Source organism: Raphanus sativus, chromosome 6 (genome assembly GCF_000801105.2).
Source record: "Raphanus sativus cultivar WK10039 chromosome 6, ASM80110v3, whole genome shotgun sequence".
Lineage (NCBI taxonomy): Eukaryota > Viridiplantae > Streptophyta > Magnoliopsida > Brassicales > Brassicaceae > Raphanus > Raphanus sativus.
In genome coordinates this window covers 18,414,136-18,482,814 of record NC_079516.1, presented here as the reverse complement: position 1 = coordinate 18,482,814, position 68,679 = coordinate 18,414,136, and the positions used below count along the sequence as shown (strand labels likewise).

General features: G+C 35.1%; 7 protein-coding genes and 1 non-coding gene across 9 annotated transcripts; 4 read left to right on the top strand and 4 right to left on the bottom strand.

The window, feature by feature from the left end:
* Window positions 1–2,996: 2,996 nt before the first annotated feature.
* Window positions 2,997–5,266, top strand: LOC108810391 (probable pectate lyase 6). Its single transcript, XM_018582505.2, has 4 exons — window positions 2,997–3,318; window positions 3,706–4,387; window positions 4,530–4,772; window positions 4,874–5,266. Exons 1-4 carry the CDS (start codon window positions 3,110–3,112, stop codon window positions 5,111–5,113), a joined length of 1,374 nt encoding a protein of 457 aa, XP_018438007.1. The 5' UTR covers window positions 2,997–3,109; the 3' UTR covers window positions 5,114–5,266.
* A 1,658-nt stretch (window positions 5,267–6,924) lies between these two features.
* On the top strand, window positions 6,925–8,549 carry LOC108812412 (ubiquitin-conjugating enzyme E2 2). The gene is made up of 6 exons (XM_018584664.2): window positions 6,925–7,181; window positions 7,497–7,649; window positions 7,730–7,755; window positions 7,836–7,925; window positions 7,993–8,081; window positions 8,214–8,549. Exons 2-6 carry the CDS (start codon window positions 7,525–7,527, stop codon window positions 8,340–8,342), a joined length of 459 nt encoding a protein of 152 aa, XP_018440166.1. The 5' UTR covers window positions 6,925–7,181; window positions 7,497–7,524; the 3' UTR covers window positions 8,343–8,549.
* Window positions 8,550–11,422: 2,873 nt separating this feature from the next.
* Window positions 11,423–14,291, bottom strand: LOC108812411 (transmembrane 9 superfamily member 8). The gene is made up of 7 exons (XM_056989131.1): window positions 14,130–14,291; window positions 13,670–13,834; window positions 13,473–13,582; window positions 13,269–13,380; window positions 13,069–13,181; window positions 12,844–12,994; window positions 11,423–12,748 (listed from the first exon to the last, which is right to left on the bottom strand). Exons 1-7 carry the CDS (start codon window positions 14,253–14,255, stop codon window positions 11,591–11,593), a joined length of 1,935 nt encoding a protein of 644 aa, XP_056845111.1. The 5' UTR covers window positions 14,256–14,291; the 3' UTR covers window positions 11,423–11,590.
* Window positions 14,292–18,692: 4,401 nt separating this feature from the next.
* On the bottom strand, window positions 18,693–18,799 carry LOC130497195 (small nucleolar RNA R71). Its single transcript, XR_008936206.1, has one exon. It is a non-coding gene; the product is annotated as a small nucleolar RNA R71 (small nucleolar RNA).
* Window positions 18,800–30,613: 11,814 nt separating this feature from the next.
* Window positions 30,614–33,036, top strand: LOC108813151 (protein IQ-DOMAIN 29). 2 transcript variants are annotated; one of them, XM_056989054.1, is made up of 6 exons: window positions 30,614–30,743; window positions 30,830–31,078; window positions 31,184–31,375; window positions 31,462–31,527; window positions 31,591–32,662; window positions 32,754–33,036. In XM_056989054.1, the coding sequence occupies exons 1-6, from the start codon at window positions 30,648–30,650 to the stop codon at window positions 32,783–32,785; spliced, it is 1,707 nt and encodes a 568-aa protein (XP_056845034.1). In that variant the 5' UTR covers window positions 30,614–30,647; the 3' UTR covers window positions 32,786–33,036. The 2 variants fall into 2 exon arrangements, with proteins under 2 accessions (XP_056845034.1, XP_056845033.1); XM_056989053.1 differs by having other exon boundaries at window positions 31,591–32,665.
* Window positions 33,037–33,281: 245 nt separating this feature from the next.
* On the bottom strand, window positions 33,282–35,723 carry LOC108812492 (probable serine/threonine-protein kinase PBL3). Its single transcript, XM_018584769.2, has 6 exons — window positions 35,207–35,723; window positions 34,760–35,097; window positions 34,543–34,678; window positions 34,323–34,459; window positions 34,115–34,238; window positions 33,282–34,044 (listed from the first exon to the last, which is right to left on the bottom strand). The coding sequence occupies exons 1-6, from the start codon at window positions 35,271–35,273 to the stop codon at window positions 33,428–33,430; spliced, it is 1,419 nt and encodes a 472-aa protein (XP_018440271.1). The 5' UTR covers window positions 35,274–35,723; the 3' UTR covers window positions 33,282–33,427.
* Window positions 35,724–38,294: 2,571 nt separating this feature from the next.
* On the top strand, window positions 38,295–41,452 carry LOC108812493 (UDP-galactose/UDP-glucose transporter 1). Its single transcript, XM_018584770.2, has 6 exons — window positions 38,295–38,531; window positions 39,882–39,979; window positions 40,067–40,197; window positions 40,282–40,312; window positions 40,548–40,651; window positions 40,732–41,452. Exons 1-6 carry the CDS (start codon window positions 38,428–38,430, stop codon window positions 41,260–41,262), a joined length of 999 nt encoding a protein of 332 aa, XP_018440272.1. The 5' UTR covers window positions 38,295–38,427; the 3' UTR covers window positions 41,263–41,452.
* A 309-nt stretch (window positions 41,453–41,761) lies between these two features.
* LOC108809361 (transcription factor MYB88) lies at window positions 41,762–45,269 on the bottom strand. Its single transcript, XM_056989055.1, has 9 exons — window positions 44,614–45,269; window positions 44,484–44,530; window positions 44,341–44,397; window positions 44,195–44,267; window positions 44,045–44,100; window positions 43,768–43,953; window positions 43,405–43,690; window positions 42,827–43,312; window positions 41,762–42,742 (listed from the first exon to the last, which is right to left on the bottom strand). Exons 1-9 carry the CDS (start codon window positions 44,713–44,715, stop codon window positions 42,632–42,634), a joined length of 1,404 nt encoding a protein of 467 aa, XP_056845035.1. The 5' UTR covers window positions 44,716–45,269; the 3' UTR covers window positions 41,762–42,631.
* Window positions 45,270–68,679: the final 23,410 nt, after the last annotated feature.

The following is a 68,679-nucleotide window of genomic DNA, read 5'->3' as shown; positions in this document are numbered from 1 at the left end:
TGTGAAATCAAATTGAAAATGAAAATAGTGACAATTTTAAGAGAAACCAATATGTAAACTAAACACTTGAACCATCTAGTGCTAAGAAATCACCACGACACAATCTGATAATTTGTGACAGCCATGTATATACTTGAACACCAGAAAGTGCTAAGAAATCACCACGACACAATCTGATAATTTGTGACAGCCATGTATATACTTGAACACCAGACAAGGGTAGACTCGCTTATAGATCGATATTATGATTTCGACAATGTACGTTGTCTTGAGGCCGTGCCCCTAGAGTAGGCAATATAGAGACCATGTTTTATCTACAACTTCTCTTATTTTCCCATTATCATGTCAAACACACAACTCTTTTGTTTGTTACATGTGAAATCAAGAGAAACCAATATGTAAACTAAACAGTTGAACCACCTAGTGCTAAGAAATCACCACGAGACAATCTGATAATTTGTGACAGCCATATATATATACTTGAACACCACACAATTTCTCTTCATCTACTTTGGGAACAAAATGTTTGGTACACTGGTGCTATCTAATAATTCTAAGAAAATTTACAACTCTTTTTTTTTTTTTTTGTTTAACCTGGGGGTATCCCAGGCCCAGAAGGCCCAGACTAATCTCCAAGGGGAAGGAATGCCCACGGATAGACGCTCCTCCCAGTTTTTCAAATGGGCCGAAAGCATGGCCCATATCCGTGTGGGTGACAAGAGCGTTGCAAGGTAGTTCCCTCCGGCGTGGATCGAACCCCCTACCTGGGTGCAGGCGGGGACCCGTCCTAACCATTGGGCTACAACGTCTTGTCAAAATTTACAACTCTTTAGCTGCATTATTCTCATAATTTCAACAGCTTGCTTCCACCTAAACTATATTAATAATTTTAGTTTTGTTTAAGTAGATAATTAAATGTTAACTACTTATAAAGTGAAGGGTATGATAAGATTTTTATTATATATGCCTTGAGAAGAATCTTATCTCTTATTCTTTTTCATTGTTAATATTTTAATGCAAATAATATATTTTTTTAAATATAATATATATATAGTTGATGATGCCCTTGTAGTGTCAGCAGTTTACTTAAGTTAATATGTAAGCATTTCAGTTTCGAAATTTGAAATGATCATTTTATAGAATTGTTAATAAAGAAAAAAAAACTAGTTATACGAATTTTAATGGATCCTAACTCCTTAGCATATGTTTATTAACTATGACTTCCCGTATTTTTATGTTTTGACGTTTTCAGAAAATTTTAAAATATTTGAGGTTTTTATGTGTTTAAACTAAATTCTATGAAAAATACTATTTACTGAAAGGATTTTGTAATAAAATCCGACAAAATAATAAAATAATATTTAACAGAAATATCCCTCTATATATTAATTGAGAAGTCACTGAGTGACTTCTGTTGACGTATCGTTCATATGTGAAATTTTAAAAAACTGTTATAACTTGATGATGATTTTTATTAACTATTTATTTTAATCAGATTTAAAAATAATAGGAAACTCTATAACTAATTAATACAAGTTACCAAAAACACAAATAATATTACAAATAATTATTTATGATAACTAATTGCATAACTATAGAAATAACATATAATGATTCATCCATTTTTTTATTTTTATAATTATTTAAAATATTTAATATATTTACAGAAACAAATATAATGGTTGTATATTCTTATATAAAGAATTAGATTTGTATATAAGGCATTATTAGAAATTGTATGTTTTAAAAAACCTACACAAGATTTATAAATTATTTAAAACCTTTTTTAGTTCTGGCCTACAAAATAAATTTATCAGAGTTTCTAAATCATTTATGAGACTTTTATCAAATCTTGAGCATTTCTTGTTTAGATGCAAATGGTAAATGATGTTAGATCTAATTATAATTGTATAAATGTATATTTATAATTATTTATAAATCATATAGAATTGTTTCACACTCATTATCTTATCTATTTAAATATAAGTAATTTAAGTGACATTTGGTTATTATGCTTACAATAATTCATTGAAATCATATGAAATTATAACATACTATTTATTTTATATATTAAAATATAAATTTAAGTGATTTTTGATACATATACGTTCATAGGTGAAATCTTACAATTTAAATAGTTGATATTTTAGAATTTTATTTCCTTTTTGTCAGTGCTGAAATAAAATTTAGTTTTACAATCAATCATATGTTAATTTGAGATTTAAATACTGCTTAATACCTTATTCAATATAAAATAAAATTGAGTTTTTAGTCATATCCGAAACTTTTGTTTTACTTAATCTTTTAAAAGAACACATAAAACAGTTATTTTTTTAATTTAACATAAATTGAAAACAATCAAAAAAATGAAAGAAACATAAATAAAACAAATCATCAACTAAGATGCCAGAATTATAGAACCTCTAACCATCTTCTTGGAACTAAGCAAAAATACATTTTTGTATGGCTAGAGTGTTTTTCGTTTTTTATGTGTTAAAATAACTTAAAAGGCAATTTTACAACCAATTAATTGACCAATTGTAATATATTTACATTTAACTATTTAAGAAATATATGTTTAGTGATTATATTTATGTTGTTGAATTATCTTAAATTTTCACATCTCTTCTAAAAATAGATACTAATTTTTTTGATTATGGAACTATTAAATGTTAAAACTTAAATATTTTTAATTATTATTCAACAATTATAACATTATAAACATAACATGTACTTTTCTTATAATATTATCGTCCGTGAAATCGCGTGCAAACACCTTGTTAATTTAAAAGACAAAAATAACCGAATATGTATTCCACAAAAGAAGGATACAACAAAAACCAGCTAAACTATAATTGGTTTTTGCAAGAAAACAAACAGAGAGTTGTAAAAATCAATGGCTACCTAATAATTACTCTGTTAATCGTTAATCCTCCACTAATCTCTTCATTTTTTCTCTCTCTCTTCAAAGTTCCTTGTTATTTAAGCAAACCATGAATCCAATCATCCATTACTAACCCTGGGCCGACCAAGAAACTTTTTGGACGACCCAAGCTTCAAGGGTTATTCTTCACCAGAATAAACAAAATAATCTCATCGTCGATTTCAGATGGCGTTTGCTTATTTGAACCTTGGAAGCTACGTTATCGCCTTTGTCTCATTGGCTCTAGCCGTCGTAGCTCCATCGGTTCAAGCGCACGTCGCTGTCTTCGATGAATACTGGACCCAGCGTCAAGCCAACGCGCTGAGACAAACACTGGAATCTTATGACCCGAACCCGTTGAACGTCACGAACCACTTTAACTACCATGCAGCATTGTACGTTCTCAAAACAAAACTCGTTTGTTTGTCCTTTTTAACCTAACTTCTTACACTAGTAAATTTGATGTTTTCTGAACCTGTGCATGGCGTCACGGTTGTTTCGGATTTAAGACAAAATGTGAGATTAAAGCCTTAGATTTAATACCACCCAGTACAGTACAGGACCGTATATAAGATTTAGGAGGTCATAAATTTTTAAAAATATTTTTTTTCACAATTTATGCCATGTGATCTATGTATAAAAACTCTTTACAATTTAGAAAAACATTACGAATGTTTCATCCGGCTGTGTTGAGAAATGATCATGTATAACCATTTGGTTACTCAAACGTTTTATATAAACCTAACATCAATGTTTTCTTTTTTCTTTCTTTTTTTGCTCAGAGCAATGGAGACAACCGGTGCAGACAACGGACCAAGGAGAGAGCTTGGACAAGTTAAATCCGGTCAGAAATCACGTGGAGGAAGGTTTAGATCCCTCAACGCGATTGATAGATGCTGGAGAGGAGACAAAAATTGGGCGAATAACAGGAAGAAGCTAGCGGACTGCGTCCTAGGGTTTGGTTTGAAAACAACCGGAGGCAAAAACGGACCGATCTACGTAGTCACAGACGCATCCGACGACGATCTGCTAGCCCCCAAACCAGGAACTCTAAGACACGCCGTGACCCGCGACAGACCACTTTGGATCATATTCGCTAGGACCATGGTCATAAAACTACAACAAGAGCTGATGATAACAAACGATAAAACCATCGACGGTCGAGGAGTGAGTGTTTACATAACCGGAGGTGCAGGATTTACGTTACAGTTCGTGAAGAATGTGATCATACACAATATTCATATAAAGTTTATTAAAAGAGGACTTGGTGGGTTGATTAGAGACTCTGAACAACATTTTGGGCTTAGAACAATCAGTGATGGTGATGGGATCAATATCTTTGGAGCTTCAAACATATGGATCGATCATGTCTCCATGAGGAACTGTTCTGATGGTATGATCGATGCCATCATGGGATCAACCGCCATTACTATCTCCAATTCCCATTTCACCGACCATGAGGAGGTAACGCTAAGCACCAAAACCGAAATAAATACATTTTCGAAATATGGGAACATAATCAACGTTTCATAAAATAATAATATCTACTATATGTGTTTTACGTTGTGGTTTATTCTGAATAACACAATATATGCATTAAACGCAGGTGATGCTGTTTGGGGCTAAAAACGGTGACGACTTCGACAAGAAAATGCAGATCACGGTTGCGTTTAACCATTTTGGTAAGAGATTGGACCAAAGGATGCCAAGGGTGAGATACGGTATGGTCCATGTAGTGAACAATGACTACACTCACTGGGAGATGTATGCAATTGGTGGAAACATGAACCCTACCATTATAAGTCAAGGCAATCGTTTCATTGCTCCTCCTAAAGAAGATTGCAAGCAGGTAAACAAAACACGAGAAGTTGATCTAGTAAACTAATCAGTACACAACACTTGAGAGGAAATTGATAGAGATTATTTTTTCTTTCTAAAAAATGAATGCAGGTTACAAAGAGAGAGTACACACCGTATCCAGAGTGGAAGTCATGGAACTGGCAATCAGAGAGAGATTACTTTTTGAATGGAGCTTACTTTGTGCAATCAGGAAAGTCAAATGCATGGAGCTCTACACCGAAAAATCCAATCCCTAAAGAGTTCACGATCCGTCCTCAGCCAGGAACAAAGGTAAGAAGCCTCACAAAAGATGCTGGTACGCTTGATTGCAGACCAGGAAAGTCCTGCTGATAATAAACTTCATTGTCGTGGGTGCGTGCGTGCGTGTGTGTGTGTGTTTCCGTGTTGTTATGGTAACAAAGAATTGTATTTGTTGTGGATGGTGTTTTGTAACGAATTGTGCATAATGCAGTACGGTTAATTATTAGGCTTCTTCTTTTTTTTTTCTCAATCTTCTTTCTTGCCCCCACAAGGACATTAGTTTAAACACCAACATAATAATCACACTCTTACTCTCAGTATCCTATATTACACCAAAAGCCATAAGCAAAAGCACTGGAATCCGTAAATGATCATATATATCCAAGGTCTGCTACAAGAGGCAGCAACAGCTGACAGAAAAGATCTCCTACCACATGACAAGAATATAAAAAATTAAACATCAGCTGCAAGTTATACCAGTTGCTTCTCATCTATTACATGCCTGATACTTTCCACATCTTGCCATCTCTCTAGTGCGCGCATATGCTGGACAAGATCACAAATGGAGCTGGAATCTCTGGCTCTAACTCCACATGCTTCATTGCCACTTCCTCTCCAAGCACTGGATCCATGTGTTGCCTACAGACCCGTTTCTTTGCTTTAGTGAATTCTATGCAAATTTTTCATTTTATAAGAACAAGGGGTAAACCCTTTTGATCTTCGGTCAATTTGAAATTAACCTTTGTGCTACAGCAGATCTTGATGTTTAGATCCAAATTTAGTAATATTTATTTATATGTGAAAGCTCAAATATTAGTAAGATCCGGGTGATTCTGACATGGAAGAGAAAAGACACATGCCAAGAGTTGGATTTTGAAAGACCAAATTAAAGGCGAATGAAGGTGGGGTTGTTCCTCGCTCTAGAAGACAGTAGTGAGCAGTGGTGCGTTTCTTAAACATATGCATGATTGAATGAATGAGAAAACGACTGATGGATCTGTTATATGATCATATGTTGACAGAAAGAAAAGCAAAGCTTAGGGATAACATAAGAGACAAGTTTCAGATTCAGAGATATTGGCTAGGAAACAAGTCATAATCTAGCTAAACCTGATATGAATGTCAATTCTTTTATTTATATCTCGTACTATACAGAAACTGAAGCAAGCCTATAAATAAAGAAAGGAAAAATCCAAGATGATAACTACTCAGATCATGCTCTATCCACTTTACTCTGTTAAAGTGGATGAATTTTCTTAGTTACATTCTTGAGAATTACTACCATAGAAGCAATCTTATTCCTTCGGTTTATCAGAGACTACTAAAGTAATGCAACTGCTTGGAGCTCTTGTCTATGGAGATCTGCCACCTCTGTAATGCAACAATGTATTTTTTCCAGTATAATGAATTTAGTGTTAGAAAAGGATTATTATATTGTTAGTCTAACTAAATATTTTTACGATACAATTTTATTCACATTTCCCGCTGGTGAATTTCACTGTAGTCAAGAGTTTTATAAGATCTCTTGTTTACCATTTATTAAGTTTTTGATATTTGATAAAAAGAATATTATACACATAGTATTCCAGTACTGAAGCCAGTAATGAATCGTTTGATTAATAATCTAGTTAAATTGAATAACTTATATGGGCTCTCTAAAAACATTTTAAAAGCCTAGTTTATTTAGGTGGTCTTGACTGATAATCTAGTTAAATTGTATTATTTTTATGGGCTCTCTAAAAGCCTAGTTTATTTAGGTGGTCCATAAACTTACTGAAATAAAAAAAAATGTTTCCGCTGCCGGGATTCGAACCCGGATTTCAAGGTGGGGGGTGGACATAGCGGATTAACCCTATGTTCGCTGCTCAATTTGAAACAACCTTCGTGCTACAGCGGATCTTGTTGTCTAGAACTAACTATAGTAATATTTATTTATATGTAAAAGCTCATATGGCCTTTCAAGACTAGCCATTTTGTTATCTTGAAAACCTCTTAATCAGTCGGTGAATCCAAAGATCACCGATCGGAGACTCTCCTCTCATCTATCAGGTGGTTATCATCGTCGCTTAAAGTTCAGACCTTTTACCTCGCCGCAAGGAAAGATGCTGCTCGCTTGACGACGAACCTCCACCGATCTTTACCCTTTTTTCGCTCAACAGTAAGATCTCTCTCTCTCTCTCTCTCATGAATTTTCTTTATCTAAAAATCTCTTTGCATCCGATCTTTATAAGCGCTTCATAGGTTAAAGGAAACTGTTGAAGTATTGATAAAAAGATAACTTTAAAGTTGATGTACTTCTAAGCTATGTAGCTGATGATCCATAGGTTGTCTAACAAAACTACTTGATTGGACTATCCTTAGGCAAACAGATGGGTAGTTGAAGCAGATTAAAAGTTTTGATTTTGAGTTGGTTTTCTCTGGATTATTTGATTGGTTTTGATAATCTTTGCTTTGGTTGGTTGGTTGGTTATAGTCTATAGATATAGAGTGAAAGAGAAAGAATGTCGACACCAGCGAGGAAGAGGTTGATGAGGGACTTCAAGAGGTTGCAGCAAGACCCACCTGCTGGAATCAGCGGTGCTCCTCAAGACAACAGCATCATGCTCTGGAATGCTGTTATTTTCGGGTAATTCTAAAACATTGTTACTTGTTATCATGTCTTTCTTTCACTCTACTTAGTTATTAGTTACACCCTTCTGTTTGCAGGCCTGATGATACCCCCTGGGATGGAGGTAAAGTTTTTTGTTTATCTTTAGATTTTCTTTTTTTTTGGCAAACTTAAAATATCTGTCTTTGTATGATCTTGTCATAGGTACTTTCAAACTCTCACTGCAGTTTTCAGAAGATTATCCAAACAAACCACCTACTGTTCGGTTTGTTTCACGGATGTTCCATCCTAACAGTAAGTTTTAAGATAACAAAATACCCTTTTTTTTCTTCTCATCCTGATGAGTGCTTGTCGTGTGTAGTATATGCTGATGGGAGTATATGCTTGGACATTCTCCAAAACCAGTGGAGTCCTATATATGATGTCGCTGCTATACTTACCTCCATCCAGGTATAATTAATATATATGTAGACATGCTGCGTCTCATGTCCTGTTTCTGCTTCTTCTACTTCCCATTTTCATGCATCTTTCATCTGGTAACATTGGCTGAACAATTTGTCTTTTTTTTTTCTGTAATCACAGTCATTGCTCTGTGATCCTAATCCGAATTCTCCTGCCAACTCGGAAGCTGCGCGAATGTTCAGCGAAAGCAAACGAGAGTACAACAGAAGAGTCCGCGAGGTTGTGGAACAAAGCTGGACTGCTGACTAACTAAATAGTCTTTTCTTTGTAGCATTTTTGTCTTCAAAAAAAAAACAATTGAACCTCTTCTCTTGTGTTTGATTCCACCAACACCGTCTCCCTCTCCCCTTTTTATGTTTATGTCTTTGTGTGTGTGTGTGTTTCAGACTCTGTGATTTGTTTGTTCCTTACAATGTTTCTATGTGTTTACATGTAGTATCTTAACCAAATTCGTCTTCATAATTGTTATATGTATTTCACTTCGATCATTCTCTACACTCATATATCTTGCATCATTGTTTTATCTCAACGACCCGTTTGAAATTATACTCTTGGACAACAAACTTGCTGCGGTAAGGTGACAAACCGATCAAGGTAGATCTCATTGTTTGTGGAACACGTTATAAGATTCTGTTAATGATAAAACTCAATTGTATAATTTATATGGGCTCTCTAAAAGCCTTTTAAAAGCCTAGTTTATTTAGATGGTCCATAAACTTGATTGATAATCTAGTTAAATTGTATTACTTTTATGGGCTCAATAAAAACCTTTTAAAAGCCTAGTTTATTTAGATGGTTCATAAACTTATTGAAATAAAAAAATATGTTTCCGCTGCCGGGAATCGAACCCGGATTTCAAGGAGGGGGGGTGAACATAGCGGATTTACCCTATGTTCGTTGCTCAATTTGAAATAACCTTTGTGCTACAGCGGATCCTGTTGTCTAGAACTAACTATAGTGGTATTTATTTATAGGTAAAAGTTCATATGGCCTTTTCAAGACTAGCCATTTTGTTAGCCCATGATATACTCGACAACCACAATTGTAAATAACTGAAACAAGTCCAAATCATCTAAAGAAGCAAACTTGTAATCGAGTTTTGGAAAGTGCTTAACTCGGACGGGGGGCTTATTACAAGGAGATGGTCCTAACAAAACAGAATCTACCTGCCAACTAGATATAATGGAATCGTTGAACCAGGGTTGTTAACCGGGAAAGAAAACACATTCTCCATTTGCTGCTGGCTGGAAGATTCAACAGGTAACTCCAAAACACAGACCAAATCTTCATGATGTTCTCCCACGTGTAATTGATATTTGATTTATAAATGTCTGAAAGAATTAAGATCTTGAGACTGTTCTTACAGAAATTGAGACTTCAGATTTTGAAACATGGACTTAACTGGCAGAATGTCTTCTTGTACATTCATCTTTACATCTCCTGATATGAGATTTTCTTGGTTTTGAACTGTTGTTCTGCAGGGGCTCTTGTTGAAGTAAAACCTGTCTGTCTTATACGTGGAAGAAGATACAGAGACCGATGATGAAACCAGGAAAGATCAATTGTGTGAAAGAGGAGAGACTACAGTTGTTGGGGATATAAGCCAGAGAAATGGCACCAGACACGAGTTATTGATGGGAAAAATATGTATGAATCTTCTCTTCCAACCTCTGCCATGAGGAAGCTTCATGAACCATCCGGAGATGAAGAACATATATTCAATTTGCTCACTATTTTCCCTAAGGTCATAACCTTCCTTACCTCACAAGGAACACAAGCTTTGCTTTTCTTGATTTTTTAAGACGGCTCTGCTCTTCAATGGGGGCTTCCACTGATGCCGTTTGTTTGCAATGGGAAGCCACTTGAACTGCACAACGTTTTGGGCAGACAAAATTCTTTTTTCATTTTTGGAAGAACAATACAGAGTTGTTTTGTTTGAAATGATAACGCCACTATGTTTGTTTGTGGAACTAAGAATAAGAATAAGAAAAAAAAACATGTCTGCTTTCTTTGTTTTCATTAAATTCAGCTCTGGTTACAGTTTTCTTGCAGTACAAGATGCACTTGATCCAAAACTTGATGAATGAACCATACAAGAAAGCGTAACCATCTATATAAATATGGTGGTGAGGTTTCAAGACGGTAAAGTTTATAGGTACTTACTTTAAAGATAAAAACAGCTGCAATTAAACCGGTTTGGGCGTAGTCAAGTACTGCATATATATGAACAGGTAAGAAGAGCCCCTTGCACTGTCTAATTCAATATTCGAAAACATTCTTGTCAGAAGTTGGATCATTTACGTATAAGCAGTAGTAGGAATCAGACTATCTTATTCCTTAAATCACAGGAAGTTGTTAAATTATCATACTTTTAGCCATGGAGGACACCACGAAGTCTCTCACGCTCATGGTTCCGTATCTTGAAATTCTTGAACACGTATCCATCTTATCTTGGTATCAAAAGAAGAAAAGATCAAAGACAAAAAGTGTGTTGAACATGACATATGTGAATTTACAACTTCACGTTTATCTAGAAACGTTAACAAGTGGACTTCTAACTTGTAAGTATATCAATCATCCAACAAAGGTCAGGATCATGGGTTCTCTGAGGCCTATAGTAGAACATCCTAGAATGAACGTGACTGCATTAATTCGTTTCTTACAATATATATGCTTACACCTCCTTCGACTAGAAAATATAAGAGCTAAATGATATATGTTTGAACTTGCACTAGTATACACAATAGGGTTTTTTTTTTACTACTAAACATATCTCGCACAGTTTGATCATTTGAGTAGTTATGGTTTGGTGAATCTCGCATCCTTACATTATTTTACACTTTTTGTCTGCAGTTTTTGAGGCATTCAAGGATATTAAGGTGGAACTACTTTATGCCGAAACTAGTGTTTCTTGCCCACAACCTAAATTGGAGGCTTAGCTTTGGATATTTGGAAGGTGATAAATTTTGTTCTCCTTCCCTCATTGTTGCTTAAGAAAGTATGAAGTACTGTTTTCTCATACAAGCAAAATTCCCTTTTCTCATCAGCTCAATACTTTGGGGCTTCTTCCAACACATGCATCAGATTGGGTTTCTTCACCCATCAACATTCAACACCATTTATACACCAAAAAGCGTGAAGAACAAACCCTCCATTCCATTTAGCAGCAAAAGCTGCCCAGAAGGCCAGAACTAACATAGAAGAGTGTCTCTGATTCTTCCCGTTTACAAAGCTTTTAAAATATTCGAGTTCGATCATCATCAACCATTTTAAATTTGATTTGCTTCCATTTATATAAAAAGAAAAACCTATATTATATAACATACTCATTATCAAAATGTGAGTTATTAGACAAATCAAACAAAATACACTATTGTAATGTTCACACATAGTAAACCCTCTTGTTCTGCAACAAAATATTATCTAAAATGCAACAAAACCATTTTTATAAGAAGATAAAACAATAATCACCTTTCCTTCTTTGTCTTCACACTCCTCTAATCGATCTTAACAGAGGAATAGATGAGCCTTGTGAACCAGAGACAAGCATAGAACCCTATTGTCCCTGTGAGCACAAAAAATGCGTAAGACGCGATGAGCATGTACCCAAAGTAAAGCATGGCCGACACCAGTTTTGTGATTTGAAGCTTTGTGAAGAAGTAGAACGTGGCGTAGAGGAATAGATACAGAGCTGATGAGCCTGATGTTAGGTACGATCTCCACCACCAGAGGTAGTCCTCGCTGCAGAGCTGGAAGTAGCAGAGTACTACGGTTATCTCGGCGCAAGTGACGATGAGGATTACAAAGACAAGGAAGAGGAAACCAAAGATGTAGTAGAACTGGTTGAGCCAGATGGATGTGAGGATAAAGAAGAGCTCGATGAAGACTGCACCAAACGGTAGGATTCCTCCGATGAGGATTGAGAAAACCGGGTTCATGTACCATGCTTGCTCTGGGATTTGCCTTGGGATTTTGTTGGTTTTCACTGGGTCATCAACCGCTGGTTTTTTGAAACCGAGGTAAGCTCCAACAAAGACGAGAGGAACCGAGATGCCAAACCAGAGGAAGATCAAGGCGAACATTGTTCCAAAGGGGACAGCACCAGATGACTTTTGTCCCCAGATGAGAGCGTTTAGGACAAAGAAGATGGAGGAGACAACCGCAGGGAACAAGAAGGCTGTTCTGAAGGCGACTCTCTTCCACTCTGTTCCTTTGAACGTTTTGTAGAGACGTGAGGAAGCGTAACCAGCAAAGAGTCCCATGAAGACCCAGAGGAGAAGCATGGCCGTCATCAGACCACCCCGGTTCGAAGGGGAGAGAAACCCGAGCATGGCGAAGATCATTGTGACAAAAACCATGCCTAAACATTGGACCCCCGTGCCAACGTAGACGCAGAGGAGATCAGAATTGGTAGGAATCCTGAAAACATCACCATGGACAAGCTTCCATCCAGTCTCTTCTTGAGCTTCTTCTTGAGTCTCAAGCTCGTTGTATCGTGAAATGTCACGGTAAAGGGTCCTCAGCATTATCATCGCCACCATACCAGACAAGAAGAGGACGATCATCAGAGAATTGACGATAGAGAACCAGTGAATTTGGTTATCGTTCATCAGAAGATATGCATCCCATCTAGATGCCCACTTGACTTCACTTTCCTGAACAGAACAGAAGCAGCAGTAGGAAATCAGAACCATAGCCTTTGTTTAAGGAACACATTGCAGAGTATTTGTTTTATATTTAAGTAACTTGCCTGGAAATCAACATCATATGTGAAGATAATCTCCTTCTTTGGTTCAACTTCTTGAGGGGTAGAGGAGCTAACGACGAGGCGTTTTGTGTGAGGATCACAGGTCGTGAGGCGGGTCTTCTCACTCCACTTTCCATCGTACTCATGCTTAATACTAAAAAAAATCAAGGGAAAAGCAATCAATCAGAAGAAAAGAAGAGGGAGGCACAAGAGGGACAAGAAATGCACCTGTAAGGTTTGACTTCAAATCCCACAATCCTTGCGGAATCAGTCTGCACATCTCTGTGATATCGGACAGTAAACGCCAAGTGATTGTGCATAAAGAACTTTTGCTCTTTGCTCTGTGTATACAAAAGGCAGTTTTAAGAAGAAAAAAATCAAAAGCTTATTTGAAATGGTGTTGACAGTAATCGAAACCTACTACTTACCCCTTCATACTGGCCTTTAAGACCAACATGATAGCCAAGCTGATAAACAACAGCGGGAGAACCCGGATCCCCTCTTTCGATTGGGACGACAAGAGGAAGATTGTCGAGGATCCTAGCACACACACACAAAGAAAAAACACTTGTAAGGGAAGGCATGTTCTCCATCCATATAAGCAAAGAAAGTTTCTAAATTTGGGATCTTACATGTTGACACGGTACTCATCATCAATCTTTTCTTTGAAGGCTTTGGCAGTCTTGTCATCAAGAGTGAGCCGGCAGAGAACATTGCACATCTGTGCGTCCCGCATCTTAAACTGCAAGTTGATTCAACTCCACATAGGTTAGAGACTGATTATTATATAATAAGAAGCCAAAAATAGAATAGAGAGAGAGAGAGAGACCGAATAAGGGGCATTTTCAATGCGGTCACCACGAAGGACTTCACCAAGATTCTCAGTACTATCAACAATCTTGTTAGGTTGACAAAAAGGAAGGGAGTAATAGGAGTAGGGAAGCTGGGTCTTGATGGAGGTTAGTTTATTCACTTTAACCTTCAGCTCATCACCCTACAAACAAACAAACAAACAAGGAGATATATATTCCTATAAAAAGACCATCACACATTTTAATATCATTCTACTGAAACTTCCAATGATACTCCTAACAGGACCAACATTGCGTTTGTTACTTTGAGAGAGACTAATTAAGAACCTAACAAATCAATCAAAGCAACAGCACAAATCAATCATCACGTTCTCTCGCGGATCTAATCCAATCAGCATAATGCCAATTGCGAGAAACTCAGATCCAGAAGATTCAATTAAGATCTAGAAGCCTATGAGCACAAACTAGAGCGTATACCTTTTCGAAATCCTGAGGAGCTACGCCTGGAAGGTAGAAAGAGTGAGCTACGTGAACGCAGAGCACGAGGATAAAGATGATCGCGGATCTACAAGTTTTCGATATTCTCCTAAGCTCCATTCCCATGGCTGTGGAGAAAAAAAATATCACTAGATCTGAAGCTCCCCGCTACAGTTTCTTTATTTTTTTTTCTTATACGCTTGGAGACGGAGATACGGTTCTAGTGTAATACACCTCGGTTTAGCTCTACGGTTCGGTTCGGTTCGTTATTGTTCGAGCCTTATTAACCAACCATTCACCATTGAAGTCTTTCCTTTATGGGCTTTATATATATGATGCCTACAGGCTACAGCCCACCGTCTCATAAACCATGATTAGTTAATTAATAGATTTTTAACGTTAAAAATCTCTAAACTTAAGTTGTTTTGGACAAAAACCCTTAAAGTATTTAACAAAATAACCCCCAAACTAATTTTATTTAATGAATTAAATATTCGAATGTCATAATTACCATTACTATCAGTAAAGCTTTACATGTGATAAAAATTATCTAGAAATTAAAAATGTAAAAGACAAGAAAGTATAATAAAATATATATCTTATCAAATAAAAATATAAAAATATATCTTATCAAATAAAAATGTAGTAATGAAGACTCCTTATTACATTTTTATTTGATAAGCTGTAATTTTATTATATTTTCTTGTCTTTTACATTTTTAATTTCTAAATAAATTTAATTACAGGTAAAGCTTTAGATAATTTTTGTTATATTTTTTGGGTTTCACAATTTTAGTTTATACATATATAATTTTGATATAAAAACAAATCAGACTCATATATTTACATAATTTTTTTTTAAATGCTAATTTTGAAAATTAAAGCTACTATTTTTAGATAATGTTATTATATTTTGGATTTTTTTATTTTTTTATTTTTAATGTAAACTCTTCAACTATATTTACTTAATGTAAAAATTCGTAAACTAAAGATTTACCGGTAGTAATGGTAATTATGACCGGAAAAGGTTTAATTCATTAAATAAAATTAATTTGAGTTTATTTTGTTAAATACTTAGTTGAGAGTTTTTATCCAAAACAAACTTAGTTAAAGGGTTTAACGTTAAAAATCCTTAATTAATTATTGATAATGAATCAGTACTTTACTTCCTTCTTAAGATGTTTACGGAATATTTTATATCGTAAATATTTTTTTAATTTGATTAAAACTGTATAACAAATGATACTTTATAAAATACTAGATATGGTCTGTGCGTTACAACGAGTTTTGTTTGATGTTTTAATTAATAAAGAATATAAAACAATAAATTGTTTTGTTATAGTTTATGATCGTTTTTCTATATATTGTGTGAGATTATTTAATAATTAAAAACTCATTTTTACACATAAATATAAATTATTTTTTGCAATTTATAATTATGGTGCATAGATGAATTGTTATTAACTTTGTACCTAGGATAGAGAAAATACTATACTTAAAAGTTTAAGTTAAATCCAACCCGAAATAAGAATTAGAATAAAATAAAAAAATTGAAAGTTGAATAACACCAATCAAGCCAAGGACAACATTATGCACTTTCTTATGTACTAAATTATTGTTTTTTAAATAAGTTTTTAATTTTTATTTTTGCTAGGATTCTTTAAAAAATGAAAACATTCTATTTATAAATATTCCTTTTTATTTAAAATTACAAAATAAAATATTATTAATACTCTTAAAAATTTTGTTTCAGATTTTGGAAAAGGAAAAATTACTATTATATGACATTTTACAATTATCTTCTCAGAAAATGTAACTATCAAATAATTGAATTCTACATACTAACTAAGAAGAACTAAAATTACTATTTTTACAATTTGTATCAATACTATTTTAAAACTTATTTTTGATTAAATAACTTTTAGTATCATGTTCATCATCAAATTCTCTCTTAAAAATATTATCAAATAATTTTTTGCAATTTTCTTTTGGTTAGGACTTAAAAATAGGATATAAATCTCTTTTGTTTAAGATTTTTTTTAATGAAACCAATTATCAAATGTTCTTTTACAGTTTTTAGGGTCTTAGAAAATGAAATTGTATTACATAATCTCTTATAATTATATTTTGTCTAGGATTTAGAAAAATAAAATTACTATCAAATAAATATTTCCTGTTAATATTAAATATTTTCAGAGTTGCCATTTTCAAAATTCGTTTTTTCAATATCACTAATATTTTTACAGTTTTTGTTGTTAATTAAATAACTTTTTTTAAAAAAGTTATTTAAATAATTTTTATTGTCATGTTTATCATTAAACATTTAAAGTTAAAATTACTATTAAATTTTCTCAAGTAAAGATTTAAAAAGAAAAAGAAAGAGAAATCTTATTTGGTCATATTGGCTGAACAATCTCTCTTTTCTTCCTCTGCAGCCAAAGCAAACGAGAGTACAACAGAAGAGTCCGCGAGGTTGTGGAACAAATTAAGCTGGACTGCTGACTAAGTAAATAGTCTTTTCTTGTAACATTTGTCTTCAAAAATGATATCTTGCATATTTGCATTGTTTTAGCTATTCATTCATATGCATTTTCATCATATAGAATAGGATTTAGACATGTTTAGGTTGCATTTTGCATGCATAAGTCTCTATTAGGTACTGGAGTGCCAAGTGAAGTTATTGGAGACATTTGGATATATTTGGAGCTCAAAAGAGGTGAAAAAGGTGATCATTGGACGAGCAAAGCACTGGAGCGACCTTACCGAAGCGACCCTACGGAGTCGCTGTGCCCCACCTCTCAGAGCGACCTTCCCAGAGCGATAACTCCAAGTCGCTCGCGTTCTCATCACTCGGAGACACGAAGAAACAAGGTCAGAGCGACCCCTCGGAGCGACCACCCGAGGTCGCTCCCGAAGCCAGAGCGACGTGCTGGAGCGATTCTCTGGGGTCGCTCCGCGTCACCAGCTGCACGATTTTATTATTTTTGAAGGACCTTTTTGCAATTTATTGTGCACGTTTTTGCACTGAAAAACCTAATGTTTAAGTATGCTTTGTAGCCACCATTGGCAGATTATCTTTGATCTATTGAAGAACAAAAACTCTCTCAAGAAAAAGATTTCTTTTTGGGCTTGATTTGTGATTGTTCTTGTGATTTCTCTTCTATTTCTCTATATGATTCATCTGAAATCCATCATGGGTTTAAGAGGAATCATGGGGATTAGTGAGTAATCACCTTTTGAATTCATGGGTTAGGGAGATTAAGGGTGATTAGGCTAGTTTATGATGTTTTAGTGTAGATCATTCTTGTTCCTTGCTAGTAGAGTATTCATAATGCATCATTTGAGTAGGCTACTCAAAGGGTGATCTCTAGGCATTTCCCACCCAAAAGGTGTTTGATGAAATGCCTGAGTCAACTCTCCTAGGCTTTTAGTGTACTTTGCCAAAGAGATTTGTTGTTAAAGATGCTAAGATAGCTAATAGACTTGTTAGTAATGATTGTTTGCATGTTATTCAACCAAAGACATTTGATGTTTGAGACATGTTAGCAAATGAGCATTCATCTAGACATAGAGCTTGCTTAGAATTGTGTCTAGGCTTAAGGTTAATAGTTTGATTGATTCATTTGTCATCCTTAGTTCGAAACTTGATCACCCAAGGTCTGAAATCCCTATACCCATGAGTTCTCATTTCCAATAGTTTAAAAGTATCATTTTATTGCTTTGCTTTAGCTTAAATCATTAGTTTAGAAATCATCAAATCACTGGCTGCACTTAGATTAGGCAAATACTTGCATTCTCTCTGTATTTGAATCCCTCAGATTTGGTTCGACAACTTACTACTACTATACTATCATTTGACTTAGGAGCAATCAAACTCCTAACATCAAATTGGCGCCGTTGCCAAATTCTGAGTTTGATTTGAACATTGAGATTTAGTCATTTGCTTGAGACTAAGTCATTTTTATTTTTGTAAGTTACTGATTCTCTTCTTCACCTCTTTGTGGTTTTCAGGTGTATGAACTTGAGGAGCAAGGGTACATCAAACCTTGTTCCAAGAGCCGCAGACATCAGAGCTTTAGAGAGAGAGTGTGCTAGAAAAAGAAGAGAAGAAGAGCAACAAGCTCAACTGCCGCCACTGGAAGCTGTAATGGAAGAACAACAAAATCCTCAGAACCCCAATGGACCTCAACAGCGACCAGCTCGCCCCATTGGCACTTATGACTGCCCCAACATCCATGGTCCTAGACTTGGAATCCGAGCACCAGCTGTGGCTGCTAACAATTTTGAGATCAAGTCAGGACTGCTAAACTGCATAGAGAACAACAAGTATCATGGTCTGGCTGTGGAGGACCCATTTGATCACTTGGATAAGTTTGACAGCTACTGTGGTATGTCAAAGACTAATGGTGTGTCAGAGGATGTCTTGAAGCTCAAGCTATTCCCTTTCTCTTTGAGGGATAAGGCACGTCAATGGGAGAAGTCTCTACCAAGTGACTCCATCACCACTTGGGAAGACTGCAAAAGGGCATTCTTGGAGAAGTTCTTCTCTACCTCAAGAACTGCTAAGTTGAGGAATGAGATCTCCAGCTTCCAACAGAAGAACTTGGAAGGATTCAGTGAAGCTTGGGAGAGATTCAATGGTTACCAAGCTCAGTGCCCACACCATGGATTCTCTAAGGAGAGCTTGCTGAGCACATTCTACAGAGGTGCTCTTCCTAAGTACAGAGCCAGACTGGATACAGCTAGCAATGGGTTCTTTTTGGGGAGAACTGAGGAAGAGGCAGAGGCTCTGGTTGACAACATGGTTAAGAGTGATGCAGTCTACAGTGGAGACCATGACAGAAGCAGCAGAGGTGATGACAATCAAACAAGGAATGAGATAAAGGCTCTTCAGGAGAAGATTGACAAACTCATTGCTGATAAGGCCACACAAGCACAGGTGAACTTTGTTGGCAACCCAAGCCAGGAGATACCTCCTACTGTCAATGAGGTTGAGGGTTTGGAAGGGCAAGAAGAATTGTGTTTCATCAACAGTAATGGTAGCTGGTACAAGAAGGAACCCAACTTTCAGTACAACAACTACAAACAGAAGCCATATTCAAACAACCAGCAGAGTGGTTATCAGCCTCGAAACAACCAGCAGAGCAACTATCAGCCTCAGCAAAACTCCTCTCCTAACTCCTCTGCTCCTCAACAGAGCAACACTGATGCCTTACTGAAACAGATCTTGGAGTCTCAGACTAGAAGTGAGAAGCATGTGGGCTATGAGCTGAAGAACCTTCACTCCAAGATTGATGGGAGCTACAATGAGCTCAACAACAAATTCACCCACCTCGCTTCTTCTGTCAAGAATTTGGAGAATCAGTTTGCTTCCATGAGCTCCAACCAGAACCGCCAGCAAGGATCTCTACCTGGAAAGTCAGATCAAAACCCCAAGGAAGCAAAAGCTGTCACACTTAGGAGTGGTAAGCAGTTGACTCATGTAACCCTCACCAAAGATGCTGAGAAACAAGGTGAGGAGGTGGCCATCAACCTAGATGATGAAGTGGTCATTGTTGATGAGAAGACAGATGCTGAGATCTTGGAGAAGATTGTGAAAGCCAAGGGTAAAGGAAAGGTTGGAGAAGAGAAGAAAACAACAAAAGATGGTGAATCTGCTGCTCCAGCAAGTGAGAGCTCTCCTGTCCCCCCTCCCTATGAACCAAAGCTTCTATTCCCTGGTAGATTCAAGAAGCAGCTGCTACAGAAGTACAAGGCTTTGTTTGAGAAGCAGATGAGTGAAGCTCAGGTTACAATGCCCATCATTGATGCTTTCATGCTGATTCCTCAATACAGCAAACTCCTGAAAGATGTTGTAGCTGCTAAGAAGAAGGAGATGGAGGGCATGATGGTTCTGAGTCATGAGTGCAATGCCATCATTCAGAGGCTAGATACTCCAGAGAAGCTAGAAGATCCAGGATGCTTCACACTCCCTTGTGCTCTTGGACCTATGGTATTTGAGAAATGTCTCTGTGATTTGGGAGCTAGTGCCAGCTTGATGCCTTTGTCTGTGGCAAAGAAGCTTGGCTTCACTCAATACAAGAAGTGTAGACTCTCTCTGGTGTTGGCTGATCGTTCAGTGAAGTACCCTGTGGGCATCCTAGAGAACCTCCCTGTGAAGATTGGAAGGTATGAGATACCTACAGATTTTGTGGTCCTTGAAATGGGTGAGGAGGCTCAAGACCCATTGATTCTTGGAAGGCCATTCTTAGCTACAGCAGGAGCTATCGTGAATGTGAAAGAAGGGAAGATTGACCTCCATTTGGGCAAGGAGAACATCCTCCACTTTGACATCAAGGAGAAGATGAGGAACCCCACTGTATTTGGACAAGCCTTCACCATTGAAGAGATGAATCCTCCTCCTGCTGATGATCACTTTGTTGAGCTACCACCTGAGGAAGATGGGGTGTCAACTCCACTTTCTGCACCTAGTCCAGCCTGATCCAAAAGAGGCAAAGTCAAGCTAGAGACTTAAAACAAGCTCACTTGGGAGGAAGTCCCATGAGTATCCTTGTATATATTGCATTAGTATTTACATTTTCATCATACTGCATAAAACATTGGGAAAATGAAGTTGTGTGCACGTGTAGAGCAGAAAATCAGACATCAGGGCGAGGTCATGGAGCGAGGAAGAGAAGTCGCTCCAGCTGGGAGCGACTTGCCCACAGCGACCCCTAGAAGTCGCTCGTGTCCTCCGGAGCGAAACTGACCGTGGAGCGAGGTCTCCGCAGCGATGTCATGAGGTCGCTCCAGCTGGGAGCGACCTGCCGCAGCGACCCTTCCACCTCGCTCCCGTCTCAGGTAACTGGAAACCTCCTTTCTCCCAGTTTTTCTTTGCATTTTACATTTCCATTGGGTACCTCACTCACACAGAGACTGTGTGATTTAAGTGTGGGGGAGGTACCAAGTATTTGATCATGTTTGTTTTCATGATTTTGAGTCTCATGCATTGCATATTACATTCTTATTTGCATAGAAAAATCTAAAAAAATAAAAAAAAATTTGAAAAACACAAAAGAATCATTTAGTTGCATCATTTGCATTTTTAGGATTGAGTCTAGAAGCAAATAGGTTGCATTCATGCATTAGGGGGATTTCAACCTTGTAAAGAGCTCATGCTAAGTACTGAATTTGTTGACCTTTGTAATTATGACAAGTAGCTTGAGCACCCTTTGGAAAGCTTGTAAACTTCGCGCCTTGAATGCTCCTCTTGAAACTCATTTGACTGTTGATACTCTCTCTTTGAAGTAAGCTCATGTTTTAATGTCTCTTGCATATGGTCCCTTGTGTACTAAGTCATGGATATACACACTTGAGTTGTCCCATCTGTTTTACCAATCTTTTTGACAAACTCAAGTGGTACTCCACTCCCAAAACCCATACCTCCTTTTTAAGCCATCACTATTTGTTGAGTGAGGCCTCTTTGGAAAGCTTTACATGTGCATAATGCTGAGAGTATTGGGAACGACAATGCTTAGTCTCCATTCTTGCTAGATTAGTCACTCTAGTGTCTAGCTATAGGAAGGGGGGGTGAGTGTTGTGATTGTGATTGTGATTTGGGAATATGAAAGGTTTGACTCTTTGTGCTTAAATGATTAGTCTTTTTGGGATAGGTGGAGAAGTATCTAGCTCTTATTGTGAAAAGTCTTGGCCCCTAAATAAAAAAAAAAAAAAAAAAAGAAAGAAAAAAAAAAAAAAGAAAAAAAAAAGAGAATAAAAAGGGGGCTAGCAAAGTTGTTAGGAGCTTATATTTGTTTTAAAATTGTGAAAATCCCTTATTGATTTCAAAAAGAAAGAGTCTGATGTGAAAAATGTTGTTGGGATCTTTTGGTGAGAGATGTGAGTTGAGTTTGACATTGAGGAATAATTAAATATCTTGTATGTTTGGGAAAGGGTAGAACAATGGAGATTGAGCATTGTATGCATGAGTTGATCCCTTTCTTAGATATATTATGTGTAATGTCAAGGCTACTGTGTTTTGAGAGTAAACCACCTTAAAAGATCATTTTGAACCTCTGATTTCACTTGCATTAAAGCCTTTGTCTTACCAAACCAAATGACTTGGACCAGTTGACCATTTGTGAGATGTCTATTGAGTTTGCTTCATAAATGTTAGAGAGATGTGGATTTGAGGTTTGTGGATGCATGATTAATGAGTGTAGAGATCAAAGGAGCTGAGATAGGCTTAGAGAAGTTAGAGATGGATAAAATCTTTGCTATTGCTATTTGGTATGATTATGCAAGGTTGTTAGGTTGAGAACTAAGAAGAGTTTCTTTTGATTGTGAGTCCCCATCTTCAAACCTCTTCTCCTTGGTTCTTGAAAGTTTACTTGTGGACAAGTAAAGGACTAGTGTGGGGGAGTTGATATCTTGCATATTTGCATTATTTTAGCTATTCATTCATATGCATTTTCATCATGTAGAATAGGATTTAGACATGTTTAGGTTGCATTTTGCATGCATAAGTCTCTATTAGGTACTGGAGTGCCAAGTGAAGTTATTGGAGACATTTGGATGTGTTTGGAGCTCAAAAGAGGTGAAAAGGTGATCATTGGACGAGCAAAGCACTGGAGCGACCTTACCGGAGCGATCCTACGGAGTCGCTGTGCCCCACCTCTCAGAGCGACCTTCCCAGAGCGATAACTCCAAGTCGCTCGCGTTCTCATCACTCGGAGACACGAAGAAACAAGGTCAGAGCGACCCCTCGGAGCGACCACCCGAGGTCGCTCCCGAAGCCAGAGCGACGTGCTGGAGCGATTCTCTGGGGTTGCTCCGTGTCACCAGCTGCACGATTTTATTATTTTTGAAGGACCTTTTGCAATTTATTGTGCACGTTTTTGCACTGAAAAACCTAATGTTTAAGTATGCTTTGTAGCCACCATTGGCAGATTATCTTTGATCTATTGAAGAACAAAAACTCTCTCAAGAAAAAGATTTCTTTTTGGGCTTGATTTGTGATTGTTCTTGTGATTTCTCTTCTATTTCTCTATATGATTCATCTGAAATCCATCATGGGTTTAAGAGGAATCATGGGGATTAGTGAGTAATCACCTTTTGAATTCATGGGTTAGGGAGATTAAGGGTGATTAGGCTAGTTCTATGATGTTTTAGTGTAGATCATTCTTGTTCCTTGCTAGTAGAGTATTCATAATGCATCATTTGAGTAGGCCACTCAAAGGGTGATCTCTAGGCATTTCCCACCCAAAAGGTGTTTGATGAAATGCCTGAGTCAACTCTACTAGACTTTTAGTGTACTTTGCCAAAGAGATTTGTTGTTAAAGATGCTAAGATAGCTAATAGACTTGTTAGTAATGATTGCTTGCATGTTATTCAACCAAAGACATTTGATGTTTGAGACATGTTAGCAAATGAGCATTCATCTAGACATAGAGCTTGCTTAGAATTGTGTCTAAGTTTAAGGTTAATAGTTTGATTGATTCATTTGTCATCCTTAGTTCGAAACTTGATCACCCAATGTCTGAAATCCCTATACCCATGAGTTCTCATTTCCAATAGTTTAAAAGTATCATTTTATTGCTTTGCTTTAGCTTAAATCATTAGTTTAGAAATCATCAAATCACTGGCTGCACTTAGATTAGGCAAATACTTGCATTCTCTCTGTATTTGAATCCCTCAGATTTGGTTCGACAACTTACTACCACTATACTATCATTTGACTTAGGAGCAATCAAACTCCTAGCATCAAAAAACAATTGAACCCTTCTCTTGTGTTTGATTCCACCAACACTGTCTCCTTCTCCCTTTTTTGTTCCTAGGTGTGTGTGTGTTTCAGACTCTGTGATTTGTTTGTTCCTTACAATGTTTCTATGTGTTTCCATGTAGTATCTTAACCAAATCCGTCTTCAGTGCCGTGCGAAGGTCTATTTAGACCTAAGGCGAGTTTAAAAATCGGGGCCCTTTAAAATTGTTAATATAGTTGAAAAAAATTAAAATACTGTAAACAAAATTAATCTAGTAGATTGTATCACCAAAAACTGAATAAAAAAAAGATGGTGCCAACCAAAGAAAATGTGTTAATGAGCAATATCAGTCATTGATAAAAAAAAATATAAAGATAGTTTGATGAAGAACCGGTTTAGATGTAATGTAATTAAAAACTTTGATTTCTGTTTCTTTTCTAGATCCTTATACAGAAAATGATATTTATAAATCCAGAAAACTTAATCCCTTTTGGTCCGAGATTTAAATGTTTTCGTCGGTCTATAATCCAATTTCTTTTCATGGAAACTTTTATTAAAGGTAAAATAAACACCCAAAAGCCCAAAAGAAAAACATGGAAAATAAGTTTTAGGAGACAGAACAAAAACTGATTTGTTACAACATGCTATCATATTTTAGGGGCCCTTAAATTGATTATATAGACAGGGGCCTGTGGCGAATGCCTTTCTAAACATACAGTATGGAAGGCTCTGTCCGTCTTCACAATTGTTATATGTATTTCACTTCAATCTTTCTCTACACTCAAATATCTTGCATCATTGTTTTATCTCAACGACCCGTTTGAATTTATACTCTTGGACAATAAAGATTGTGCGTGTTGATTTGGTCTTGCTTACTGGCACTGCTATGCCTTCTCTGAGACAACTTTTTCTTTTACCTGTTCACAGAACAAACTTGCTGCGGTAAGGTGACAAACCGATTACGGTAGATCTCATTTGTTTGTGGAACACGTTATAAGATTCTGTTAATGATAAACTCAATTCAAGATTTCGAAATACTAATTAAATAGTCTTATGACTCTTTGTTTACTTGAATCTGGTAATGGCCTTTGTTTATTTTAGTTGTTTGTTCATTACTGCACATTGCATAACCTCAGCTCAGCTCGACAGACTGGTTCTATCGCATTAGAAGAACATGACTATAATTTTTATTTTTATTAACTTCTGATGCGTTGAAGAACATGACTAGCTATGATTTTTATTTCTAACTTCTAGTTCACATTATATATATATCTGCGTGTCTCTATATCTGTGTAATCAAAATTCTACAGATTTAGACAGTATTTATTGGTTTAGTTTAGCCTCAACTTGTTGATAACTAGCTTTGTTCGACCGGTAAATATGTAATTATGAAGTAAGAAGACTCGGCAAAACGTCAAAACGATTGATAATGAAGAATATGTTTGTTTCGTTAGTGTATCCAATTAATTCACAGCTAACGAGGGACTTTTAAATAAGGGAAATTGGACTGTATGGCAAAGAAAAAAAGCATAATTAGAGAATTGACCATTTTACCTACCAAACATATATACGGCCTTATCTATAAATACTGTATTACCCTCTTCCATCAACCGGCTAACCTGTTAATAAAAATAAAAAAATTACTTATTAATCTTCTAAAAATAAATCGTGGTTTTTATAGATGGTTTACTCCATATCTTCTAGTCCACCGTTTCGTTCCACATCGTCGCCAGCGTCAGATCGTCGGTCTTATCTGAGTTTCTTCCTTCTGAAATCTTCCACTGTTGCCATCATCTCTAATTCTGAAATCAATTACGAAAATACGTCGTTACAAATCGAAGTGGTGAACAAGAGCAGCTCGAACCTCTTTCCCTTCACATTGGCGTTTTGTCTCACACCGCTTCTTCGTCAGATGCAGTACTTATCTTTTGTCTCTGTTAATTACTTAAAGTTGATCGGAGAAGATAAACAGTTTCTGTTATTGTGTTCTATTCTATTATATGCATATAGAATAGTATGTAAAATAATATGTATTTTTATATTTTATTATGCGATATATTGTGTTACTATACTATTTTAGTGTTTCCATTCCATTTGATTGTTACTAAAAAGTGCTCTATTTTGTTTAGAAATATTGTTTGTAATATTCTTAAGTTCTCACAATCGTTTGAACATGTAAAATTATACTATGATCGTTACATAATATTATGTACTTTTTAGATTTTAACATTTGGATTTAGGGTTTATATTTGAGTTTAGGTTTAGTAATATTTAGAAGGTTTAGTAACTATATGTGAAACATATTTTGCTATTTCAATTTATGGTTTATATTTGGATTAGGGTTTACATTTAGATTAGGGTTTAGTGATTAGAATTTAGGGTTTATTATTTATAAGGTAAGGGTGTATGTTATGGATTAGTGCTATGTTATTTATTATATTCCATTCTATTTGGATTTAGAGTTTATCTTGGGGTTAATAGTTTATATTTAGGTTTACGGTTTATTGATTAGAATTTAGGGTTTAATGTTCTATTGTGTTCAGAAGTATATTTTGATAATTTGGGTTGAGGTCAACATTAACTTATTTCATGTAATCATACACATTTCACCAATATATACTATGTTATTTATTTTGTTCCATACTATTTTGGGGATATGGTTTATATTTGGGTTTATGGTTTTTATATATATGGTTTTAGGGTTTACTGATTAGGGTTTAGGGTTTACTATTTAGGAGTTGTGGTGGAACTGAGATAAGGTTTAATATCTAGGGATTTGGGTTGGGTTATGTATAGTATTTAGTGGTTGTTGGTGGGATTATAATCCTATACTATTTAGTTGATACAGAATGGAAAATTTGTTGTATATATATGTGATCAATAAAACTATACGTGGTGGTTTCTTTTTCACTCAAAAAACCACGACGTCGCTTAATATATAAACTGTAACTATTAACCTATTAAATGAGAGGGCATAACCGGCTAAAATAGGTACAAAAAGTCTGACATTAAATTATATCAAAATCATAGCTAGATTTTTAATTTCTTTTCAACAAAAAGCTATTTGGCCAAAACACGTGATTTTGTTCAAAACATCTATGATTTTTCAAAAAAAAAAAAAAAAAAAGAGAGAGAGAAACTGTTTTCTCTCAAGCGTCTCTCCCATCCAACGCCGTCAAACCCTAAATCTCAAAAATCAATTCTGTGTTTGAGGGGATCGTGGGCTTCTGTCGCCTATGGTCTCCTCCCCCATCTGTGTTCGCTTCTTAGCCACTCTCACCGACTCCATCAACCGCCGTTAAACCCTCCTTGTTGTGTTACTTTGGATCTCCGCTTCGGTGGATCTAATCGGAAGTTAGAGGCGTGTGTCTCTCTTCTCTGGAGTACAGACGAGGGTGTACGGTGTGGTGTGATACTCGGTGGCCTTGATTCTCTTTCTCCTCTGATTGTTGGCGTAAGATCTGGGTCAGATCTTAATTCAAGATTGGTGATTTTTCGGGAACGTAGCTACCTCTTTTCTCATCCCCGCCTTGCTTCCCAACAGTTCAAGGGTCTTGTAGCTTCAAGGTTCAATAGAGCCTCTCCTTGGGAATCTGTTTCTCTGAGAGCGGCGGAGCCGTGGTTCTCCGCTGAGAGCCTCTTCTATTAGCCTCAAGTGTCAGCTTCCATGGTAATATCTGTTGTTGCTCTGTTTTTCTCGGTTGTGCTTTGATGGTTGATCCTCAGGATCCTTGAGGACAGACCCACTGTGTCTCTAAAAACCACACTGGAAGAGACTTGCTTCTAATGGATTTCACATGTTTTTGAGAAGTCGTATGGCTTCTCCCGGTCTTCAACTCCGTCTACAAGCTCCGGTCTGCTCCTCTTTCGAGTGTGAGCTCCCCGAGAGGCTTCTGGTTTTGGTTTCAACAGAGCACCTCAGCCTGCACCGGAGTGGATTGCCTGGCCCTCCGTCGTCGCGGCCGAGAGCATCTGCGGAGTCTTCCTGAGCCTGCACCGGAGAGATAGCTGGCCTTATGTCGTCGCGGCAAAGAGACTTTTTGGATTTTCTCTACGGTAAACCGACTCTGCATATCCTTCTCCTCGTCACCATCTTTGGTACCTGAAAGTGCTTGTAAGGAAATTTTGTTGATGTTTGTTGCTTAACTGTCAGGTCAAAGTCTTGTTCTCTTGATCAAACTTGTGATTTTAATTAGATGTTTAGGGCTTTTTATTTTTTTTGCGGCTCTTTTCATCTGAATGGCTCAGTTGCAGATGTTGATTGCAAATCTTTGTAATCAGACCTTCATTACTTTGTTAATGATATTTAACCTTAAGCAAAAAAAAAAGAAAAAAAAACATCTATGATTACACTTTTTGATTAGAACCTCTTTATAATTGCTCTGATTAGAGATGTTTGGTCAATTGTCGTTGTGCATAAATTTAAGAAATGAATGTCGTTTTATGTTTCTCGAGAAAGAGAAGCCATTACGTTTGTGTCTTCTCTTTGAAAGCGTTGAGATTCTAATAGTGCCTTTTTCGACAACGAAAAGCTATTCATCAGATTCTAATAGTGTCTAAACGGATAGAATATATTAACCAGATTTGAACTGGAATGATACTTATAACATTTACATTAATTTTATGTTTATTTTATAGTTTAGTCTGAACTAAAGTGATAAGATTTGGTACTAGGATGAAGACACGTAATTAATAATCATCTAACGTCAGGAATCAGCGGATTACTTTTGATAATGACAGCCTTAAATCTCAACTTTATTAAAAAGAAAAGGGAATTCGTCCAAAAAAATTCTGAACTTTTCAGCAATTGCCAAAAGAAACCTGTACACTTGTCTAGCCAATAAAAACCCGAACTTTTGTTGACTTATTTAAATTATTAAGAAATTTACCATTGACTGACCAGATTAGCACGCCGTTAAACAAAAGTTAAAACAGTGTTAACGGTTGGCGTTAAGTAAAACTACGTCGTTTCGTTTTACACGATTTGAAAATAAAAATAGGTAGACACCGGGTTTCGAAGCTAGGTTGTTTGGATCAAATGGCAATGTATTTTACCACCGGGCTAGTGGCACATTCAACGTATGTACAAACACATTTACTTTTATTTGGTAATGATTTTGAATATAAAAATTGTCTAAAAATTTAAAAAGTCCTTAAAATTCTAAAAATCAATTTTGAAACTAAAATTAAAAATAAAATTTTATTTTTCCTTTAAAAATCAAAAATCTTCCAAAATTTTCATTTTTAAAAAAAACTCCAAAAAATAATATTTTCATTTTTCGGAATAAAATAAAAAATTCGAAAAATAAAAAAAAGCGAAAAATATAAAAAAAGTTTATAAAAAATTCGAATCTGAAAATAATCAGAATCTATTAAAAATATTTTTTTATAAAAAATGCCAAAAAAAGAAAAATTGAAAAAAAAAATCGAAAAAAAAATTTCAAAAAAAGGGATAAAAGATTTCAAATCTGAAAACATATAATTAGAAACTATAAAAAAATATTATTTTTTATTTATTTTTATAATTTCTGATTATATGTTTTCAGATTCTAAATATTTTATAACTTTTTTTGGAATATTTTTCGATTTTTTTTATTTAAAAAAAATTATAATCCAGAAAATGAAAATTTTCTTTTTTCGAATTATTTTTCAATTTTTAGAAATTTTAGAGATCTTTTTAAGTTTTTAGATAATTTTTTCATATTCAATTAGTACTAAATAAAATTAAATGTGTGAGTAAATCTATTGATTGAGCCACTAGCCCAGTGGTAAAGTACTTTGCCATTTGATCCAAACAACCTGGGTTCGAACCTAGTAGTCTACTTGATTTTATTTTCAAATCAAGTAAAACGACGTCGTTTCATCCCATTTCAAAACGACGTCGTTTCACTTAACACCAACATTTAACGATGTTATTTTTTTCTGTTAAATTTTTTGACGGCATGCTAAATTGGCAAGTCAACTAAAACACTGTTAATTAATTCTAAAGTCAATGAAAAGTTTGTGTTTTTTTTTGTCAGCCCTAAAGTTCATGTTTCTTTTGGCAATTCCTGAAAAGTTCATGATTTTTTTGGCCGAATTCCCAAAAAGAAAATAATAAATAAAAAATAATAACGTCAGTTAAATTCCTTAACCCATCACGTAGGCTCATGCCATCTACAGCCCATTAATAAGCCCCATTCTGAATAAAAAGCAAAACACTGTCGTTTTAGGTCTCTCTCTCCCCTTTTGTCGCTCCTCTCACCATTTCTCTCTCTCTCTCTCACACATTACAAACGGTGAGAGTGTTATTCTCACTGTAACCACTTTTCCTTATTTTAGGGCAAAACTCCGGAGAGGAGACGAAGAAGAAAGACAACAATTTGAAGAAAAGAGACGGTTCGGTGTTCTCTCTTCGTCTCTGTTCTGTTCAGCTACACACTAGAGATTCTACTTGAGGTTGACATTAAATTTCCTTTTTTTGACCCATTTTTAGAAAGTTAACTTCTTTTTGATTTCTACTTGAGATCTGGTTACACTCAGTGTTTGTGAAACCGACAATGGGTTTTCTTTTGTTATCGTCAAAATCTCTGCTTTTTCCACTTTTATCTTAATTAATGTCTGGTTATGTCTTGTGGTTTGTTTCTAGGGTTTCTGTTAACAGATTTGTGATTTCTATGTATGGAATGTGTGTTCAGCTTCCGATTAAAACTCGTTGATTCAGTTTGAGACTTCTATTTACTTATGGAGGTTTCTGTTTCTGTCTCTGTAGAAACTTTCTAATTGTAGGTGTTTGAAAAATGGGAAAGACTCCAAGTCCTGGTAAATGGATCAAGTCTCTTCTTGGTAAGAAGTCATCATCAAAGTCAAGTCTGGAGAAAGGAAACGACAAATTGGTAAGAAGAAATATATTACTTATTTTTTTCTTTTATGTCAAAATGATATGTGACGACTATAAACATTGTTCATATGAATGTGATAGAGATCTGCAAAGAAAGAAGAGATTGTGGTGAAGGTGAAGGATACTACTAATGTCTCAGACTTACCTACCAATCCTCCTGTACTAGTTCCATCACAAGACGTTGCAGCATCTACACAAGCTGTAACAGTAGTCCCCGAGAAGCATCAGCCAAGCGAAGAAGAAGAGTCGAATGTGAATCTTGAGTCAGGGGATGAACTCAAGCTTGAAGAAGCTGCTACAAAGGTCCAAGCTGCTGTCAGATCTCATCAGGTGAATTTCTTTTTTTTCTTCTACACTATAGTAATGAGATTTTCGTTTTTATTATTATTATTCTGCTGATAACTCTGTTGTATTTTCTTAAAAACTCTCGAGAAGGCCCGTGAAGAATTTCAAAAGCTTAGAGGTATCATAAAGCTGCAAGCACTCATCCGCGGTCGCTTGGTTAGAAGACAAGCTGTTGCAACGTACTCGTGCATTTGGGGTGTTGTCAAGTTACAAGCTCTTGTCCGCGGGAACAAGGCTAGATCTTCAGAGACTGTACTAGTTCAACTTCAGAAAACAAAATCGGTATTTAATGTCTGCTACTCTACTCTTATAATAACCTTTTACTTGATTTTGCCATTCAAAGTTTTTATTCTCCTTCGTTTTGTTAGGAAACTATGCAAGGAAGCAGATACAAATGGCTTGAGAATCCCACAAAGCTCTCCATGATTGATAAGGTACAGTTTACTATTGTAAATCTTTGACGCTCTCTCGTTGCTTATTTGCTTCTTTTTTTTCAGCTTCTAGTTTCTTCACCAACGTCATTGCCTCTGAAGATTCAGTATGGTCCTGAGGATCCTAACTCAGCCAAGGTGTGGCTTGAGCGCTGGACAGTATTGCAGGTTTGGTCTCCTGGTCCACTGGTGGTTAAGAGCCCTGTTGCGAGATCTCAGACAAAGAAGCGAAGTTTTCAAGCAGTTGAAGCAGACAAGGGAAAACAACTGAAGAAAGGTATCAAGAAACCACCCGGTGGTGGTTTAACTACTGGGAGTAGCTCTAGTGGACGTTCTACAGCTGAAAAGGAAAAGCCTAAGACTAATGTGAGGAAGGCTTCCACGCTTGGTAAAGAGGTTTCGAGAACCGAGAATGATAAGACTAAGCAGAACTCGAGAAAAAGCACAAGCGCTGTAAAGGAAGGGTCTTCGTCATTGGAGGTTAAGGACGAGAAGCCTAGAGTTAGTCTCAAAAAGGCTACACTTTCCAATGGGCTAGAGAAACCTACTCGCAAATCTGCTGAGAAGAAGAAAGAGATTGCAGATACAGTGCCTGGTGACAAGGTTTCAGCTCCTGTTGTTGATACTCCTGAAGAAGAGAAGGTTAAAGATAGCCCTGAAACAGTTTCGAAAGAGGCAGATCTCGATAAAGATGAGCAAGATGAAGTCAAAACCGCAGAGGGAAATGACAAAGCTGAAGAAGAGATCCAAGAGCCAGACGTGCAGATAAGCTCTGAGAATGGAAATGCTGGTTCTGAAAACACAAAGCCGAGCGATAGAAGAGCTTCGCTGCCTGCAAAGATTGAAACTCATCATCAAGAGGATGGGCTTACTACACACAGCGGGAGAAAGATCCCAAGCTACATGGCTCCAACTGCATCTGCAAAGGCAAGAGTAAGAGGAGGAGGACAAGGGTCTCCGAGGATTATTGGTCAAGAGAAGCCAGAGAAAAATGGGATAACTAGGCGCCACTCTCTTCCTCCTGGAGCAAATGGTAAGCTGAGTACAATGTCTCCAAGAGCTCACAGACTTCTCATAGCTTCAGCTAAAGGATCAATGAACAGTGACAGATCTTTTTCGTCTTCCAAGGACATTGGTGGTGGTAACAAGTCTAAAACTCTTTTTCTTATACACAAGCCTCTTGAAAGATTAAAACTTCTTAAACCCCTTTTTGGTCATGTTTATTTCAGATAAATCGACGAAAGCTGAGTGGAAACGGTGAATTTCTTTCAAGGCAATAGAGAAGAAAGCAAATCCAAAGAGTCATCCTGATCATCTTACACTCTTGGAGAAAAAAGCTCTGAAACCTTTTTAATCTGTTTTAACTGTTTTGTTTCTATGTTTTCTGTGTGTGTTTACTTTGGTTTGGTGTGGTGAGTCTTTGACTTATTATTGTCCTTTAGATTTTCTCTCAGATGCTTTGTCTTCACAAACAAAAAAAGGTTTTTAGTAAATAGTTCTTATAATGCTTCTCTTAATCATTTACAGTTTTTTGCTTAAAAAAAATCATTTACAGTTGTTTGTTCATTGACTTTGCTTTTTTCATTGTAAAACAAGAAAAAAAGAAAAACAAGAATATAAGCTAAACTGAAATTTGTCCAAAAAAAAAAAAAGAAATTATGTTGTATCAGCAAAAAATTTCTTTAATTTTTTTTTGTTATTATGTAAATCAAATATTTAAGCTCAAATAATAATAGGTAAATTAACAAACAATCAAAAACAAGAAAACTAGACAAATTTTTCAAAATGCTCATGCCTAGAAAGAACAACACCAGATCCATATGTAGTAGTGTGAACAAAATGCATTATTTTACAAAAAAGAGCAGCACACACATTACAACAGAAAAAATTATTACAAGTGATACTATCTTACACGAGGAGATTGACTATTGTGAGAAGGCAAAGGAGAAGCAACTGGAGTTAAGTGCAAGAGAGGCCGATCATAACTATACCTCCTTGGAGATTTCTGTACAACAGATCCATTGCTACCTCTAGGAGAATCAATCTGCCCTTGTCTGGTTCCACCACCATTACTACTACCTCTAGGAGAATCAATCTGGCCTTGTCTTGTTCCAGTTCCACTACCTCTAGGAGAAATAATCTGAGCTTGTCTGGTTCCACTACCTCTTGGAGAATCAATCTGAGCTTGTCTATTAGCTCCAGGTTTGGTGGTGGTTGTTGAATCAAGCTGATCAAGTTTGGCCAAAACTTCAGACATCTTTGGTCTGAGTTTTGCATCAGGGTTTAAGCACTGCAACGCAAGACTAGCAGCTGTGTATGCTCCTTTCTGAGGATACTGACCTCCTAGTCTCGTGTCCATTATTCGGAAAAGCTTCCTCTTGTCGCCGAGATACGGTGTTGCCCAGTCAACTAGACTCTGCTCCACTCCCACTTTAGATTTGTCCACTGCTCTTCGCCCTGAGAGCAGTTCCAGTAGTACCACACCAAAACTGTAGACGTCGCTCTTAGCTGTTAAACGACCTGTAGTAGATGGAAAGTTTAAGATAATGAGCTTAAGCTATTGAAGCAAAAGGTTATAGCATTTTCTCACCAGTGGCTACATATTCAGGTGCTGCGTAACCATGAGTACCCATGACTTGTGTGGACACATGTGTCCTGTCACCGGTAGGACCTGCTTTGGCTAGACCAAAGTCTGAGAGTTTAGCGTTGAATTCCTGTGTGATTAAAAAAAGATCAATATTAAGAGTTTTTGCTTAGAAATGAAGTAAAAAGCTTGGTAATAATCAAAGTGTTATTACAGCGTCGAGTAGAATGTTAGCAGCTTTGAAGTCTCTGTAAATCACTTGAGATTTAGCATCATGAAGAAAGGTAAGCCCTTTGGCTGCTCCTATTGCAACTTTCATCCTTATAGCCCATGTTAGTGGCTGCGCACCACCTGCAATACCAAAGCCAAAAAAAAATCATTTTAATTTAACAAAACATGGTATAAATAATCTAAGCTAAGATGATATGACATACGTCTAAAGAGATGATTCTCCAAGCTTCCTTTTGGCATGAACTCGTACACAAGTAACCGGTCTTCACCCTCTACACAGTACCCAACTAGTTTGACAAGATTTGGGTGACTCAGCTGACCAAGATAGTTCACTTCAGTCTGAAAACCAAAAACAAATGTTTACAAACATAAATCTCATGAATCAAACCCCCAGATTAGGAGAGGAGAGAAGTTACTTACCAACCACTCTTTGTGACCTTGAAACCCTTCGGTTTTAAGCTTCTTAACAGCTACAACGATACCAGAACCGGGTTTAGAAGCGGTCAAAGTTGTTCCATCGATCCATCCTTTAAAGACGTAACCGAAACCTCCTTCACCAAGGAGACTATCAGGTCGGAAGTTCCTAGTGGCGCTCTTGAGCTCGCTAAAGGTGAAAGCTTTGAGATTTGGTGACGACAAGATCTCTCCTTCTGTTCTCGGTGTGGGTAAAGACTCCAAACTACTGTAAGAGTTTATGCTTAAGCTTGAAGGGACCGTGGAACGGCTTGTCTTGCTAGAAACTCGAGACCCTGATGAACCTTTAAATTAAAAGCCACAAAAAAACAAGCAAATCTCAATGTTTAAGCAATAAATCCAGAAAAGGAAGAAGCTTTATGAGAGCTAATGGAGAAGATTAAAGAAAGTTACCAGAATTAGCATGAGGACTGTGGCTGCTACTGATCACTTTAGCTGATGAATCCAAACAATTACCCATTTTATTCTCTCTCTAGACAATGAAGAGATTCAAAAGGAGTAATTGAGATCGGTTGTGAGAGAAGAAGGAGAAGAAGGAACGTGGGATTCTGAAGGAACACAGAGAAGCACAGCACACCATTCATACAAAAGTCATGTTGGTGGGGGGGGGAAGTTTGATTAAATTACGGTTATGCCCTTATGCTTTGTTCGTTGTGGTCCTTGACTTTTCTTGCAAAAATGACTACTATACCCTTAGATTCGGCGAATCTCTTTATGGTTTGATGCCGTGGGTTTTTACAGACGTCGGGAAGAGAAGGGATAGTTTTGGTAAAAAGTTGGTTACGTATTTGCTTGCGTCAGCAAGTCCACGTCAGATTGTAAAGTCTCTACTTTACGTTTTACCTTTAAGCAAAAGCAAAAATCCTAAAGATGTGGCATCAAATCTAAAAATTTGATTTTCCATCACTGAGTGATTAGTTTTGGTAGAAGATTCGAACGAAGTTTTCAGATAAAACCTTAGGCTTAGTTTAATACATTCAAATAGGACACGAAAGGTTTTAACGAAAAAGAGGTGGTTAACACGCTTTTGAGATATTTTAATTTCAAGTGTTATCGAAAACTTTATTTCCATGCATTGACCCAACACATTCCTCTCTATTCACATTACGTTGAACCGACACATACAAGAGCTCTTTTGTCCATATTACATCTTGACACGCGTAAATAACTGTGGAACATTATAATAATAATATTCTAGAATTTTTTTTTATTTGATAACTGTGGGGATCCCATACGGTAAATCGAAACTAATTTTCATGAAACCTTCCATTCGAGCACGCACGGTTGTAGACGGAAAGGTGGCCAAAGCGACCCAAACACATGACAGACACTCCAACCAGAGTTACATTACCACTAGGCCAAGAACTTTTGGTTAATATTCTAGAATTTTGTATGTATAATAACACAAATCATAATTCAAAGAACAGTTTTGCTTATTGTGGTATAAAACAAAGACTAATTAATGTTTTTCTTTTTTTTTCTGATAAAATTCTTTCGTTTCATCCGATCTGCGATGAAAAGAATGCATTTAGTACCATAGAATAGATTATTCAAAAAGTATATCACATTGTTTAACATTAGTTTGAAATACTTTTTAACTAATATCAATGGGTAAATTGATCATATATACGGTTTTTAATTGATCATATATACGGTTTTACCATGTAAACCACCTATGCTGAAACCCAAATTCAAACTTGCTAAGTAGTAATATTTTAGTTTTCAGAGGAAAAAGCGTACAGCACTACCTGATCCGAGTTTGAAATACTTTCCGATTAATGTTAAAGATGAACCGATCATCTGTTACGAATCACTATGTAAAACATTTGTGCTGAAACCCAAACTCATACTGACCAAACAAATAATAATAGTTTAGTTCCTAAAAATAATTGAATTCAAAACTGATGTAAATACACATCAAACTTCAAGAAATTACCACTAATATATCACTCCTTGGTTAACTAATAAATGGTTATTCAGAATAGTTTCATTTCCATAAAAAAAAATTAAATTAGTTTATTTTTTGTTTGTTAGAAAAGTGTATATAGGAGTGGGCACAAATCAGATATATGGGTTTTTAGAAGTATTCGTAATTCGATCTGTTTCGTCTAAATAATTAATTATCTGATCTAATATGATTTGTAGTCATCTGAATATACAATATTCCGGATGCTCAGAAAATTTTAGATTTTTAACCTGATATCGATCTATCGAATCAAAAATTTACGGATATGAGCCCTGGGTGTATATGTTTGGCAACATATCATGAGTTCCTTGTTTTGTCGGCAATTGGATAACATTTAAAAGCTACTTGATATATGATATAACCAAGTGACTGGGTATGAATTATCAATCACATGAGGTTTAACTACGAAGCATGTGAATGGGAACACGACAGGAAGTATGTGAATAGTAATCTTTTGACTACTTGAAACTCTTTTATACTATGTATTTGTCAACCATATCATAAGATATCCATTAATTATGAATACAGGTACGTGCTGTTCAAAGAAAAAAAAGAATAAAAGTACGTATTCGGAATAAATATTATTTATGAGTGCATATTAGTCTTTATTTATTGTCATATTTTATAAGTCCAACCTTGCTTTCATTTGTCAACAATATTATCATCTTTGCCTTCACACAAAAGCATCTTATCACCTTGGATTTTATAACAACTGTTTAGTACTTTACAATTATCCATATACAACATGGTATTTACATATCAGTATCATAAAAGAGTTTCTTAATCAAAACTCTTAGACAATCATATTTTTGTGATTAGCCTATTGTAAAAAAAAGGAAAAAAAATTGTGATTGTTGAAGAAATAATACGAATCATGTCAATTAGTAACACGACAAAAAGGTATGTGAATAGAAATCTTTTGACTATTTCAAACTCTTCTAGTATATATTTCTTCAGCCACATAATATATGTGTTGCTATCATGTTTTAAGCTTTTCAACCATGCTTTATTTGTCAACCATATATCATCTCTTCCTTTACACAAAAGGATCTTATCATCTTTGTTTTGATAAAACATTATTTAAATATTTTACAAACATCCAATAAGTTGCATTCATATCATTTTTCGCATTTTTTTCCTCTGAATAATTACAACTTATAGAAAATTCAATATATGAAAATTCCAAGAATTAGTTTTCCAAAAAAAAAAAAAATGAAAATTCCAAGAAAAAAAAGAAAGAAACAAAGATCTAAATGACCCCCAATGATTGTAACGTAACCCACTCTGGTCAACTTCAAAGCAGGCCAGCCACCGAAACTTCCCAGCATGTTCGCAAATTTTCGAGACAAAGCGTGTGTAGTTTTTGTATAGCAAAAGAAACGGTGTGTAGTTTCCCTTTCAACCTCAGACACGGAGACCATTTCACAAAGCTGAACCCCCAGAAAGTGCATTACGATTTACGCGTCATCTTACCCAATCAGAAGCGCTAAGTGAGATCACCAGTCCAGTGCTTAACCTCCACGTGGAACATCGACGTCTATTTTCGCGCCTTTTGTAACAAACAAATAATAAAAAATCCGTCTTTGCGAAAAGCAAACATTTTTCGGTTATCGCCGGAGGAATAATCGGCGGCCGTGGAGGTGGGGTGATGGAGGCGAACGGATCTGGATTCCGGCGAATTCTGCTGCTGGCGTTGTGCGTCTCCGGAATCTGGTCCGCCTACATCTACCAAGGCGTTCTTCAGGAAACTCTGTAAGTTAAAATTATTATTCTTCTTCTTCTTCGCATCGGATCGACTCTGCAACTGCACTTGCTTGCGTATTCGAGTGATGTGGTTTGAATTGATATTAGATATTAGCTGCAGTAGCCTTTTCTTAATCCGTATGTAAAAATGTACTTGTATTCGAAATCTACTTGTGATTTCTAGCGACATATAGTGCTGTTCATTTGGCAAACGCAGCTTCTTGCGGCTGCATCACGTTTCTTAATGATTGATGATAGACGTAGAGTTTGCCGCAACGGTCAGATCTAGGTAGTTGCGTCTACCAAACAAACAAAAATATTACCGCAGCTGCAGCGGCAGGAAGCTGCGTCTGCCAAACGAACAACCCTTTTATATAGTTGCAGAAACTTGTTATATCGATCACTATCTGTATTTGAATTCTATCTGTATTTGAATTGCTGTAGACATATCTGCAGTAGCTTGTTCTTCACCCGTATGGAAATGCACTAGTGTCCAAAATCTGTGGTGGTTGGAGTTTAAAGAGACATAGTTATCAATTACCATCCTCAGACCAACAAGGATTGGTTTATGAATAAAACTCTTGGATTGCCTAAGATCACATGTTAAAGTCTAATCGGGAGAATGAGAATTAATTTAACATTCTAGGCGTTACCTTCAGAGCCGTGCCATAGACATAAAAAAAGAGGCAACCGCCTCAGGCCCCTTCTAAAATGCTATTTTTAGGGCCCTCTTTCCTATTGTTGTTCGGTGTAATTAGTCAAATTAGTCAAATACAATGCATGACTTCATGATTTAGCTAAATGGTTACACTAGATGATAATAATTGGTACAAAAAAATCACTTTAGGATAATCTATTTTATTTCCTATTCTTTTAATTATAGATTTAGCCATTATCCTAAATTTTTACTATTAATTGTTTTTGTCTTTCTGTTGATTTTGTTCACATATATTTAACAAAAAGAATTTAACTCATTTATAATTTCCATATAATATATAAATTTATAGTTATATATTTTGTTTATCATATTTAAATTAATTTAGATATTTAATTTTATCATTTATATTTGACTTTAATTTATTTTCAATATATAAAATAACATATCATCATTTAATTATATTTCTTTAATAAAAATAATATTTTAAAATATTAATTTATTTAATATTGAATTTAAATAAAAAATTATATCATCAATTTTGCCTTAGGCCCCAAAAACCCTGAGCACGGCACTGGTTACCTTAGGGGATGTAGAACCTCCTTGTCATCCAGAAAAAAGAAGTAATAATCATAGTCATCTGAAACCTGTGGTTGGATGTTATAGAGACATAGCTACAGCAAACTAATACGTTTTCTGATCAGGTCCACGAAGAGATTCGGTCCAGATGAGAAGAGGTTCGAGCACCTTGCGTTCTTGAACTTGGCTCAAAGTGTAGTCTGCTTGGTCTGGTCTTATATTAGTGAGCTTTTCTTTGATACCTCCTTTATCATTGGAATACAAGACAAAATGGAGCTGAAATTTAAATCTGATTTTTTTTTTGGTGCAGTGATTAAGCTCTGGTCAAACACTGGTAACGGTGGTGCACCATGGTGGACGTATTGGAGTGCCGGCATTACTAATACCATTGGTCCCGCCATGGGGATCGAGGCCTTGAAGTATATCAGTTATCCAGCTCAGGTTACCTTTTTTCACCTGATCAGCATTACTCAAGATTAGGGCAAGCGTTGTTGGGTTTGAATTCTGATCTTTGGTTTCGTGCAGGTCCTGGCAAAATCTTCAAAAATGATTCCAGGTAAGGCATCTCTAATGTAGATCCAATATTAAAGAAAAAAAAAACGTAAACTGCTCCTTGGCGGCGAGGAAATGTTAAATCACCAGTGGCCACGTATTAGGGGATATCTGAGTGTAGGCGGATTAGAACTCAGCTTGCTTAGCAAGGCATCTCTATCCATAGTTAGATCCAATATTATCTCGAAAAGATTATCTTTCTTGCATATTCTCTTCTCAACATCTCTCTGTTTATGCAGTTATGCTGATGGGAACTTTGGTTTATGGAATAAGATACACATTCCCTGAATACATTTGCACCTTTCTTGTCGCGGGAGGAGTAGCCTTATTTGCTCTTCTTAAGGTAAATGCAAAATCATCTTATCCAAAAGCGATCACACCATATTTTGTAAGCGTGTGATATATATATTTTGTTCTTTGCAGACAAGCTCTAAGACAATTAGCAAGCTAGCACATCCAAATGCTCCTCTCGGCTACGCGCTCTGCTTCTTAAACCTCGCCTTTGACGGATTCACAAACGCCACCCAAGACTCCATTGCCTCGAGGTACCCAAAAACCGAAGCTTGGGACATAATGCTGGGGATGAATCTATGGGGCACGATATACAACATGGTCTACATGTTTGGATTACCACAAGGGATGGGGTTCGAAGCGTATCAGTTCTGTAAACAACACCCGGAAGCGGCATGGGACATTCTGAAGTACTGTCTATGCGGTGCGGTGGGACAAAACTTCATATTTATGACGATAAGTAACTTCGGGTCGCTAGCTAACACGACCATAACGACGACGAGGAAGTTTGTTAGCATCGTCGTGTCATCGGTAATGAGCGGGAATCCGTTGTCGTTGAAGCAGTGGGGATGCGTTTCGATGGTGTTTGGTGGTTTGTCTTATCAGATTTTCCTCAAGTGGAGCAAGTCTAAAAGAGTAGAGAAGAAGAAGCAAAAGAGTTGAACACACTAATGTGTATAGCTCTGTTACTTTTTTATTTCTCATATCTCTAAACTATGTTTTTTAGATTTTTCTTATAGTTGTTTATGTTTAGTAAACCGAAACATCTAGAGATTCTTAAAACAGATTTTTAAACTGTAAAACTAGTGATTAGCATAGAGGTAATATTCAAATATATGATTAGTTTTCGTGATATGATATTTACTATTCAACACATTACTGATTTGGTTAACCAGACTAAAAAGGACATTCTTGGTCGGTTCGACCAGTATGGTTCGGTCTTTAAATAAGAGCGGTTGAAAGTTTCAAACTAAAAAAAGGTAGAAGGTGATGATTACGTTTTTGTCTTCCACTAACTAACATTTATACTTAACTCTTGTCATTTTAAAGAGAAGCAGATTCAGATCCAACTAAGAACCCTCTTCATTTGAATCTCTGCAACTAACAACAGTGGAAGGAGAAGAAGGACAAGAATGCATAGCAGGTAAGTAAAAAACATTAATAAATAGACTGTATATTTCACACCAAAATCAAATCATTTCCACTTATATAATCATCTCTTTACAAAATCACATGAATCTTCTGAGAGGGAAACAAAAGGGGAAACAGAAATTTATTTTTTTTTCTGTTTTTCTTCTTCTCACACCAATGAGAAGTTACTACAGAAAGCAACTGGTTGAAAGCAAAGTTTTTTTTTTCTTCTTCTCCAAAACCTTATGCTAGTCTTGGCTTTATCTTTTCTTCTTCTTCTTCTTCTTCTTCTGTCTGTTTTCTAATCATTACTGTATATAGAAAGGCGACATGCCTCTCTGAAGTTGTTACTATATAGGTTTCTTCTGTACAGAGAATCAAGAAACACAACAAATCAAGAATTCATGATGGGGAAGGCAAAAGACCCGGATTATGTATCTGGGTTTTTACCTTAAAAGAGGGGGAGAAGAAACCAAAGAATTTTTCTTTTTTTTTCTTAGACACAACACAAATCATAAAATGAAGAAACACTCATACTTGAAGCATTTTTTTATGAATGGCTTCAAGTATGAAATGATGATGAAAGGAAACTCTCCTACTGAGTGAGCAAAGATTTTTGAATGCTGAGTATCTGAGAGAGATAACTCAGTTTCTGAGATTGGTCTAGACTTAGAAATGTTACCTTTTAACATTCTATGGAGTCTAGACCACTGAGAGGGGGAAAAAAATGCAGATCATGGCACGCCCGGTTCATCTAAAATTTTTTCAGGCCGATATGGCTGCAAACCTATGAAGAAAAATCTAAGCAAAAAAAGAGAGAAGAAATGCAAGTTATGTCCATCTCCATGAGGACACAACCGCGGTTTTAGGGACAGCTTTTTCTGGTTGGTTTTGGTTTGGTTTACAAACTATCAAGAAGGACTCTTTTGCAAGGAGGTGGTTGTGAAGGATTAGCACTCGGACATGGATATGGGGACTCCACACCCAGTGTCTTTAGCAGAAAGCTCCTCTCCTGCAGAGACACAGATCACTTAGTTTCATTTCTATAAAACTATAATTTTCAGACAATTGGATTTATTCAGTGCAAATTGCTTACACTTTCAGAGAACTGAGGGCTAGGGATGCCTGCAGCTAGAGATCTGAACAACGGAGTGACTTGAACAGGCGAGTTAAACTCTTCATCACCAGACATAGGCACAATCTCATTAGAATTCTTTAGGACATCATGACAAGTTGAGAGTAAATCCACTTGTTCCTCCACAATTGCATCATCAGAGACAATCCCTTTATCTTGTACTAACTCCACACCATTTTGAGATATTGTCTGACTATCATGCATTGGTTGTTGTTGGGTCTCATCACCAGAAGGGAACGGCATTACAGTTGATCCTCCTGAGCTATTCTCAGAGCTTGCTGGTGAATCATGGAGATCAGGTTGCCTATAAGATGCTTGAATATCTTCATTACTACTCCTCAAGTCTTCAACAAGATCCTTGAACTCCTCAAGCTGGTAATCCATCTCCGGAAGTCCACAGCGGAATATATCATTCTCTTTGCTTTTATTCAAGAAATCTTGCAGGACCTGCACATTAGGAGCAACAAGAACAGCAGTTTTGTTAATACAGCCTCTTGAAAAGTGTTATCTAATCACATCAAAACCGCGTAGTTAGTCACCTTCCATGCATTCTCCATGCTTTGTTCAGTGTTGTCTGAGTTAACTTTCTGGGCCAATGAACTGAGAAGCTCGGCTTGTTGCATCAAGTTTGTTACCTTTGGATTGTCCTTGTTGAGAAACACTTGTTGATTGCCTTTACGCTCACCTGTTTGATGCTCCTCAATTGTGGCATTGTGGGGTAGTAGAACAGGTTTTGCCTGCTGATTCACACCTGAATGAACCTTTATATGTGATCTATCCCCATAGCTAGTGATCTCTTTAAGGTTTGGAATGTGTTGACTTCTCCTGCAATGGCTAAAACATGTGAATCCACCACACTTCATAGCTTTCTTCTTTGAATTAATGGAAACAAGTTTTCTCACCTCGTTTTCTTAGCAAGAGGAGATTCAGTTTCTACTTTGAGTGGTGTAGTAATACCATCTGGGAGCAAGATTCTCTTGTTGTTTGAGTTTACAGAAGAAGCAATGTTGTTCCCTTTAGCCATGGCTTCATACTTAGCTCTCTTCTTGCACAGTGTTGTGAACCTGTTCTTCACTGCATTATCAGTTCTACACAAAAAAAGAACCTGTTACCATCTTATTTCATTTCCATAACTTGATTTTCACCATTAAAAGAGAAAAAAAGAGGCTTTTTATGTACCTGCCTGAGACCACTTTTGCAATCTCAGTCCATCTGTTCCCAAACAATCTCTGCGCCTATAAAAACCAAACACACACACAAAAGATCAGACACAAACTCTATGATCTCTTCATCTATATGATAAAAGAAAAGATTTCTTGTCTAACTAACCTCACACAAGAGTGTATCTTCTTCAGGGGTCCAACCTCCTCTCTTGAAATCAGAGTTCAAGTATGTATACCATCTGCAACACCAAAAATCCATGATCAGATTAAAAAAAACAAAACAATAATTTTGATCAGAGTTTTAAACCAGACCTCCTTCTACACTGCCTTGTGCTCTTATCAGTGAACTTGGATGCAATGATCGCCCAACTGAGAAACCAATCAACACAAACAGAATCAATAAAACAGAAGACTTTGTCCGAGAAACTGTAATTAAAAAAGAAAAAGAGACTAACTTTTGAGTTCCATTTAAACTGATTTGCTGTCTGAGTATATCATCCTCCTGTAAGAAAAACCCATCTCAGAGAGACTATACAGAGAGCAATGAAACAGAGATTTGAATAATATATAGAGAGAGGGAGAGACCTGCTGTGACCAGGTAACAAAATGACGCTCCTTCTTTTTGGAATCATCTACTTCGTTATTAACAAGGATCTTATTCTTCTTCTTCTTCCTTGTCTCTTCCATTGTAATATATTTTTCTCTCTCTGACGCTCTCCTCTGTTATTTTTTTTTCTTCGACGCTCCTTCTCTCCCCTTTTATTATAAAAAACCCACAACTATCTCTATCCCACAGAGACGACCCCTCCTCCTACTTTTCTTATCTGGAAAAATAAAAATCCAAACTTTTTTCCAGGAAAAAACAAAAAGAAATTATCAAAAACCCTCTTATTTATTTAATAAAAATCACTCTGGAAAGGAACTCATTTTCATCACTAGTGCTTTTAAAACCCTCTCACAGAATCGTCTGGATTCGTAAGTTTTTTATTTCACAACGGTTGAGTTTCAAAAATAAAAACTATAAAGGGTATTTTTCTAGAAAAGAAAGAAAGAAAAAACAACAAAAGTTGATATTTTTTCCCTAAAATTGAAATAAAAGAAGGGAATCACCTTTTTTTTTTATTTTTTGTTGGTATCATTCAGGATTCATGAATCATGAATCATGAACCAAAAAAACCCATTTGTTTCGAATAGTAACCTCTTACTGTTATTTGGAAACAAATGAAAACTGATCTCATTCCTCTCTCTCTCTCTCTCCTTCACATGACTCCTCTTTTTTTGAACTCTCTCTCTCTCTCTCTCTAGATTTTATTTTCATTGATTTTATAAATTTAATGAAAATAAATAAAATTATAAAAGAAAAAAAAAAAGGAAAGGGGCAACGTCTATCTATGGATGGGTTAGTGCGCGGGTATGAAGGGAAGTTTGAAAATTAACGCTGAAATCCATGTGTCTCCTCCACCCAGTCATGTTTTCTTTTTTCTTTTTTTCCATTTGTTTTTTTTTTCTAAATTACCACATTTATAAGACCATCTTATTATTTTCATTACATCATCCCTAACTTAATGTAATTTCAACTCTAATAAAACACCAAATTTTACATCATCCCACCAAATTTGATATAACAATATTCCATCACACCAAATATTAAAAAAATATATTTTATTATGTTTCATTTAATAATATAGTTATATTAATCTTAATAGTTAATTCAAAATTTTAAATTAAAATAAATATATCATGTTATTTTGTATTTTCATTTTATTTTACAAAAAAAAATATTATTTTATTTTACAGACCTCGCAGCCTTATCTCTCGCCTCCAAGAGCTATCGCTCTCTAGTAGCGTCCCCCGATCTCTACAAAATATGATCCCTGATCGGTCGCACCGAAAAATACGTCTACGTATGCATACGAACCCCAGGTCCTGATTCAGCCATTCCCTTACATTCCACCTCCCGACCCAACCCTAGGCTGGTATATCCTCCGCCGTGGTAAAACCTCGTCTGATCTGATTCCGATCCTCTCGCCCTCTCTGCCTCTGGAAGGATCCTCAGTGGTGGTGCTGGACTGCGGAATCTACGTAATCGGTGGATTTATTATAAACGGAGAGGAGCAGCAGCGCCGCAGCTCCGACGTGTGGCTGTTGGATTGTCGGACTCACACTTGGCGGACTACTATCCCTTCCATGGGAGTGGCTCGAGCTTACGGGGCTGCTGGCGTTGTAGACGGGAAGATTTACGTGTTGGGAGGACTGAATGTCATCGATGGTAACTGGGGACAAGTGTTCGACCCGAAGACTCAGACTTGGGATACTTTGCCGCCGTCTAAAGGGAAGATTGTCAATAATTTGAATCTCAACGCCAGTTTTGTGAGGGATCATAAGGTTTACGCAGTGGATGGAATGGACAGAACCTATTACTACTCGCCGAGGCAAGTTAAATGGAGAACTAGGAACCATGGTGAACCGAAAGGAAGCCGAAGGGATTGGTGTATGGTTGATAACTTGATTTATTGTGTTATTTAAAAGCTAAATAATATATAATATTATTTATAGTATGAAATTTGATGTTACGGTCGGAGATGAAAAATAAAATATGACATGCCAAATTTGATGTAAAAATTTTTTAACCACAATTTGATGTAATTTTAACATCAAAGTATCATTATAATTTCAAGATTTACATATATATATATATATATATATATATACATTCAAAACTTGTCTTAAGTCACACACAATTGAACGTGGTGATTTTATATCACGGCATTGTATATAGCTTTTGGGGAAATATGCTTACTTTTGTGTTTTCTAATTAATCGATTCAATTGTTCTATTTAATTACAAAATAAATATTTCAAAGTGTTTTCATTTGAATAGTGCACATGGTTTGATTCGTGATCTTTAAGCGACAAATGAGAATCTAGAATAGGGTTTTCATTTTTTCACTCATTTTCTACTGATTGTACTTGATCTTTGGGTTATATTTACAAGTATTGCAACATCGGGTGGCTCTTTTTTTTTTTTTTTTTTTTTTTTTTTTTTTTTTTTTTTTTTTTTTTTTTTTTTTTTTTTTTTTTTTTTAATAGAATAGCCGTTTGCCGTCAAAAAAAAAAAAAAAAAAAAAAAAAAGAAAAAACTTTTTTTTTTTTGAAACTAAAGTGATGAAAAAACTAGTTTTACATAATGAAAGAAAAAAAAAGTCTGGCTTGATTTGATACAATTTTTGTTTGAGTTAATTTTAAGTTCTTTAGTTTTAAATGTTAATATTAAACTTGTGTTTATCCCATGATTCTTCATTAAATGGCAATTTGGTTTGGTTTTCTTTCTGTAAAAAGAAATAGCTAAATCAATTCAAACTGAAAATTATAAAAATCTGTAAGTGTATACTCAATCCATTTCATAAAGATGTATGTTTTAGAAATTTTTTTTAAATCATTTCTGTATTTTTAATGCATGTTTATCAATTTATAATAATTAACAGTAAAACTTAAAATGTAACTTTGAATTTTGTTGGTTTGAAATTATGATAAATAAATAATAGAAAAAATTATGCAATTGAAATTTAATATGTTTTATTAATATGTATGAAAATTTAAAATATGCATTATTTTGAAATCAGAAAGAGTAGAATTAGAATTTATGAGATAATATTGAAGAAATTTTGTTTTGAAAAATAAGTATTGAACAATTATTGCAAGGAGATTGACTCAACTAGTAGTCTAGCAACCAGTGCTTTTGGCTTCAAATTCTCTTTACGACTTAATTAAATTTGTTTTCTCTGTAATTGGTTTGTTAAGTTATAGCTGTAACTTAAAAAAAAAAGAGCTTCTTCAATTCCATTCAACCGAATTTAAACCCTCTTTTGCTAATTACTTAGGACTTATATGTCATTCCAAACCGTTGTTACTTAAAACAGATCGAAAGAATGAATGTAAGTATTTTACCAAAAAAATGATTGTAAGTATATTTTAAACAAAATGCTCTCTCTCTCTTTTCCTCTGACCTCTCTCTAGAAAACTTCCACCGTTGATAATCGTTTTCCGGCCGGCGGTTCCGGCCGGCGGTTCCGGCTCTCTTAGCCGCCGCCGGTCCGGCCTTAGATTAGTGTTTTTTCTTTCTTTTACTTTTCGGCTCTCGTTTGTTTAGGTTCTATCTCGGCTTCCGGCGTCGCACCACTTACAAGGTGGACGGTCGGCTTTTGACTCCGGCGCTGCGCCCAGTATACTCAGACGAACGTCTGCCTTCGGTTTCTCCGCGTCGTTATGGTCCGATCTCGACGGCGGTTGTGGAGAGGTTTTTTCTTCGTGCTCCGGTTAGGTTTCGATGGTGGTTACGGCTTCGCTTTCAGGAGGAGAAATCGATGGATCGATGGACTCTCTCCGGGAAAGGAAGCGTTAGGGTGAGGATGATGACTTCGGTGGCTTGGGGAGAGATCTCGGGATAGACCCGACGAAGCTCTCCGTTGATTCAAGGCCAGACGAAGAGGCGGAATTGAAGGGGTCGGGAATCGTGTTCCGACGATGGTTTGGTGTCCCGGGGAAGCATCGGACGACTTTCTCCGGTGGTCAAATCCTTGGCGGTGACGACGAGATAGAGCATTGACGCGTGTACCTCGTCTGGTTGAGGTTCAAACACGTGTCCCTGGGTGGTTAAGTTGGTAACGCGTGTCCTTTGCGCGTATGTGTCACGTGCAGCTGCTAGGATTATTTGGTTTGGGCCAGTCCTGGATTCGCTTTAGTCTGTGGCCCATTTGACTAGGTTGTCAAATTTTAGCCTGTGTGTTGGACTTTTATGTATGTATACTTGGGCTTCGGCCTTTGGGCTAGACCCTTATTAATATTATATCAGATGGCAAAAAAAAAAACAAAATGAATTTATATCTCATTCCTCAAACCGTTGTTAATTACTAAAACAGTTAAAAGAATGGAGGTAGCTTTTTAATTTGTACTTATATATGTACTTTACTCTGGGTAATCTAATCACATGGGATAAGATAAATTAATCTCATTTTTGGTTAAAACGTAAAAGTTAAAACTAAATAATTGGTAGTTGGGATCAGTTAGTTCAAACTTTGACCAGAAGGTTGAGGTACACGTGAGACCTGAATGCGTCATGTTTGGAAATTAACGGTTTATTTATAGAGTCAATATGCTAGATACCCATAATAAAACTTAATATTAGCAATATACCATATACAGTACAACTTAGTGGGTCAGGGTAGATATTTTACATACATAATTACTTAAAAGTCCTTCTCTTCCTTCTCCAACATCTCTCTCATCTCTCCTCCTTCTCTTACGCTTTCTTCTCCTCTCAACTCCATGACTGCCCTATTTCTTCTTCTCCTCTCAAATCCTCCTCTCTCATCAAAATTAAACCCTAACCCCCCTTCTTCTATGGATAAGTAAACCCATGGACAAAGATTTACGTCATCCTCGATTTTGGTTTCGGCGTGAGAGACGGTAGAGATTACGTCATCGTCGATAGAGGTATCAGGGGTATCGCTCGTCGGAGAGGGAAGAGAGCTGAGAGAGGAGTTCAGGGTGGCCGGACTCCATCGTCGTGGAGCTGTGCCATGAGGAGGTGGATCTTTTGGTGGAGACGCTCGGCGGTGCAGGCAAGGGATCCGAAGACGAGTGCGGCGGTAGAGGCAGATCGCTTGGCGTGGAGACGGGGCACCCAGAGACGATTGCGGCGGTGGAGGCGGAGATCCGAAGGCGAGTAAGGCGGAGGAGAAGGAGAAGGAGGAGAAAAAAGAGGAGAAGAATGGGGAGAAAATGGAGTCGTTGGTGAAAAAATTAAGAAGTGATGAAGAAGAAGATGGTTGTGGTAGATTTTGAAGAAATAAGAGATGTTTTGAAGGTGGAGATTTGCAGCAGAGAAAGAAACGATGGTGACAATGACAAAAGAGATGTGGAAATTGTGTTAAGTCTTTAGGGGTATAACCGTATTTAAAAAAATTAAAACAGTGCTTAACAGTGTAAATATGTAGATAGCTAAATATCAAATAACGTGTGGGTAGAGGCTGCAAATACTCTTATTTATAAACAGCGAAGCAGTCTGACAAATCAGTTGCTTTATTTTTGCAAAGTAAATATGACAAATGTTTTAAAATTTTACTGAATTACTATAGATTTTTTTACCTTCTACGACATATTGTATCTTTGGATTTACTCCTTTAGACACTTCCCACTTGAGATTCACAATATGTATGTCTAAAGTCATCCTTGTCCTCATTTTTGACCATTCTACACTTCACTAACCATACTAAAACTAACCATGGTTTCTTTTATTCTAATATTTTTTTTGTCGTTTGTTGGACAAACCCAAACAAAAACTTCCTTTCTTCTTCTTTTGATTTTCGAAACAGATACAATCCTCTTCTCCCCCAATTCAAAAAACCGTAACCCTTTACTGCCCAGAAATTCGACGAAGTTAATAGCGTAGAAGAAATCCAAGTCTTCTCACGCTGCAGCGAAGAAGAACGCCAGTGCTTCTCAGGAACCAGATCCGCCGCTTTCTTCATCAGGTTAGCCATTTTCTCCTTTTTGCACATTTCTTGGATTTTCGTCGGAAAGTGTCTAGCTTTCTTATTTTTCTAATCTTCTGTTTCAATCCCCTTTGCGATTTCATGAACTAATTAGGTTATTTCTTCTTTCCATTCTAGGGTTTTTTTTTGTCGAGACTGTTTCTGGGTTTTTTGAGTCCGCATTTCATGTATTTTCCGTTTTAATCTAGCCTCGTGGACTTTCTTGCCCTTTTTCAAAGATTTCATTCTTCCCAATTTTAGGGTTTATTCGGTTTGATTTTGTAACTCTTTTTAAGGCATCTTTTTGGTGTTTAAATCGGTTAATGGCTTTGAAGATAATTACTGATTGTTTCTTGTTCTTTCTTCTCACATTTTCAGCAATCATGCAATTATTTATTTGATTTTTGTTTCAGATAGGGACAAAAAATCAGAAGTGATTTGCCTCTTGGTTATCTGATTGAGATTAGAGCTTGAAAGATGTTGATTTGGAGGGCTTGGAAGTTAGTGATTTGGAATTGAAAAATGATTTCAAATTGATTTTAGGTATGCTGGTGAAACTGATCACGATCATCCACATCCACAGTCTCTTTGTTTTTATTTTTCACAAATCTGACGTCCACACCTTGTCTGTCCATAACACTTTTTATATCTGGTTTGGAGAGGACGTGACGACGAGCAGATCCGACCTCTGTTGTGGAAAAGATGACGACAAGCTCTCGTGTCTATTATATTTAGTGATTATGTTTTGTGGTGTGTCTATTAGAGATTTTAAGGATGATGTAAACTCTTGTTTGTGACTGTGACTATAAACTCTTCCTCATGATTAATAAAATTGGCCTCATTTGTTTATTGAACATTTTGTTTAGTTGATTGGATTTAGAAAATGTTTTGACACAATGAAACAGTTTGTGGACCTTCTATTAGTTGGATATGTCAGTTCTTAACTTGACGACTATAGTTTCTTGATATTCTATCAGTTATCCATATCCACAAATGGCAACAGTGAACTTTCGTCCACATCCACAAACGACAACCATTTCAGCATCCACAAACATGTATTCACATATGCATATCAGAGAGACTCACTTCAACACGGTAACTCATAGACATATTGTCTTTTGTCAAGGTTCAAAGACTCAAAATACGATCTTGGTTAATTTAGTTAATATGAAACCACATTTCTCAAATGAACACTAAGCCATGTACAATTTTTGTATACATTTAAGGTGTCCATGTCCACAATTTTTTCATATTCAAATTGCAAAAATATACTAAAATGGATCTTAAAATGTAGAGAATAAAAAGACATAATTTATGATAACAAATTTATTTATTTATATATTTTTGAAATATGTTGAAATAATCACATAAATAAATAGATGAGATTGATAAAGTAGTATAGAAAAGTTCAAGTAATTCTGACCATACGATCTACTTGTACTTCTTATATCTAATGGCTCAAAAAAACCATAAGGAAGAAGAAAAGAAAGTGAGCGAGTGGAAAGAAGCTGGCAGAATATTATATTAATAAAACTAACTTATCTCTTCAAAGTTTTAACCACAGCAAAAAAGATAATCATGTCAAAACACTAGAAAGTGAAAGGGAGAAAATGCCTTTCAAATGGCAAATGCCTAAAAGTGTTAAAAAAAAGAAAATTGTGTCTGTTAGATTAATCAACTCATTACTATAACTCTACCTATATATGTATGGCCTTAGACTATAGTGGCAGTGGGGCCCCAACTATTGTCTATATACTTCTTTTCCGAAGTGTGTTGTAGGTTTAGAATTGTACTCATGCAGATTGTGTGTTTAAGATAGACTAGATATGTAAAGAAACTACAGTTTGTCATACAAATCAGGATTATATGTGATATGAATTTCAGGAGAGGATTATAAAGCCTTTGTAATCTATTTGATTTAGAGAGAAAAAGAAACAATCTGATTTCGTAGGGTTGGATGTACGTACGCGATACACTTTATAATCAAGAGAGATTAAGGTAATCAATCTTATCTTTAGTTTAATTATTTCTTATTCCATTCTATTTTTGTATTCTCCTAGAAAATGGTAAGATAAGTGGTGGTGGGATGATGATGCATCTAGCGTGGGACATATTGAACAAACTTGTGTGTATGTGTACGTATAAATTAGTTTTAGAGTCTTTGAGACAAATATTTTTAATATATCTGTGTTCTGATTATTTATGTTATTATTTTATATAGAAACATTAGTTTTATATCTTCTTATATATAGAACTTTTACTTTATGATATTCGTTACATTTTTAAAAATTCATCATCTGTAAATCAACTCCACATTCGTCAAAAAAAAATTCCACACTATTTTTCTAGTTGTTAACATAATAACATTCGATATGTATTTATATGCATTTAGATGATAAATTATTTCATGTATCCCACATTTCCTCTTTTTATTTCTTTTTTTATCTCATTTATATTTCAACTAGCTGGATGTTATATTAATGTTTTCTTATGGTTTAATCAACCGGTAGAAAAATAGGGGTATATATTAAGTTTTATTTTTATTAATTCTTAATTTCTCACCCCTAGTCAGAAGTTCCACTGGCCTGAGAACCATGTGAACACAAAGGCAAAGAGTCTTGTAATACTGAAAACGAAGAAAAGTTTTTTTTTGTGAGCAACACGAAGAAAAGTTTTAAACCTACACTTATCATGATTTAAAGAGATTATTAACAAAATGGGAGGGTGTTACAAAAAAAAAAAATGGGAGGTATTATATTATTTGGTTGCCCCCATCTATTTTCATATCATCTACGAACATATTTCGTATATATCAATCAAAATGATGACATATGAACATTAAGAATATATTTTTGTGTTTTAAAATAATATAAATGAACTAAAAAGCATAGTGTATAGAAAATGAGAATCGTATTTTTTTTAAACCATGAATAAATAATATACCATTGATCACTATTGTGTAACAATAGTTTAAGTTCTAACTAGATTTTGACCCGCGCTTTTGAAGCGCGGGATATTTTACGATGAAAAATTTCACTAATAATTTAATAAATATTTTGGTTATTTTTAAAGAGTGTGTATTTAAAATATTTTTGCATTTAAATCAGTATTTTTAAAAATTCAATCCGATTGTGATTATACCGGTTAATCCGGAGATCTGACAATTCAATTTATGTTTTTAAAATATTCATATTAAAAAATTACTAAAACCCGAGACTAACCGATTGAACTGATGGATGACCGATATGTAATCTAATTGGATTTAAATTGTAATAGTTTCATAATTTGCAATCTTATAATCGAAATTTTAAAGTTCACTATTTTGCAATTTATGAAATTATGACGTTTCTTCAAAATTTTAAAGAGAAAATGATAGATATAAAATAACTAAGATTAATTATTGTATTATTTGGAAACATTGATAATAATATAAAAAATATATTGTTTGGAAACATTGATAGTAGTATAAATAAATAAGTATATTGTTTGGAAACATGGATAGTAGTATAAAGAAAGGAACATTAGTGACTTAATGTATGTTTAACTATAAAGTATAAATGTGTATTTAATTTAAAAACTTACAAAATAAATGTTAGGTCCAACAGAATGTTTCTGTTTTAATAAGATAGATATCAGTTAATGCATTAGTAAGCGGTATGATTTAAATATTTATGTCGGTTAGTGCAATACTAAGCATCGTATATAATAATAAGTCACATTAACGGAAGTGTTTAGTAAGGGTCCGTAAATTTTAGTCACAACATGTTTAATAGGTGCAAAAAAAAACATGCCATGGTAGTTTCAAATAGGACTCTATTTTAATAGAGTAGATGCGGCATTTTTAACACATGATTAAAATGTTAAATCGAAATGACAGATAGATGCAATGGAAGTAAAAAGGTCGGTGAGATGAGAAAGGCCCACAAGCAGCCACAGGAAGGCCGACTCTATGATAAATAATGGAACCCAATGCAAAAGTTCACTCCTTTCTCTTCTCGTTTTGTCACAATTTTATACACTAAAGTTTTCGTTTTTTCTTTCTTTTCTATCTACCAAAAAAGTTTTAAACTTTATAATATTCGCTCACTTTTCTTATAGTTTCTTTTATAGTTAAAGAACTTTTATATAAAAAATATAGTTTCACGTGATTAAAAATCGGATGTTAAATTTGTTATTGTATTAGTTTCTAGCCTATTAGTTTCTCTCCTCCAGCTCTTTTTGTTAACAATCCCATCCACTAAATCAAATTTAGTTGATTGAAAAATAAATGGATGAATAATTTATGTCGGTCCGATGTGATTTATATAAGAAAATAAAAACTTTATATTTGTATGTTTTTACCAAGCGAATATGCATAAACATTAAAAGTATGAGAAATAAAAGTGTAAATTACAAATCTTTAAATAACTTCTACAATTGTAATAATCTTCTAATTCTTAGTTAATAAAGATTAATCGAGAGGATTTTTAATCGTCTTAGTCCATCTCAAAATAAATTGATGTAATAATATGAATATCGCGTAGATATGATATAGTCCAACAGAGTTCATCAATTTCTGCATGAAATACCGAGAAGTTTTGTTTTTACACATTTTAATTCCACTACTCTAAAATCTTTGATCCTCTCACATGAATTATCTAAGTCCACACGCAAATCCATAATCAATTTATAAAACATCAATTTTACAGCTAGGAATGTGGATCGATTGTACTCTATTATGTGTTTAAATTTATCCGAATATGATATATATTAAGTTTCTTTATTGGAACTCCAAGACATCTAAAACAACCTTCTCTCCCACCCAGATGAAGACCTCTTCAGAGCTGAACATATTGCAAGGAAGAAATGGGTATTCTTTGTTGCACCACAAGAGGTTTTCTATATATAGAACCAAGTCCCGAATTAGATGGCTCAAGAAAGTCGACTCAAATACTAATTGTTTCTACAAATCAGTTATTGCTTGCCAAGTTTGGAATGCAATATTATATCTGAGGAATTAACATAGTTCAAGGATTGATAATCTCTCGTAGATAAAAGACATGCTCGTCGCTTACTTCACCTCCATTCTGGGGGCTGAGAGCCCCGACAATGTCCCTATCTCAGTGGAGGATATCCAAAGTCTGCATCCCTTTCACTGCTCTGAATCACTGGCCGCTCGCCAACCTCCATTCCCACTAATGAAAATATTAAGGCATCTTTTCACTCCTTTCCCAAGGGCAAGTCTCCAAGGCTGATGATCTACCCACTGAATTCTTCTTAGACTCTTGGGAGATCATAAGAGATAACGCTATCGAGACAGTAAAAAAAATCTTCTCAGCGGGTAGAATGCTCTACAAGTTCAATGAAACCAACATCTCCTTGATCACAAATATCCAAATTGCTGATGAGCTCAACAAGTTCAGAACCATCTCTTGCTGCTCAACTGTATATAAGTTCATTGCTAGACTCTTAAAAACAAACTCAAGCTATTTGTTCTTGATTCATTCCAGGACAATCAAGTTGGCTTCATAAAAGGGTGTCTTCTCTGTGAAAATGTTCTCCTGGCTTCTGAGCTGGTAGTGAACTTCCACAAACGAGGTCCAACTACTCAAGGATGTCTTCAGGTGGATCTCTCAAAAGATTTTGATACCCTTAACTAGACGTCCTTGCTGAATGTTCTCGAGGCTCTCTGCGTATCAGATATATTCGTAGGCTAGCTGGCTCTGAGAGTGTATTACCACTACTTCCTTTAGCATCAATCCTAATGGTGAATTAATTGGTAAGAGAGGACTGAGACAGAGGGATCCAGTCTCCTCGCTCCTAATTGTCTTGGCGATGGACATTCTATCCAAAAACTTGATCGAGATTCTATAGAAGGAAAGTTCTGGCTTCACCCAAAATGCGATGCTCCCCTTATAACTCATGTAAGCTTTGCCTATGATGTGCTAATCTTTTTCGACGACTCAGATGTTTCTCACAAATTGGAAAGCCAGGTTTCTATCATTCGCAAGGGGCCTGCAACTTATAAAGTTTATTTACCCCCACGATTATATTATGTACCTCTATCTTTCTATTTCTAAATTCCAAATGGTTTCCTAAGGAAAATAGAGCAAATGTGCTCTCAGTTTTTATGGAAAGGCTATCATGATACAGCTTATGGAGCTAAAGTTTCTTGGGAATCATGTTGCACTCCTAAATCGACAGGTGGTCTTAGTCTCAAAAGGTTTAATAATTGGAATAAAGTCCAGGGTATAAAGCTCATATGGCTAATCTTCTCGGCTTCGGGGTCATTATGGGTGTCTTGGATTCGACGTAATCTAATTGGGTTCAAAATTTTCTGTCTGCTAGATGAAACAAGAAGGGGCAGTTGGATCTGGAAAAGCTTGTGTAAACTGAGAGGCATAGCTCAGAATTTTTTTAGTGTGTAAGGTTGGATCTGGTATGACGGCAAGTTTTTAGAATGATAACTGGACCTTTTGGGTTCCCTCCTACACTGGACTAGCGATCAAAGGCCTAGAATCACATGTCTTTCTTTGTAATCAACTGCCATGGACACACTAACACCCAATGGGTGGCAGTTGGATTGCAGCCGAAGTCAAAACCCTATTGTCCAACTAGTGCGTCAATGCCTTCCTTCCTCTGTTGATATCGCTAACTCTGAGGCAGACGATATCCACTTGTGGATAATTGGAGATGCAGATCCAAAAAACTACTTTTCTGCCTCCGCAACTTGGACTCATATTTATGATCAAGCACAACAACAAGTACCTTGGCATGATGTTGTTTGGTTCTCAGGCTCCATCCATGAACATTTTTCCATACATGGGTCTTTGTAAAAAAACAGGCTCCCAACTCGCGATAGGCTACGTTTTTGGGATCTACAGGTGCCACCGGAATGTGTTCTATGTGTTCTTTATAGCAATGCTACAGAAGACATGCATCATCTCTTTTTGACTGCACATTCTCAATGCAAATATGGTCTTACTTCTGTTCAAAGGCTCATCTCCAGTCTATCACTTCTTTTGGTGATATTATGCGATGGATTAAGGATCATAGTCATGAAAGAAACTTGAAGGTGATAACAAAACTCTGGTTTCAGGTAGCTATGTACACTATTTAGAAAGAAAAGAATCATTGCATGCATAAGACACTACTAGACCAGCTAGGTCTTTCATATGCCACATTCAAAAAAAATTCAGGGCTTACTTAGACATTCTTTCTCGCAAGCAACGGAACCACTCTTCAATAGTGATGTTCCTTTTTTCTTGGTTCAAAATCTTATCTTGATAAACCATTGTTCATATCAACCATTATTCTTTTGTTATGTTATATAGCTTCTTTAAAGTTGAAATATTGATCTGTAAACATGCGGGTTCCTTTCTGGACTATGGACCTTTGTAAAAAAAAATTTGACTGAATAAAATTGAATGAAGTTTTTTAAAAAATTAGCCTATATATTATATGCTAATCATAGATTAGTTGGGTTTATTTTTTTCTTGTAAACAATCATTTTGAATTTTCTGTATTTGATATTTGAATATAGAAAATGCATAAAAATAAGAATTATTTTTGTTAAAACCTAAATCATAAAACCAATCAATGGTCAGTTTCAGTTACATGTTTAATATTTAACATTTATTAAATAGTTAAATAAAATAAAAGATAAAGAGGAAAGGGAAAACGATTCCCTCCATAACATGGGTCATTCTCAATTCTTTAAGCCACAAAAGTTTGTCATATTGTGGCTTTTGGGCTCTACTTCGAAAGAGAGTGAACATTTATATCTCATCACTTGTACATAATATTCTCACGAGATCAATAATTTGCAGCTTCCTATCTAGCTATCTCTTAAACCTATAATAATGAAATCAACCAATTCATACATCAATCGACGGAGGTCGCGGTTACAGTCAGTACATAAACATATATCATGTGTTAAAACATACATCAACATATAATATATTCAAATTTCATGTATGAACAAAGATATTTAAATTTATTCATACATTGATCATTGTCTCCGTTAATCGAATGGTTACGGATAACGGATGTTAAAAAATACAAATCAATTTTCATCTGTCTTTATGAGCATCGAACCTGAGTTCAGCATATTGAACAATACGCTCAACCAGTGTGCTACACCAGATTATTGATTGTGGTATCTATTGTGTCTTATTTATATCTAATATATTGTGTTCATATATTTCAAATTATCTAAAATTAGTTCCACAAAAATTCTGTTTAATTACCTTAATTATTTTTATTGTGTTCCAAAAAAATTTAAAATTGAAAATAAAAATTTTGAAAAACAACAAATCATTTTCAAAATTTAAAAATAAAATATGAAGAAACAATTGAAAAACAAATTCCAAAAAATTATTATAAAAGTTTGAATTTGAAAACATATAATTCAAAATTATTTAAAAATATTTTTTATTTTTATTATTTATTTAAATAATTATTATATTTGTAGAACTATATCTAGTTAAATAATTGTTTATATTTAAATAATTGTTTAAAATTATTTTAATAAATATAAAAATAAAAACTAAAAAATATTTTTGAATAGGTTCAAATTCTATGTTTTCAAATTCAAACTTTTTATAATAATTTCGATTTTTTCCAATTTTTTAGAAAATGTTTTTTCATATTTTCTTTTAGTTTCGAAAATGGTTTTTGATTTTTAAAAATTTGTATTTTGAATTTTTCATTTTTTAGAACAGATAATTAAACACAATTACTTAGAATTTATATATTTGTAGAACTAATTTTAGATAATTAGAAATATATGAACAAAACATATCAGATATAAATAATACACAACAAATAACACAACCAATAATCTGGTGTGGCACAACGGTTTAGTGTATGGTTCAGTATTTTCCGAACCGGGTTCGACTCCACCGAACAATAGATCATTTGTCTAATTTTTATTAATTAATTAGAATATTAAAATCACATTACATGTTTATGTAATGATTGGGACCGCGACCCTCTGTTGATATATGAATTAGACCGATTTTCCACCTGTAATGCAACTTTAACAAAACCAAGTACATATAAACAGTGTCCTCCTTTTTATTATATTTTCATGCCATTCTCTTGGGGATTTTTTTTCTTGGGTTAAACGATCCATCCCTGTTAAGAATTTACATTAATATTGATTGTATGCCCTAAATCTCGTCGTGTAACTTATAAACTTTTTACCACATGTTCCACAAAGAATACGGCATTACAACAACTACATGTTATTGACTCATATACCAAATTAATAGATATAAAAATGCATGTAGTTTAGCAGCATGGTACAAAAAATGGAATACATGCTAAGAATTTTACAAAAATGAATTAACTATGAACGTATCATCCTCAATATAAATATATCTATCACATATTTCATGATTGTAATGGATTTCATATTGATGACAGAAGATGTAAGATAAAATTGGAAATGTGGAAATAGATACATTATTTTCTTTTTTTTCCAAGGCGATGGCCAACTCTTATGGACTTCGCAGCAAATAAATTTTGACTAGCTAAACCTTGACACGATTGCCTTATTCACCCCTACATTACATATATATCTTTATAAATACTAATTAGGATCGGACATCTATAGCTGTTTTCTAAAGAGTTCCATTCTCATCCCCATAAAAAGCAACACTGTTTATGTATGGTCTACTACTTAGCATGCTTATCAAAGTAAAAGGAAGGAAAAGAATGAACGTTAAGTCCACATTTTATTGATATTTATATAATCACAATATTTTGAAAATAAAAAATTGAGCACATAACTTTTTATTATTATTTGCGACAAGAATAAACATAGTTTTGATAATTTTTTGGTCCACAGTTTTGATACTTATAAAATCATTATAAAATTATACATATTGTTATTTAATTATATGAGTATGGAAATAATTATTTGCAATGATATATAACTATATACACACATATAAAGTTAGAAAATATATAAAAAGTTAGAAAATATAAGATATATTGTTATAAGAACAGGTGATTCACATTGTTTATTTCATTAGAACGTTAGCTCTCATATATTGAAAATATATCTTTGGATAACCACTTTCTACTATTCTATTGGTTTGAACGAGGGAGGTGGTGATGGTGGCAGATTAATTGTGTAAAACCGATTACTTTAAAAACTATTAAAAAGCTTAATCCAGAGATGGAAATGATTAGTTATATAACAGAACATTGTTAAGTGGCAATTGATGGGTTTTGTTGTTGGAAGAATGGCCCAATTTCCCAAAGAGATATATAGTTTATTCATTTGTTATATTAATAGAGTGAGAGGTGTGTATCTTTTCCTACTTTCATCCTCTTTACATGATCTCATCATGCCAAGTAGAGCGTCCTCTGCCCCCAATCAATTCCAACCACTTATCGTCGTGTTACAATGTATTCCCACTTGTATTCTCGCGACGTTTAACAAATATAAAGTTAAAAATATAAACAATAAAATATTGCAATTCAAAATAAATTTGCAAGAGTTGATTAATCAATACATATCTTATTTTCTAATATGAGGTTTCTAATATTAAATATTTTACATGCAATTCTTTTTTGTTTATAATATGCATTTATCATATACGAATTAAGATGCTAATTAAATCTTTAATAACACACACAAACCATTAATTTATATGCAACGACGTGTCAATTATCTTTCTTCCTTTTTTTAACAGGACGTAACAATTATCTTTATATGTCCCTTGAATATGTGGTCACAATATTTAATAAAAACCAATTCAATCACAATACGGCAAATCATATATTGAAAGCATATGGTCTTGGATGATTATGATTCTCCACTTGTAATTACGATTATCATACTATGTAGCCCAAATGATCACCTATATCGTGAGAAACGTGAAACTTTATAAGAAGTTCAGAAACTTTCCTATGGTACAATAGGAAGGTGGCTAATATTATAACTAGGATCATATACCATTAATTACTATATATATATATACTAGGATATCTGTGTTTGATATATATAATTTTGACATTATTATTGGTTGGAATTAATATAAATCATAAAACCAAAACATATGTTAATGTGTTCATATGTATTATATTGTTCGTTAAATTTAATTGTCGTAAGATAGTTTTGTTTCTTCCAGCAACATGTAAATATTGAGCTAAGACAAATAAAATAACATTACGAATCATGATTTTAAAAAGTTTTGTTTCTTCTAACAATTACCTCGGAGTTGGAGTGGAATACACATATAGAGTATAGGCAAGACGATACTTATGGATAAATGTTAAAGCAAAAAGGTTTTCTAGAAGAAATTAACCAAATTAAAGAATGTTTTCCGATCGTACTTTCTAATAAAATTAGATATCTTTTGACCAAAATATTAAAAAGAATTTTATATACACTTTTGCCTACAGCAGAAGGTTATGCTATTGATTTTGGGTATTAGGCCGCTCCCTTATCATCATGAGTTTGTCTTTTATTTTCCAAAACCCCTTCATCATACAAAGTTAAACCAAAAATAAAGACAACATTGAAAAGAAAATCCTTTAACTAAAATCTAGATGTTAGGAAAGTAATTCGTTTTATTTAATTTAAAATATATCACGAGCAAAACTAAATGAACTTTGATAAAAAAAACAAAAAAACGTTGATAACATGCTAACAATATTGTACCATGAAAAGATAAGAAGATAAATCGAAAATTCATAAATATCTGTCCCACGTGTGCAAAATAATGAACTTGATCATTCTAATCTGAATTAGAGATGTAAAAATGATTTGTAGATGTTGTTGAATTGCTTGGGATTCCTACAACCGTGTGGGCACCTCGCTTTAGAAACTTGAACCCGACTTTTGTGAAACCCTAACTTTTTTGTTTCTTTCTTTCTTTCGTTTATTTTCTAATCTTTTACTTATATGGCTTTTTAAATATATTCTTTGTGCACGCTCCCTATGCGTTGCCCACAAGCTTATAGGTATCCGATGCCTATCTTAATCTTCGCATTGCTTGATTAAATTTTTGTTACTTGGGCCTAATCATCATAATTATAGATCCAATATATTTATCTATGATCGAAATGACTAAATGGATGTCTTCTATATGCTTTTTATATATAAATGAAATAGTTTTGGACCAAAATCAGACTATACATGCAGACCAATAGCTGTCATGTAATTTAAATTAGCATTGATCAATAAAAGCATGTCTAATGAAAAATAATATATGATAAATTCACTAAAATACCATCAATTAATTTAATGTTTTTCAATAACTTATATTGAGTATAAGTCGGTATAACATAATTGATAATCATAACGTATGTGCCTGAGTTCAAAGTTTCTTTCATAATATTATTTTGGGGAGTTTTTTCTTATAATTTCAAATGTAAACATCTTAATGAATTAAGAAAGACAAAAAAACACAGGATTGTTTATACAACATAAGTGCATAGTTGACAAGACGTTGTAGCCCAATGGTTAGGACGGGTCCCCGCCTGCACCCAGGTAGGGGGTTCGATCCACGCCGGAGGGAACTACCTTGCAACGCTCTTGTCACCCACACGGATATGGGCCATGCTTTCGGCCCATTTGAAAAACTGGGAGGGGCGTCTATCCGTGGGCATTCCTTCCCCTTGAGGATTAGTCTGGGCCTTCTGGGCCTGGGATACCCCCAGGTTAAACAAAAAAAAAAAAAAAACATAAGTGCATAGTTTAAGGTTAGTTGTCACTTGTCGGTTTTGACCATTTGACCAAACAGTTTTTTTTTGTTTTCCTAAACATAGACCGTTTGGACATAGATTTGCGCAGCTAGCTAAATGTCGAATCAAAAGGAAAACACTATGGTATCCATTATAAAAAAAAAGCTTTAAAAAAAGATTATTTTGCTCTTTTTTCCTATGAATCAATATTATTAAATTAAGATTGTTCAGATTTTTTTTTCATAGAAAAATATATCAAAATTGAAACTTTATATATCCACATAACTTGCGCAAGATGTACGAATGTGTACACGCAGTGCTGGTCCGGACTGGTGGGACGCCTAAAGCGAACATAATTTTTTCTGCCTCTTAACCATAATTTTTTTAAAATATATATTAAGCATATAATCAAAATAGCACCAAATATTATTAAAACTTAAAGCTGTTTAAAGTAAAACAACAGTTTGTAGCTCATCTTATTTTATTTTTGTATTCGCAATTTTCACTTAGCTAACTTTAGATCTATTTTTTTAATTTTATGTGTAAACAAAAAAAAGAAAAATTTACAAAACAAATCAAAACTTTTGATAATTATCACTTTAAATTCAATTTTTGTTTGTATTTTTTATCGAGTTTTAATAGTCTCATGAAATACTAGAATTTTATATTTTTTTTTGAATTTCAAAAGTTTCTGCAAATTTACAAAAACTTCTTTTCTGAAAAAGGCTTCAAATTTACAAAAACTTACAAACAGAAAAAGAAAATTAAGGAATAATAAAAGTATATAAAAGGAGATCCATCTATTACTATTAAAATCAATCACAATGAAACAATAAAACACAGAGAATATGCAGAATTTATAATTTAAGTTATTATTTGTACCATTTATAGTTAAAAGGAAAAAAAAAACTGGAAAGAAGGTAATAAACTGTCTATAACTCTACTCTATATGGAATCCACGTATATTTGATGATTCCTAAAACAAGAAAACAAGTTATTATTATCTGAGGAAGAAAAAGACAAAAAAATTGTTACTATTAGAGCATCTCCAACAGACCCTCAAACCCTCAAATTTTAAAGTTTTTGTCTCTCCAACAGATCCTCAAATCCTCAAATTTTGAGGGCCTGAATAGTGAAACTTCAAATTTGAGGTTCCACTATTCAGGCCCTCAAAACACTATTTATTTTTCAGTTTAGTCCTTATAAATTTGTAACTTACATATATTTGTAATAATATTAATTTTCTTATTACTTTAATCCTTATAACTATATTTCACTTAAATCTTTAAATATATCTTATATATACAGATATATATACATATATATACATATATATATATATATATATATATATATATATATATATATATATATATATTACATAAAATATAAAATATGTTAAAATTAAAATAAAATAAATAAATTAAAAATATTACTTAAAAGATATTTATTATTTCACAGAACATTTATATTAAATTGAACAATATATTACAAATTAAAGATCAAAAGTACAAGACTAAATATTTTACAATAAATATTACACACATATATATTACACAAATTATAATCAATACACTGATATTAATAATCGGGTAGATTTGATCACGAGCCTCCAAGATCACCAAAATATGGTCCATAGAAATTTGGTGTACTAGGAGACTGTTGTTGCTCTCTTTTTTTCTGGATGATTCTTGCTTGTTCAGATCGAATAAACTCACGTGTATTATCATCATCGATAGAGCTTAAACTCGTTAGCAGTATTTTATTTTCTTGATTTATTTCTTTTAATGCTAATTTTTTTGCTTGATTTTGTATACGCAATTGGGCCATCTCGTAATTTTTTTCTCTAGTTGTTGCATTTTCCTTTAAGAAACTAAGGATTTACTTCGAAAAAAAATCGAGAAGCTCATTTCTTACTTCAAAATGCGTTGATTGATCATATATGGGAATACTATGGAAATGACAATAATGAGTAATTTGTATTTTTCTATATTTTATGAATTAATCTATGTTTTATTATTATTTTATGTAATTTTGTGTTATAACAAATTGTATTTATAAATATTATGTTTATAATTTCAGTGTGTATGTACTATCTATCTATGAAAAATGTAATGATGATAGTTAATCTATATTAAAGTTAGGGACTGAAATGCAAATTACATAAAAATTTAAAAATAAATTTGAGGATCCTTGTTGGAGTAACCCACCCTCAAACCCTCATTTTGAGGATCATTGGCCCTTAAAATGAAGTTCCTTGTTGGAGATGCTCTTAACAAAGGAAAAAAAGAGGAGCATGGTTTCGAACCTGTTTGCTGAAGCTAGGATAATGACTACACAAAACACTAGACTAAAGTGAACAATTACTTTTTTGGCGCCCCTAAAATATTATATTTCATGGTGCTTAAAGCCCTTGCTTTATGGACTTTAGGTCAGGGCCGGCTCTGTGTACACGGCGGCATGGATGTATGTATAAGAAGGGTATACAGTATGTAATAAATTAAGTAATTGTAAACGTAAACGTACGCAATGTGGCCATGCATGTGACTTTTTTTTCTGAACACTGGCCATGCATGTGACTTAAAGCTTTAAACCATGATAAATCTGCAAATATTGCGTCTTTATCGAAAGTTGAGAGACCCTTTAATTTCTCTCCCTTTCTCTCATTACGCGAATGAACTAGTGGTAAACTGATATGAAAGACTTCATCAATCAGACATATATGTGTCTATGTGTTAAGTTTTTGTATTAGCTGGTTAATTTGGTTCAGTGAAATCAGATAGTTGTTTTTTTCTGAACGGCTAATCAAATAGTATAAAATTAAAAAAATGAAAAAAATAATAAGGAAATTTATGTGTTTCTGTAAACGTAAGTAGACATGTATTTTATTACACAAAGAAAATGACAGTTTATTACATATATCTCCAATCATATAATATTTGTAAAGAAAAGAACAATGGTCAATAGGAAGGGAGAAGACTGCCTCAAATTTGGTGAGAATGTGTCAGACATCATAGCAAATGCAAACGCAAATGCTTGTAACCAAACTCTAGTTTTTATATAGACCTAGTTACTTCTTCTACTCATTTAACTACTCTATCATAGATCCAGATTAAATTTGGAATCCAATGGAGGTTTACTTCATCTTTATATGGTAAAACTTAAAAGACACTAGATTTAGACATAGACATAGTTTAAGTTTCACTAGTTAAGCTTTAATTTAAAAAAAATAAAATAATAACATGGTCTACACTATGACGGGGAGTGTGGTCAAGTGTAAGGGGAAGCGCTTGGGATGTCACCACATTTCAGATTCGATCCATCTGTCATGCGAAATTAAGTCACATTTTTCTGGTCACCTAACATGGATATGGGCTACTGCATTTCGACCCATTTGAATACCCGGGAAATTATCTATCCGTGGGCTGCACCTCCCATCCGGGAGTTAGGTATGTGTCTTTAATAGACCCGGGTTTAACCTTTTTATTTTCAAAAAAAGAACATGGTATACACTCAACATGCAAGCATATAACGGCGTAGACTTATAGCTTCCAGTTTGGACGACTATTTTTCAGCTTCGGTGGCGCATGATATATGTTTGCATAAATCAATACCGAAAGAAGCTTGGTTTGTGGTTTCATAAAGATTATGTACTTCACTCAGTTAGTTTAACCATTTTAATTTGTTCTTATATGTCTTTTTTTTTTAATATCATGCGATGTGTAACAGATTGCGTCTCACACACTTAAGTTTTGCTGATGACATTTTGGTGTTTACTGATGGGAGTGTTACTTCACTTGACGGAGTCCTAAGTGTGATGGATCATTTTGCCAGTCTCTCGGGGTTACATATAAATGCTGCGAAGTCATCCATTTATTCTGCAGGGCAAAACATGATTGGTTTGCATCAAAATGCAGAAATAAGGGGGCTGTCTGTGGGGTCGCTGCCGTTTCGATATCTGGGGCTTCCACTGACAACTAAAGCCTAGACCAGAGTGGACTATGAGCCACTAATAGACCAGATTCGAAATAGACTCCTTGCATGGTCTCATCGCTCGCTCTCCTTCGCTGGTCGACTTCAGCTTATAAAATCTGTTATCTCCAGTGTGATAAACTTTTGGTGTACAGCTTTCATCCTGCCAATGGCTTGTCTAGATGAAATAGAGAGCTTCTGTAGTGCCTTTCTGTGGTCGGGTTCGCCAAATACACATCACAAAGCTAAAGTAGCCTGGAGTGATCTTTGCTTACCTACGTCTGAAGGAGGATTAGGCATCCGCAAGATCAGAGAAACTTCTACTGTCTTTGCGATGGGCCTGGTATGGAAGCTTTTTACTTTATCTGGCTCTCTCTGGGTGGCTTGGGTGCATAGTGAGCTTCTGAAAGGGAAATCTTTTTGGGAAGTTAAGGACACTAGTAAAGGATCTTGGCTGTGGAGAAAACTACTTACTCTGCGAGACACTGTTTCTGAATTCTTGTGTTTTGATGTCCGGAATGGAGAGTCAATTTCTTTCTGGTATGATAACTGGCTAGGCACTGGACGCCTTATTGATAAGACAGGGGACCTAGGACCTACGTACTTAGGAATACCTCGGCAGGCAATGCTTTCTGAGGTTTTTACGGATGGGGTTTGGCGCATGAGAAGAAGGGGCAGAAGAGTGTTTGGAGAGGTCTATGATGCGATTGAGAGTGCAACAGCACCAGCAACAGATGCGGGGAGGGATATTGTACTTTGGAGACATGGTGATGACGATTTCAAAAACCATTTCTCCACACAGAAAACATGGGATCAGATCAGGGTTAGGAAGCAGGAAGTCCTTTGGCGCTCCCTTGTTTGGTTCACCCAAGGGGTACCGCGACAGTCCTTTATTGTTTGGTTGGCATTTAGAGACAGATTGTCTACTGGAGTCCGCATGAGGCAATGGGAAATCACACAAGGCTGTATGTTCTGTGGGGAGCCAAATGAGGACCGAGATCATCTCTTTTTTGTGTGTCCTTTTACCTACACTCTCTGGTTAAAGCTCACGTCTCAACTATTGGGAAACTCAGTGTCTCCGGCTTGGTCTACCACGGTTACAGCTCTTTTGCGATCGCGGCGGGATAAGTTGGATGGTATCTTGCTGAAACTTGTCTTCCAAACTGTCATATCACTACAAGAAAACATCGTGATTCTGACGGATATTTTCCTCGGTATGTCCTCGGAATAACGGTATTCCGAGGACATACCGACGAAAAACGTCGTCGGAAAAATTTGGTCGGAAAGTTCAGATTCCTCGGAAATCCCTCGGAAATTTCCGAGGAAATTCTGAGGACACTAGTTTCCGACGAAATTCCGAAGAACGTTTTTGAGGACCATTTCGTCGGTATTTCCTCGGATATGTCCGATAGAATATTCCTCGGAAATGCGTCGGTATATTTCCGAGGACATTTCGAGGACATATG

Bases quoted from the DNA above. Each gene is read 5' to 3' on its own strand.
- LOC108812492 (XM_018584769.2), bottom strand. From the start codon at position 35,273: ATGGGTAATTGTTTGGATTCATCAGCTAAAGTGATCAGTAGCAGCCAC. The intron at 34,460-34,542 runs GTATGTCATATC...TTGGTATTGCAG, and splicing joins GGAGAATCATCTCTTTAGAC to GTGGTGCGCAGCCACTAACA. The intron at 34,045-34,114 runs GTGAGAAAATGC...CATCTACTACAG, and splicing joins ACCTGAATATGTAGCCACTG to GTCGTTTAACAGCTAAGAGC.
- LOC108813151 (XM_056989053.1), top strand. From the start codon at position 30,648: ATGGGAAAGACTCCAAGTCCTGGTAAATGGATCAAGTCTCTTCTTGGT. The intron at 30,744-30,829 runs GTAAGAAGAAAT...TGAATGTGATAG, and splicing joins AGAAAGGAAACGACAAATTG to AGATCTGCAAAGAAAGAAGA. The intron at 31,376-31,461 runs GTATTTAATGTC...TCGTTTTGTTAG, and splicing joins AACTTCAGAAAACAAAATCG to GAAACTATGCAAGGAAGCAG.
- LOC108810391 (XM_018582505.2), top strand. From the start codon at position 3,110: ATGGCGTTTGCTTATTTGAACCTTGGAAGCTACGTTATCGCCTTTGTC. The intron at 4,388-4,529 runs GTAACGCTAAGC...CATTAAACGCAG, and splicing joins ATTTCACCGACCATGAGGAG to GTGATGCTGTTTGGGGCTAA. The intron at 4,773-4,873 runs GTAAACAAAACA...AAATGAATGCAG, and splicing joins CTAAAGAAGATTGCAAGCAG to GTTACAAAGAGAGAGTACAC.
- LOC108812493 (XM_018584770.2), top strand. From the start codon at position 38,428: ATGGAGGCGAACGGATCTGGATTCCGGCGAATTCTGCTGCTGGCGTTG. The intron at 40,313-40,547 runs GTAAGGCATCTC...CTGTTTATGCAG, and splicing joins ATCTTCAAAAATGATTCCAG to TTATGCTGATGGGAACTTTG. The intron at 40,652-40,731 runs GTAAATGCAAAA...TGTTCTTTGCAG, and splicing joins CCTTATTTGCTCTTCTTAAG to ACAAGCTCTAAGACAATTAG.
- LOC108812412 (XM_018584664.2), top strand. From the start codon at position 7,525: ATGTCGACACCAGCGAGGAAGAGGTTGATGAGGGACTTCAAGAGGTTG. The intron at 7,650-7,729 runs GTAATTCTAAAA...TTCTGTTTGCAG, and splicing joins TGGAATGCTGTTATTTTCGG to GCCTGATGATACCCCCTGGG. The intron at 8,082-8,213 runs GTATAATTAATA...CTGTAATCACAG, and splicing joins CTATACTTACCTCCATCCAG to TCATTGCTCTGTGATCCTAA.
- LOC108809361 (XM_056989055.1), bottom strand. From the start codon at position 44,715: ATGGAAGAGACAAGGAAGAAGAAGAAGAATAAGATCCTTGTTAATAAC. The intron at 44,101-44,194 runs GTTAGTTAGACA...TGGTTTTTATAG, and splicing joins AAGATACACTCTTGTGTGAG to GCGCAGAGATTGTTTGGGAA. The intron at 43,954-44,044 runs GTACATAAAAAG...TTTTTTGTGTAG, and splicing joins GCAAAAGTGGTCTCAGGCAG to AACTGATAATGCAGTGAAGA.
- LOC108812411 (XM_056989131.1), bottom strand. From the start codon at position 14,255: ATGGGAATGGAGCTTAGGAGAATATCGAAAACTTGTAGATCCGCGATC. The intron at 12,995-13,068 runs GTGCATTTCTTG...GATTTTTTTTAG, and splicing joins TTTGAAGTCAAACCTTACAG to TATTAAGCATGAGTACGATG. The intron at 12,749-12,843 runs GCAAGTTACTTA...TGTTCTGTTCAG, and splicing joins CATATGATGTTGATTTCCAG to GAAAGTGAAGTCAAGTGGGC.